This window comes from Cajanus cajan, chromosome 8, assembly GCF_000230855.2.
Source record: "Cajanus cajan strain Asha chromosome 8, NIPB_CcT2T_4, whole genome shotgun sequence".
Lineage (NCBI taxonomy): Eukaryota > Viridiplantae > Streptophyta > Magnoliopsida > Fabales > Fabaceae > Cajanus > Cajanus cajan.
Genome location: NC_138524.1, coordinates 14689749 through 14758866, shown reverse-complemented (window position 1 = coordinate 14758866; position 69118 = coordinate 14689749). Strand labels below are relative to the sequence as shown.

Here is a 69118-nt window from a genome sequence, read left to right as displayed (position 1 = left end):
AAGACATAACACCAGACGATAAGCAGGAGCTTGATGAGGCTTTACAAAGAGAGGTAGCTTATGTTTGATTGTTCTTGATTCTATATACTTATATGATGACACCTTAAAGAAAACCACATGGTTCTTAGAATTTTATGCAGCTTTGCCTATGTTGTTATTCTTGTAATTTGGGTTTGGGGCGCCCAACTTAACCCACAAAACTGGTTTGTAAATATCATATTTGAGGTTGATATTTTCATGGTGTTTTGGGATGTTAACCTAATGATTTATTAAGTGGTAACATTATTTTATTTGGTTAAGCTAAAACAATCCAAGCTATCTGTGTTGTATGTCTGTTTGTGTGGGTAGCAGCGTAGAAAAGCTTTGATATTATGCTCTTCTAGCATGAAAATATAATGGGTGAATTTATGTGATTAATATCCAATATTAAAACCTTTAGGCTTTTCCATGAAAATATTAATTTCCAATATTAAAACCTTTTGACATTATGCTCTCATGTTTGGGTTCAGAATTGTCAGAAAATTTTATATATTCAGTTACATTTGATCTAATCTGCCTTAAAGTTGTGCAACATAGGATCAGATCAGAGTATAAAACACTTGATCTTATTATGCTTGGTCAAAATTACTTATTTTAAATACTTTTTCATTGTATTTAGCCTTAGATTCTTCTGTCTATGTAGTTGGTTAGCTTAAAATCTGTAGTTTTATGGTTTGGCTGTTCCATTTGAATTTCTTCTGCTTTTTAGTTTCCAATTAGATTTGAGTTCTATTAACAGTCTTCTTCAAGGAGAAAAGTGGTTTTTATTGTGGCTTAAAATTGGTGGTTCAAATTGCATTTGATGATATATCAATCTTTATGATATGGCTAGGGCCCTAATGATGTTTCTCTCATACAGATTCAAGCTGCATTTCGTACGGATGAAATTCGAAGAACCCCTCCTACACCACAAGATGAAATGAGGGCAGGAATGAGCTACTTTCATGAGACAATCTGGAAAGGTGTACCAAAGTTTTTGCGTCGGGTTGACACAGCTCTGAAGAACATTGGCATAAATGAACGTGTGCCATATAATGCCCCTGTTATTCAATTTTCTTCTTGGATGGGAGGAGATCGTGATGGTATCTCTCTTTTCTTAACCAGTTAATGAGTGGAAATGTTCCTCTTTAAGCAGTTTTATTTGTTGACTTCCTGATGTTTTTGGCCAAAGTATGTATGCAGTGTAGATTTAAAATATATACACCCCAAATCTGAAAACCTCATGTTTTCCTTATTCAGTTCACTGTCAAACAGTTCCATAGAAATGTGGTTTGTATTAAACAAATAATTTAATAACCTGTTATTTGTCTAATGTATGTCGCAGGTAACCCAAGGGTAACACCAGAAGTTACAAGGGATGTGTGTTTGCTGGCTAGAATGATGGCTGCTAATATGTACTTCTCTCAGATTGAGGATCTCATGTTTGAGGTATTAAATTTGCTGGTCATTACAGATCATTTATTTTATTCTAGCATCAAAGAGTACTGCTTTAACATCTTGCTCCTTGTCTGCTCTTGGCAGTTGTCTATGTGGCGCTGCAATGATGAGCTACGTGGTCGTTCTGATGAACTCCTTAGCTCCTCAAAGAGAGATGCAAAACATTATATTGGTTTGTACTATGTAACAATGATAAATTGATAAAGATTTAGGTGGTATTATGGTATTTTACTCTTTCATGTCCATATTTACGTAAAATTAATGAATAAAATGATGATATTTTTATCTGAATTATATACTCTATAAAGTTCCTCATTGGAATCTACAATATTATCATAAATAATTTCATTTTCAATTCTAAACTAAAGTTATGGCGGTATCTCATACTTATTGATTCATTTAGACTTGAACCTTTTGATAAGTAAATTTTATTGAATGTTATTGTAATAAATTCTTCATTGCTCCAGAGTTTTGGAAACAGATTCCCCCAAATGAGCCATATCGTGTTATTCTCAGTGATGTAAGGGACAAATTATATAATACACGTGAACGTGCTCGACAGTTGTTAGCCAATGGAAGCTCTGAAATCCTTGAGGAGACTACCTTCACAAATGTTGAACAGGTATTATCCTAAAATAGCCCGGTAAACTTTTGTAAGATACAGATAATTTAACCTCTTCACCTATAAGGATAAGGCAAGTGCCTTGAAGTAACTCATTATTGCTTCCCTCTTTACCTTTAGATTGATTATGCTCTATTTTTGAACACTCTGAATTTCTAGCTCATTTTCTCAAGCCATACAAAAATGTATACTTCATTCTTTGATGTTAATATCAGTAGCAGTGCCAGATTTCCTATCCTTAAAAATTGTTTTACTTGTTGATTATGGGAATACCAACATATATTAGGTTTGCTTGCTTTTAGTTTCTCCAGAGCGTTTTGGCCGATCCTTCTAGAAATATGAAGAGGATATTTTTCAAACTACTCAGAATTGTGTATTGCTAAAAGTTGTAGTAAATATCTGTTAAAGTTGGCATCTCAACTTTGTAATTGATCTCTTACCAATTTTTTCTAACATTAAACCCAAAACTCTGAAAATGCAATACCTGATGCATGGCATAAGATTATAAGTTTTGAGGATAAACATGATATAGTAATTTAGTATGTTGTATTAAAACTCTAACATCCAATTTTTTATCATAGTTCCTGGAGCCTCTTGAATTATGTTATAGATCACTGTGTGCATGCGGTGACCAACCAATCGCTGATGGAAGCCTTCTTGATTTCTTGCGTCAAGTTTCCACCTTTGGGCTTTCACTTGTAAGACTTGATATCCGTCAAGAATCAGATCGGCACACTGATGTTATGGATGCTATTACAAACCACTTGGAGATTGGATCTTATCGAGAATGGTCTGAGGAACGCAGGCAGGAATGGCTGCTATCTGAGCTCAGTGGAAAGCGCCCTCTCTTCGGCCCAGATCTTCCTAAAACAGAAGAAATTGCTGATGTATTGGAAACTTTCCATGTCATTTCAGAACTTCCTTCAGACAGCTTTGGTGCCTATATCATCTCGATGGCAACAGCCCCATCTGATGTGCTTGCTGTAGAACTTTTACAACGTGAATGCCATGTGAGGAATCCATTAAGGGTTGTACCATTGTTTGAAAAGCTTGCTGATCTTGAGGCTGCTCCTGCTGCTGTAGCCCGCCTATTCTCTATAGATTGGTACAGAGACCGTATCAATGGGAAACAAGAAGTTATGATAGGGTACTCAGACTCTGGAAAGGATGCTGGTCGTCTCTCTGCAGCATGGGCACTGTACAAGGCACAAGAAGAGCTCATAAGGGTTGCAAAAGAGTTTGGTGTTAAGCTTACAATGTTCCATGGCAGAGGAGGGACTGTGGGAAGAGGAGGAGGCCCCACTCATCTTGCTATATTATCTCAGCCACCAGAAACTATTCATGGCTCACTTCGGGTAACAGTGCAAGGTGAAGTTATTGAACAGTCATTTGGAGAGGAGCACTTGTGCTTCAGAACACTTCAGCGCTTTGCTGCTGCTACACTTGAGCATGGAATGCACCCTCCTGTGGCACCAAAACCAGAATGGCGTGCCCTAATGGATGAGATGGCTGTAATTGCTACAGAGGAGTATCGCTCCATTGTTTTCCAGGAACCCCGTTTTGTTGAGTACTTCCGATGTGTAAGTATTATTAAATACTTTTAAGTGGCATGTTTACAAAAATGATAATTTAGTTAGCATGATTAACCAAAATTGCATGAATAGTGTTTCCGATCAAGATAATTCTTTAACACTTGATGTTCAAAGGGTTTCATAATTTTTTCTTCCCCAATCCTGTTAATATACTATTTTTTGGTTAGAAGAAATCCGATTTAACTGGAATACAATTATATATCTTATGATTTAAGTAAAAATTCTCTTTCCTTTGGAGTTGCCAACAAATGAACTTGCTAATTCTTTTCTGTCCTTTAATTACTGTATTATTGCAAACTGCAGGCAACTCCTGAATTGGAGTATGGAAGAATGAACATTGGCAGTCGTCCATCAAAACGAAAGCCAAGTGGAGGAATTGAATCACTCCGCGCAATCCCTTGGATCTTTGCTTGGACTCAGACAAGGTTTCATCTGCCTGTATGGCTTGGCTTTGGGGCGGCATTTAGGCATGTAATTGAGAAGGATCCAAAGAATCTTCAAGTGCTTCGAGATATGTATAATCAATGGCCTTTCTTCAGGGTCACCCTTGACTTGGTTGAGATGGTGTTCGCCAAGGGAGACCCTGGGATTGCAGCCCTTTATGACAGGCTCCTAGTCTCAGAAGAACTGTGGTCATTTGGTGAGCGATTAAGGTTTATGTATGAAGAAACCAAGAGCCTTCTCCTCCAGGTAATCAATTATTACTGCTATTGACTCCATTTCTATAAAATTCAGCATTTGGTCACTCCAAGCAATCTTGTACTATATATTGAAAGTTCAACTTACAATTGCTCTTTTCTCTATTTGTAACCAAGAGCGTGTTTGAATAGTCTTCTCATCTGAAAATAAAGTGTATTTTCCAGTAGAGAAGTTTTAAAAATTCTTCTAGACTTGTATCCAAACATGCTCTAAGTATTCTTATTTTATTCTCCAGCTTACTCCATGCAAAAGTAGAAAGGATAAAATGACTCGTTATTTTTATCTTGGTATACATTAATGACCAACATTGTTCCTGTAAATCTTGTTTGTAGGTTGCTGGACACAGAGATCTCCTAGAAGGAGATCCATACTTGAAGCAAAGACTTCGGCTTCGGGATTCGTACATCACAACCCTCAATGTCTTGCAAGCCTACACATTGAAGCGAATCCGTGATCCAGACTACCATGTGAAGCTGAGGCCACATCTGTCCAAAGACTACATGGAATCAAGCAATCCAGCAGCTGAGCTCGTGAAACTCAACCCTTCAAGTGACTATGCTCCTGGTCTGGAGGATACCCTTATTTTGACAATGAAGGGTATAGCTGCTGGCATGCAAAACACTGGTTAAGCTGCATGCCTGTGTTGTCTTCGTATACAATGAGGATACCCTTTATAGATTGTAACCTATGCTGTCTGCTTCAGATGTGAACCAGCATAAAATAACAATCACTCTATCTTTTATCATGCAATAAAACGGGATTTTGGCTTGTAAAGATTTTAACTGGATTCTCTTCTGCTGTTTGATGTTGTGCGTTTCTTAGGTTATTCTCATAGGGATTACTGATTAGTGTCTTAAAATTGATGGGGCAATGAAGTCCCCATTCTGGTCAACGTTATCAAATTTATAAGGACACAACATTAGTGTCACCAACATGCAGCAGGATGACAGGTCATACTTGACGGGTGTGTGTGTCTGTGTGGTCCAAAAGTGGCTAACTTTGGGAATGAAAATACGCATTTGAATCTGTTCCAAAGTTATGTACCTGTTTCTGCTAGACTAGTATCAGTTCCTTGTCTTTTGTTCCCTCGACGATCAAATTTTAATTTAGCTCTCGTTTTCTTAATTCTACATAAGGTAGTGTCTGATAGACAAGCCAAAATGGGAAAAAACATAACACGTGAACTTTATTTTGTACCAAGTATAATTATAAAGTGAACAAAACACAACATATTATTAAAGTCAAAAAGTTCCACGAAGGAGGAACAAAGAAAATAATAGAACAGACTGTTCCATTACATTTTGTTCCACTGGTCTATTAAAGTCAAAATCAAGCCATCTTTCTAAGATGGAGATTAGCTATAGCATAAACTTGTGTTTCCTGTCATAGCTTCTAAACTCTTGTTGTACTCGAGATTTTACTTATGGTGTTTTTGCTGCTTATCTTGAACATGGTCATAGCAATTACTAGCAAATGCTGCCTTATTCAGAGCTCATAACTTGAAAATCCTGCACACAAAGGGTCCCAATAGCCATGGAGATGCAAGAGTTGGTGCTGTTGGAAGATCTGCTGCTCCAAGCTATTTGGCTCTCCTTCCAAGTGGGACCCCTTTTCCTTCTTCTGGCCCTTCACTGCCCAACCATGGACATGGACCTGGGTCTGTTGCTTTGGAAAATTTTAAATATGTATTTTTGTCTCTTAAATACGAGACATTTATTTTTTGTTTTTTATATTTAAATTAATTTTTTTAGTCATGTAATTTTAAAAAAATTATTTTAATTTTTCAAAGTTACGTGTAATATAATTGATAGTGATAGATTAAGATACTTATGTAATATTAATTCAGTTAAATGTGATATTTTTACTAACAAAGACACTAATAGGTAAATTTTGTATGATAAATTTAATAATTACTAATCAAAGCTATAGTAACCAAAAATAGAAAAATACCTACGACAAAATTTAAAATGAACCATAAATCAAAATTACATTATCCTATAATTACAATATCTTAATATTTTTTCTCAAAATTCCTAAGTCTTTGATGTATACAATCTCACTCTCTTTTTGCATGCACAATAAGTAACCTTGAAGAAAATATCTTATTATTACTCATTGAACTTACTTCCTTCTTCTTTGAAGAAAAATGACTTATTCTAATGTTAATTACAACCTAAACCTTCTATAGACTCAAGTTGACTTAACAATACCCCTCATCACATAAAAGGAACAACTAAATATTAAGTAGTCACAATCTTGGATTTAAAACCAAATACAAAGTTGCCATAGTTGGACAATGAAACCTAATATTCGTAACTTCAACAAATAAAAAAAATAATGTTAAAAATGTGACTTTAAAGTAGTTTTTATTATGTCATCCTAAACATATAACGTTAATGAAAAATAAACGATGGAGATTGAAAGAAAAAAAAAACTACAAATAGGAACAAAAATGAGATATTTTAAATTATAAGAACTAAAAGAAAAAATAAATTAAATTATAAGGACTAAAAAAATAAATAAAATCATGGGACTAAAAGAGTATTGAAACAAATGAATGTCATGTCAAAAACACCGCATCAAAGTGATTTTCACGACAAAAAAAACATTAATGAAAAATAAATGACAAGATTAAAAGAGAAAAAAAGGTATATATATATATATATATATATATATATATATATATATATATATATATATATAGAGAGAGAGAGAGAGAGATTAAAAATGAATATTTTAAATTATAGAAATTTAAAGGAAAAGTAAATCAAATTATAAGGATTAAAAGAAAAAAGAAAAAAAACTATAGGACCATAAATGCATTTTAACCTTCTAAATTGTACCATATAATAAGGATTGAAAGGACTATTAAATAATAGGTTAAATTATATATTTGGTTTCCTATAATATTTAAGATGCATTTTTGCCCCTAAATTTTAAATATGCAATTTAAGTTTCTCAATTTTATAAAATTTAAAAGTATAATTTAGTCTAAATATTATTAAATATTAATTGTTACACTATATACTTAGGGAATGTATTGGATGCAGATTTTGAAAGAAAATTTTAGCATGAAAAAAGTCTTGTAAATTTTATTGGATTTTAAAAGACTTTGTAAGAATGTCATGAATTTTAGGATCTTTTTAAAAGACTTTTAAAACTTGGATTTTAATTAAGACTGTAATTCAAATTTTAATGGATTTTGATGGATTTCATGTGAAAACATTGATTTGTAATACAAGAATTAGTAAAAAAAAACATAAATAATAAAGAAAAGTAAAACCAGTACAATTTTTCTATCTTTTAACAAATATTTGTTTCTATCTTTTGACAAATAACTGACTTTAATATTTTTCTAACTAACATTTCTTCACATATATAAAGTTATACTAGTATTCCATGCATTGAGATATTTTTTTTATGCACTTGAGTCTGAACAATATATTTAAAATTATCCACTAATTAAATTAAAAATTTATCAAAACAACATTCTTTGCAAAGAAAGTTATGTAGTACAACATGCTAATACAAGTTTAGCTTGTATCTTAAATAGAAATAGAGATCCTGACTTAAAAATTGTAAAACGTGATTCAAAAATACTAAATATCTTTTTAATCACATTTAGTAAGGATACATGACGTAAAATGAAATTTTCACTTTTATTTTGAGAGTCATTACCTTACCTACAAAGTATTTTTAATATATGCCTCAATTTTATATTTTAATGTTAAATTTTATTAAATATAAACAGTTAAATTTTAATAATTTTAAAAAAATTAACAATACATAATATTTAACAATACAAAAATATTTTATAATTAAAAAAATAAATATTGATAAATTATACATCAATTGATAGATAAAAAATATAGGAGTAGGAGAAGAAAAAGAAGAAGAAATAAATGAGAGAGATGAATAAAAAGAGAAAGAAAAAAGAGATAAAGAAAAAAGGGAGAAAGAAAGAGAAAGAGGAACAAGAAAGGCGAGAGAGAAGAAGAAGAACAAGAGATAAATAAGAAAGCTGAATATAGAGAAAGAAAATAAAATGAGATAGAAAAGGAAAGAAGAAAGGAAAGCAAGAAAGGCAAAAAAAAAAGAAGGAAAAAGAAAGAGTAGAAATAGAGCGAGAAAAAAAGTCACGTAAAATCTCAAAGATTTTTGTAAAATTATTTGATAAGTGAATTATATGTAAATTATACTAAAAAGTATCATAAAATTCAGTATTTAAAATAATCATTGAAATCTCTCTATTTTTTAATACCAGAAAAAAAATTTAAGTAAAAAAAAATCTTTATTAAATATCACAAGACTTTGATAAACTCTTTAAAAAATTCAGTTTGTCTTAATTGAATACCACCAAATTTTGACAGGATTCTTAAAATTCTTTTATTGCCTTAATTAAATATTATAAGACTTTTTTATAATAATTTTTTTTAAATCTATTAAAGTTTTAATTCAATACACTCCCTTAAAGTCAAGTTATTGTACAGTTTCAACAGTTAACAATTAAATATTTATATATCGAACTAAAATTATAGATTCAAAAATTAAAAGACTAAAATTACTTATTAAATATCATAAAGATATTAAAAGTATAATTGAATGTAAGTAATAAGTTAATCCAAAATTATAACAAAATTAAGTGTGATAAAATTTTAAATTAACATCAAAATATCGTACTATATATATCTTATGGGATAAAAACTTATAATAAATAGTTAAATAACAACATTTTATACACAAATTTCATATATGAATTTATACTTATTTAAAAATATTTGAATATAAAAAAAATAAAATAAACAAAAAGAATATTATTAATTGAAAATTAATTTTCTAAAACTAGCTCTTCGTCAGCCTTGTTGGTTGGCTAAAAACCTATTTTGGTCTTTTATAATAATTGTTTTTTTCAATTTAGTCCCGCTTTTATTTTTTGTCTCAATTTGGTCCCTAATAAACTAATTGGTTACAATGTCGGACTTCCGTCCAAATTATTTAGATGGAGTTAACTGTTAGCCACGTGGATGCTACGTGGATGGCACGTGGAAGTTACGTAGATGTCACGTGGATGTCAAATTTTTGTCATGCATCTAGAACTAGAATGACCCGTTCTGAAACCGGAACGACCCATTCTGGTTGCAGAATACCACACATACAGTTGATGATTATATCCAGAAATTTTAGATCACGAGGACAATACTTATTCATATATTTGTAATATTAAAAATTTTATATAATTTTTAAAAGTATAAATATATATTATAGTTATTTTTTACAAGTTTTTATGTCTACAATTATGATTAAGGATGAAAATAAACTAGGTCAGATTATGTTATATTATAATTTAACAGATTTAAACCTAATTTTTGTTAAAAATACATGTTATAAATATTATATATTTATCTATCATAAACATTTTTTAAAATGTTTGGTTACATAAAAATCTTAAAAACCTACTTAATAATAATTTAACACTAATAAAAACATATAAATAAATATGTTAAATTATAAAAATTAAGTTTAATTTATTTATCATATAAAGATGTTTTTAATATGTGATATAAATTTTTACAATTTTAATTTTTTTTATCAACATAAACAATAAATAGAAAGTACAAAAGTTTGACAAATATCAAATAAATGAATAACTCCTCGAAATTTATATTTTATACATACGATAATTTAAATATATATATATATATATATATATATATATATATTAGAATATAATTTTTATTTTTTAAAATTATTATTTTTTAGATAAAAAAATTGTGTGTGTAAATGGTTTACTTTTGATTTTTGAATCACACTGGTGCACTATGTTAGTTGACGTTCTGGAACGGCCTGTTCTAAATCCAGAACGGTCCGTTTTGGAAGCCAGAACGGCCCGTTCTGGTTTCAGAATGACCCGTTCTGCTACATGCGTTGGTGTTAAATAATGCATTTGGAACGAGTAATTCCAGATACAAAATTTACACACCATGAGTGCAATCGAAACAAGTCGTTCCGGTTTCAGAACGGGCTGTTCTGATTCCAAATGCATGACAAAATTTGACATCCACGTGACATCTACGTAACTTCCACGTGGCATCTACGTAGCTTTCACGTGACATTCACGTGGCCAACAGTTAACTGCATCTAAATAATTTGGACAGAAGTCCGACATTGCAACCAATTAATTTATTAGGGACCAAATTGAGACAAAAAATAAAAATAGAACTAAATTGAAACAAACAATTATTATAAGGGATTAAAATAGGTTTTTATACACAAATTTCATATATGAATTTATACTTATTTAAAAATATTTGAATATAAAAAAAAACTAAAATAAACAAAAAGAATATTATTAATTGAAAATTAATTTTCTAAAACTAGCTCTTCCTCGGCCTTGTTGGTTTTATTTAGCCAATTTTATCACCATATATATATAACTTTGAAGGTGATATTTGCAAAATAATGTAACTTCAGGGACAAATAAAATGTAACTAAAGCTTTCTTAATTATTCAAATTGGTGCTGACTGGTTTTCAGTCCAACTAGTCTAGTTCGATTTTCAAATTTACAATATTTAGACATTAGACGGAGCCAAGGGGGGACCTACGGGTGCCACGGCCCCCCCAACAATTTTAATTTTTTTTTATATTTTTTTTTATATGCTTTTGATACTTTAATTTTCATTTATTATAAATTATATATTATTTATTCTCGGCCCCCCAGTATTGAAATCCTGGCTCCGTCCCTGGACATTATACTTTCAAAATGTACTACCTGAATATAATTGGGTGTCCCTTGATATGAGAAAAAAATGAAATTAATATATGCTAAATGTGGGAGAAAAAATTTGAGACCGAAAACTGATAGAAATGTTGGCCAAGTATCTGGAAATAAATAATCCAAATATGGAATTGGAAAATCATAATAAATACAACTATGTTCAAAATGTGGGAGAGAAAACCCAAATATAATGAGAAGGTATCCTTCCCCTCCACCCTTGATATTTATGTTTTCTTTGTAGCTACATTAATCGCATCCTCTAGAGCTTGAGCAAAAGTTGCAATCTTGTATGTGAAAAAACCTACTAGCATTGGTATCAATTCTAAGTGCATAAATCCAAATTCTGGAACCAGAATCCTGTAATCAAACAACCTTGTTAGGCACGAAAAACAGGCCTTGGCATTTGGCAAATACAAATGTGGTTTGTATTGAACAATGCACTAAGGTAGGTTCATGATGAATAAATACAAATGCATTAGGTTACATTCACCCATTCTTAAAAGAGAAGTGCAATTAGGCCTTGAAGTCATTGCCATTTGGCAATGATGGCATCCAATCAATAAATCACCCAAACATCAATGAATTTGGATATCTTATCTTAAGATAAATACATATTAACCCAATCAAAATGTTTGGGAAAAGTTATTTTCTAAGACAATCGTTTTTCCTTTTTTTCAAAATTTTGTCAGGAAGTTGGAAAATAAGAAAAGAAAGATTATTTCTCCAAAATAAGCTGAACTAATTATGAGAGACAAAAAAAGAATCAAACAGCTATATACCTGGCTTCCCTAAACAAGACCAAGAAAATTTGTTTGCAAATTAAATTGACTTCATTGACAAAATAATAATTGTAACAATTTCATATCAAAAGAGGACTTACGCATTCCAGCGGTTATAAACCATGACTAAAACAACAGGAACCAGTAATCGTGGCTGCCCTATTGCTCCCCTGCAGATAAAATCCAATAAGCCTCTGTTTTTCTATAACATAAAACAAGGTGAAAAAAATGAAACAAAATAGACCATGGACACATTTTTTTGTAAAATAAAAAAAGGAAGATAACTCGGATACAGTTGGTATTGCTCTTGAATCAGAATTAGAGTTTCTTCTCAGTAATATGCATTTACATTTAATATAGACATTGTCACATTGATAATATGCATTTATAAATATTACTAAGGTGAAACACCAATTTTAATTAGAGAACACCACCTACAGTACTTATGGTAATTCACCTAAGTTTTTCCCAATAAAAAGTGAGGAACAAATTGTTTAAAGTCCAATTCCCACCTAATTAGCATAACAAGTGGAATTGTTGAAGAGATCACTATACTTGAACAACATTATTATGTAGATATGAGCCTTGGTTAAATTTTCTACCTTTCTTCTAGCACCATATTGTAATGGTTGCTATACGTATAAGCTCAAACATGGACAACATAATTTTGAATCTTACTAGTGAAAAATTCGAAACTTAAGTGACTAATTAAATAGTCTTGGAGCCTGTTTCTAGGAGAACTTTTGAAAACTTTTCTATTGAAAATTAAGAGTATTTTTTTAGTAGATTAACTCTTAAAAGTTCTAGGTTTGTATCTAAAATGCTCTTGGTTCTAACAAGACTGATGTTTATCTACTAAAGAAACTAAATTCTGAATAGTAAATCTATCATCTATAGATTACTTGATAAGGGCCTTTCCACCATCAGTTCTTAGTGAGTCCACACTACTTCCCAGCATGCGAATGTACATCAAAGATCCAAGCAAGCCAGCACCGAAGCTGAATACAAGCAAGAAAAGTATACATTAAAAAAATGAATAAACCTTGCATCTTTCTTCTGAAGGATACTCAATGCTCAGGAATATTACCATTTAACCAATACATTCCCATTAAATTCCTCATTTTGTTTTCAAATGCATGGAATGCAAATATCTTAACATCCCTTTCCTTTCCCTCCATACTGTTACTATCAAAAAGGCCTTTATTTCTCTACCCAACCTAAAATTCTCAAATGCATAAATAAAAGCTTCTTGAAAAGTTCAAAAAGAGAATGTTTTAATATAAATGCAAGTGAAATCACTGCTAAACATTAGAATCCTCATTTGATAAACTAACCTAGAACAATGCCATATCCCGTGTGCCAAGAAGTTTTCAGTTTATATGTCTTTTTTGAGTATATTTACTGGATGATAGTTGTATATTAGGCTGATTTTTAGCTTTCAATTGAACCATATTTGCTAGCACATGTGAAAGTGAAAGATTGAAGATCACCAATTTGGAATAACTAAGTCAATAGGTGCATGGAGAATCCAAGTACCTAGCTGCAATCTCAGGAGAATAAGAAACATAAGCTGAAACCAGACCAACTCCACCTATACCCAAGGTAAGAATTTGCATCTTCGTCTTTAACTGAAACCAGAATAAGTTTAGGAACAGAATTAACAAAAAAAAACTGATATTTGATGAATGCCACAATGAAGGAGGGTAATATTCACATGACCTCTAACAAGGAAGAAAAAATAATCAGACAACGTTGCTTAGTACCTTATCATACTGCTCCTTAGCTCGAGCAGCCAGTACTTTTGGATCTTCACGAGGCTGCCTTATTTCCCGGAACATCACATCCTATAGCATTATAACTAGTCTAAATCAGATCTTTGAATAGTAAAAATCAACTTCTAAATGTTACTAAAGGTACATAGGTTGTCAAGTTTCTGTTTTGGATTCAAAAGTTTAGTATTGATCGAGTTCCATGTCTAACAGCAGTAAATATTAATTTCTCCGAGGTTATATAAGCTGGAAATATATCCAGTTAACAAGTACAAGCAAGATCCTTATGGTAGGGATTTAACATGATATAGCAAAACATTACTTACGCTGCCCCCAGTTGCAGCTTTGGTAGCTCTATCCCATTTTTCTTGCTCTCGGCGTGTTGGTGCTGATTTATATCTTACCCTATTGTTTTCAGTCACCTATCATCATTTCAGTAGAAGAAAAGTGAAATGAATCATGTAGAAAAACAATAGAAGGTATTATGTACCCTTTTTTCCCCCTCCAAAATAGAACTCAATAGAGAAAAAAATATTACAATATTGGAGATATATCATAAGTCATTAAATCCACAAGATATAATAACAAGGGGAAAATCAAGAGAAGAAACAAATCTCTTTACCGTTTCTGTTTCAATTTGCTTGTGTACATTATGATTTACAGGAGCTGCAAGTTCTTTGCTTAAATCAACTTCCAAACTACAGTTCATAATTCAAATAACATTATAGATAAAGAAAGAACAAGTGTCAATAAAATGATGCAACCAAATTTGAATACTTGAATTTAAATATTGCAGAAAGAGACCTGTCCAGGCTCATCACTCTATTTAAGCTTAGAAACCCTGAAGGCTTTTCCTGCCAGCATAAACATTATTTATGTCAGAACCAACTCACAGAAACAAATGAACTTATTAATCTCGAATCATTCACCAAAATTTCTTAAGTCACCACCACCAACAACAAAGGCCTTCTTTTGCTAGGTGGAGTCAGCTACATGAATCAATCGACACTGCTTCACTCTTATCCAAAACAAGTCTCTATTCTATTAATTCACCAAGGAATGAAAAGGAGAGCATCTTAGAAATGCTTCCAGATAAGTTTACTCAAACAGATTCAAATTCAAATTCAAACCCCAAAACACAAAGCAATCACCACAACCATCCAGCAAACATCCCCCCACAATTAATTCCCCAACATCAATACAAAACAAGACACCAACACAACAGCAGAATCCAAAAAATTCCCCACTGGGTGAGTAAGCCCTCAGATTAACTCAAAGTTCAGACCTTTGCAGGAGGGGGTTGAACTTGAGGGTCCTGAATCAACTTTTTGAAGCGACCCACAAACTCCTTGTTCCACATGAAGTCATCGGAGGCCAAAGGGTCCTCGTCATCGCCGCCCCAGTACTTGCGGAGCTTGGTGGTGGTCGGAGGGCCGCCGTACTCCCCGGGAGCCACGCCGGTGGACCATTTCATGGGCTTCTTCTTGGGAAGGATGACTTTGGTTTGCTTTGGGTCCGGCAAGGGTGCGGAACTTGGAGACTCTGGTGACGCCGGTGTGGCTGCACAACTCACACTAACGTGGCTCACAAGTGCCATTGTTTTTGGGTTATGGAAATGCAATGCAGTGAAGAAGGGATAGAAAGGTATGGTCGTGGAATTGTGTGTCTGTTATCTTCCCACATCCAAGGTAGTTGCCAGACACTCTTTGCAAAATATCTCGTTTCCGAATGATGTCTTTTTCGCGATCCTGAAACTTTAGTGCGTAGTTGCGTAACACATGATTTTAGTGTGTGTTTGGATTGGAGACGTGATTTTTCACGTTTAATTGAAAGTAGTAAATACTAACTTCCACAAATTCATAATTGAACGTGGAAAAAGAAAAAAAAATTACGTTAAAAAATAGAAACTAAACATGCACTTAATCTCGACACTTATTTGTGTAATTTGGTAAAGATGTATTTTTAAGTCCTGCTGATTTTCATTAAAATTTAAATATGTTTTATTCTATGTATCGATAAATATTAGATACAAGTAATTAATCTATTAAATTTAAGATTCAATCGATTGGATAGTATCTAAATTTAATTATTACAAGCTTTATTTACTTTTCAACTTAATCAAATTAATATGAGATGAAATCTTAAAGCATTTGTCTGGAAAAAAAAATTCTATATATGATAAAATATTATTTTAATACCGACCTTAGAAATGATTTTAATCCTCTGTTAATTTTAATATTTGTATTTAGAAAAACGGGTAGTTAGTTAGTTTTTTTATTATGATTCCATTAGCATGTTTTATAACAGGGTTAATGAGAGATAATGAGAGAGATCTGTCGATGTTAGTCATAGGTCTGCCTAATATAAGTGTGTGAGATGTATCAGGAGATATAAGGAGCTAATTTCACCTTTGAAAAGACGAAGACCACTTAAAAATGTCTTGATAAGTGACTCGATTTTTACTTACTTTTTAAAAAAGATATTCATTTCTAAATCTCAAAAGAATTTAATTATTTTTTTATCCTTATAATTTTATAAATTTTACATTTTAGTCCCTACAATTTAAAATATTTTATTTAAGTTCGTCTACATTTTTTTTATCATCTATTTTTATAGTGACTAAAATAAAAAATTTATATAATTATTAGGAACAAAAGAAATTGTATGTATAAGGACAAATAAAAAATCACATGTTTCTTTAAATTATAGTTATATATTCATTATTATTATACAAATTACAACATACTTAGCAAAACTCTACAACGTTTTATTTTTTTTTATTTTTTATCTCTATGTTGTATTAGATATTTTATCAAATCTAAAGAAACTTATGTATACCTCTCCAACTCCTTAGCATTATATCAATTAACAACTATAATGATTCCTGAAATGAGCAATTTATAAACATTGGATATAATATTTTTCTTTTTATTTTTATGATACATTGGATATAATATCGTGTATATAATATATCACTGCATAACGTTGTGTATATGATCAGTTGTTATAAGCATTAGGTACAGCACACTGGTTTTGCTTGGGTCATTTTACCTTTAGGAAAAGAATTGATGAGCAGCTTTATAAATGTAAATAAATGCACGAAGAAAAGAAAGGTAAACAATAATTAATGTAATTAGTGACTGTAATATTGCAAAAGGATAAAGATAGTAAGAAATTAAGAAAGATAAATAATTAATACAATTAGTGAATGTGATATGGCAACAAATAAAGAGAGAGAAATTAAGAGACATACTAAAATGATGTTACCTTTTTCGTTTTTGCTTATGACAAAGGAAGACAAAAGTAACTACGAACCAGAAAACGCACATCATGGGTAAAGGTGGTGTACTAGTTCCTCGCAGGAGTTTGAAACCTTTTTATATATTTATTACAATAACTAGAAATCAGAAAATATATTTTTTTTGGGTACATTATAACAACACAAGAAGATTTCAATCATTATTTTTTTCAATGTAAAAACCTGATATATTCTGAATATGGTCTAAAATCATCGGAATGACACATTCACAGATTCACTAATCATCGTATGCAAAAACCATAAACAACCTCACAAGTTTCATCCCAATTGTAGGTAGCATATCACGGTAATATCCTATTGGGTGAAGTGAAAAACCAAGCCAGCAAGTTAGCATTATTGAATATAATATAATATATATTCACCAAGAAAATAATAAATAAAAAAAAAGAGAGCTAGTGTTACCAAATTGCAAATGAAATTATCAAATAATCCCACTTTCCAATGCCCTTTTACTTTTCTCTCATTGGTCCCCAAAGCCACACATTTCTACGATTACCCAAAAGGTCAAAAAACTGCACCATACAAAAAACTCCAACAACTAGTTTCTTTCTCTTCAAGAAACCGCCCCCAGCCCCCGGTTTCTCAAACCCTCCCATTAATATAAAAACTCAAAATTATCAAGAAAAAAGAAAACCACCAAACCCATAGTTTTTTTTTTTTGTCAAAATATCTTCATCTGATTTGAGGGCTCTTGTAAACTCTTCAGAGTAGCATGATCAATCAGTGTTGGAATTCATTAGAATCAAATCCATAATTATTTTAATTCATCAAGTAACAATGAGCTACAGGAGAAAGAATTTAGCGAATTTTGTCGAATTAAGCGATTATTATTGTAGTGGCAATGGAATATCCGTCGAGACAAGAAGAAGAACAAGCAGAGTTAGAGAAAAGCAAAAGAATGGAAACGCAGCGTTTAGCATGATTGGCAATGTAAAGTACAAATTAGAGGCTAGTAAGTAGTAAGAAGAGAGAGAGTGTACAATTGGCATTCCCATATGGTAGAAGAGAATGGCGGTGGATCAATCGGACAAAACCCACTCCCCATTGAGCCACTCTTGATGAACCCTAATTCGGGAGGCGGGGTAGGCAATCTCCTCATTGGTGGTGACGAAGTAGACATAGTATTTGGAGTGGTCGCAGCGGCCGGTGATCTGGCCGAGCCACCAGCCGTCGTTGTCGAAGGCGTCGACGCGCTGGTAGAGGGAGAAGTCCTTGGCGGGGAGGGGCGGCGGGGCGGGGCGGAGCTCCTTGGGGAAGAGGGTCTCGGAGAGGGGCTGGGACTCGTCGTCCTGGAGGAGCGTGTCGTAGCGGACGACGTAGAGGCCGTTGTCGAGGCGGGAGAGGACGGTGGCGGCGTAGTAGGAGCCGAGGAAGCCGTCCTCGTTGCTGCAGACCTCGACTTTGTCGCCGCCGAGGAAGTCGACCTTCTTACGCGGAGGACGCATTGCGGGAATCGTTTGTTTCAAGGTACGTGGAGAGGACACAAGGTGCCGATAGCCTGCTGTAGCTTTTTCCCTCTTATACTCTTATATATATATATTCTGCCGTGACCGAACACCGAAGCCTGGATTTTATTTTTATTTTGGGAAGTTATGTAAAAATATTTTTACTAAATTATATATATTATTATCTCTTTATTTATTTTTAAAATTTAATTTGATTTTCTATTTCTTTTAAAATATTCAACTTTATTTTTTTATGCAAGTTAATATTAATGATATTAACGAAATTTAACGAAAAGATAACATTAAATATTGTTTAAAAATTAAATGATTAAATTAAATTTTTTAAAATATTTTATTTGATTCCATTATTTTTAAAATATTTAATTTTATTTTTTAATTTTTAGCAAAAGATATTTAATGTTACTTTTTTAATCTAATTTTATTAACATTGTTTATGTTAATTTAAATAAAATAAAAATACTATTTTTTTTTAAATTTAAAAATCAAATTAAACTTTTAAAAATAGTAGAATTAAATTAAATGTTAAATATAAATAGAGAAATTAAAAATATAATTTAATTATAAATTTTTAAAATTTAATTTGTATTTACTTTTTTTTGGGGTGGTATGATACATAAGAGTTTTATAATAATTAGTGTAGAATTTAATTAATGTATCATGTAATGTGAGACCCGTAGCTGGTATACACCTCCTTCCCTCCCAACTCTCACTCATTTTCCCTTTTCACTCTCTTGCTCACTCCTTCCCTTTTGATCTTTCTTTGGCTGTACAAGGTGATTGTGCGGAGTAATCGATTTTTAGCTAGTGTGTTGCGAATCTCTTATTCCTCCTTTCTCATTTCGTTCAAGCTTCCTTCAATCTTCTTCTACATCCTCTCTATCCCGAAGCTCGGATCTTTGGCCTGAGGTAAGGGAAGTTAGCTTTCTTGCTGTGTTTTGGTTGAAATGGGGTTGAGAACTCATTGAGTTGTTGAGAGTGTTGGATTTGTTGGCTGATTTGGGTGTAACATGGAGTTTTTGGGGTTGTTGGGAGTTATGGGGGAAATCGGGGATTTTCTCATTCTGTTGTTGCATGTAAACAGGTAGCATTTTTGGACTATTAGATGGAAATGTGATAATTTGAACCGATTGCATGTGGAGTTTTGCTGATTTTTTTTTGCAGATTCTTGAAGAGTTTTCAAAAAATTGGGATTTGCTGCTGAACTCGCGCTGGGCGCAGTTCTTCGCGCCGGGCGCGTGGCCATCTGAAGGCAGCATTTAAGCAAGCTCGCCGGGCGCAAAGATGTGTGCGCCGGGCGTGCTTGAAAATGTTAGCCTCTGGATGGCCCACGTCGGGCGAGGGTTGAACCGCGCTGGGCGCGATGTCAGTCGTGACTTGTTTTTGGGCTTCTAGCATGGCGTTGAGCGCGATTTTGGCCGCGCTGGGCACGGGGACTCCTTGGAGTCTCTGCCATGGGAGGCGCCGGGCGCAATTCAAATTGCGCTGGGCGCGAGACCAAGGGAGATCTCTGCCTTCCCTGCGCTGGGCGCGGGTTTGGGCACGCCAGGCGTGTGAGACTCCTTGAAGTCTCTGCCTGGCGTGCGCTAGGCGCAATTGGTTATTGCGCCAGGCGCGTGAGAGCCTTGGGCTCTCTGGTTGAGTCCCGCCGGGCGCGGACATACTCGCGCTGGGCGTGCTGGTCCCCTGGTGCTCTCGGGTTGCAGTGCACTGGGCGCAACCACGAGTGCGCCGGGCACGAAGATGAGATTTTAATATTTGATGGTTAATGTTATTTTATGATAAGTTGAGTTGAAATAAATGAATATGATGTGGTGACTAGTAGATAATGATGTTGATGATGTTGGGCTGTATTAGATGAATATTGTTGTAAGATGTGTTGATGTGTTGTAAAATGATGTGTTGTGTTGTGTTGTATGTTGGCTGAGTTGTTGTAGGCCGAAAGGCTGAGTTGTTGTAGGCCAAAAGGCTGAGTTGTTGTAGGCCGAAAGACTGAGTTGTTGTAGGCCGAAAGACTGAGTTGTTGTAGGAGATCTCCGAGTTGATATGCGTGACGATGCATTGTATGCTTATGGATGATTATGCTGTAAGGATTGACGGGATGCATATTGATGACGTGTTGATAAATTGTAGTTGTTCTTATTACTTAAATCTTCCTATATGTGGTTTCTTTTTATGCTAGCTTACCCTTTTGTTGTTTTCCATGTGGTTGGACTGTAATGATCATACTATGTAAGGGAGCAGAGCAGGGATAGGTGGTGTATCTGTAGCTGGCAGGTGTAGCTGACTCCTTTTAATGTGTTGTTTGTTTCAGCCACTTAGCATAGTGGCTTTGGATGTATTTTTGTGTTGTACACCCTAACTCTAGTCGGATTGGGACCCTTGTATATATTTATATTCTAGATCCTAAATTTATATACTCGTTCTATTCTGTCTAGTGTTTCCGGTGCGCTGTGGTTGTGAGTGTAGTGGCCAGCCGGGTCGTTACACTTTAGTGGTATCAGAGCAGGTCGAGTCTAGTGGACACTCTTTGGGGGTGGTCCCTTTAGGCTTTTGTTGTGTTAACTCTGGGTTGTGTTGTCTTGTTGTGTCATTCGCTGTGTGGATTGATGTGATGAATTGTTGTGTTGTTAATTGTTGATTGGTTGAGTGGTAGTATACTGAAGATGTTGTTATTTTTGTAGACGATGACTAGAATCAACGAACAAATAGCCCGTGCCATAGAGATGATGGCTATGGCTATGCAGCAAAAAAATGCTTATTTTGCTTGGATGGAAGCTGAAAGAGCTGCAGCTGGTGCAGCAAGGCCCACGGGGTCACAGGAAAGCCGGGACCTAGCTGAGTTCCGGAAGTGTCATCCTCCACAGTTTGCGGGAGATGCAGATCCAGAGGCAGCTGACCGCTGGATATGTGAGTTGGAGAAGATTTTTGCCGTTCTGGGATATTCTCCAGAGAAGAGGTTGGCATATGCTGTGTATATGCTTGTGGGAGAGGCTGAACATTGGTGGAGGGACACTTATCAGATGCTTGTGGCGAGAGGAGTTACGGTTGACTGGGAGTGCTTTAGGACGGTGTTCATGGAAAAGTATTTCCCGGAGAGCGTGAGGCACGCCAAGGAGGCAGAGTTCATGCGGTTACACCAGGGAGGGCTATCTGTGTCGGAATATGCGATGAGATTTGAACATTTGGCTAATTTTTATTCACAGGCTATTTCTGAGGCCTGGAAGTGCAGAAAGTTTGCTGAGGGTCTAAAGTATGAGTTGAAGAAGGTGGTGGTGCCTATGGCCATCACCGAGTTTTCTGCCCTAGTAGAGAAGGCAAAGATTGTGGAGAGGTTGGAAGGGGGTAACCGTGTGATCAGAGCTATTAAGGGACCAGCTGGGTCCAAGAGGGGAGGTGGAAGTCAGAGGAAGCCGTATGATAGGCCCCAGCCACAGCAAGGGGGTCCTGTCATTAAGCAACCTGCTGAGACTACCAGAGGAGGAGGATAGGGTGGAGGTGCTGCCCTTAGGTGTTACAGGTGTGGTGGATCCCATTTGATCAGGGATTGTCCACACATAGAGAGCAGATGTTTCAGATGTCAGCAGATGGGCCATGTGTCTTTCAACTGTCCCACCAGGAGTAGACCAGAGAGAAGTACTCAAAGGAGTGATGCGCAGAGAGTTGATACTCAGAGGAGTAGTGTGCAGAGGACCGAGACTCAAAGGGGTGACAGACCCACTACAACTGGTAGGGTGTTCGCTTTGACGGGTGTTGAGGCTTCGACTTCTTTTGACCTAGTGAAAGGGAAGGGCAAGGCTGCTGGTAAGGATGTGATGCTTTTGTTTGACTTTGGGGCTTCCCATTCATTTATTTCCTATGCTTGTGTTGCTATGCTGGGTGTGCCTGTGTGTGACTTGGGGTTGAGACTGTTAGTGTCGACGCCCGCTTCTGCTTCAGTAGTTGCTTCTGAGCTGTGTGCTAACTGCCCTATTGTTGTGAATGGGAAGAAGTACAAGGTAAACTTGATTTGTTTGCCTTTGGTTGATATTGACATAATCTTAGGGATGGATTAGTTATCTGCCAATCGTATCCTTATAGATTGTGCCAATAGGCGGTTGATTTTTCTACAGGAAGAGGATGAGTTATTGATTTTAGCTGGCCAAGCTGAATCAATGCTGAGGGATGGAGCGGGGTGCTGCCTTCTGCTTGTTATGATGAGTATGGAGACTGAGAGGGACATTTCTGAGATAAATGTGGTGAGAGACTTTGCTGAGGTATTTCCTGATGAGGTGCCTGGGTTGCCTCCTGTTAGGGAGATGGAGTTTAGCATTGAACTGGTTCCAAGTGCGGGGCCAGTGTCGGTGGCTCCCTATAGGATGGCTCCTGCCGAGCTGGTTGACTTGAAAGGTCAGCTGGAAGACCTATTGGAGAAGCAGTTGGTGCGGCCGAGTGTTTCGTCGTGGGGTGCTCCTGTGTTGTTGGTGAAGAAGAAGGTTGGGGTAGTCGTCTTTGTGTGGATTACCGGCAGTTGAACAAGTTGACCATTAAGAACAAATATCCTCTTCCCCGGATAGATGACTTGATGGATCAGCTGAGGGGAGCATCGGTGTTTTCTAAGATCGATTTGAGGTCGGGCTATCACCAGATTAGGGTGAAGGAGGCTGACATACCGAAGACTGCTTTCAGGACTAGGTATGGTCACTATGAGTATGTCGTGATGCCGTTTGGTGTGACCAACGCCCCTGTAGTGTTCATGGATTACATGAACATGATCTTCCGGCCGTTCTTGGATAAATTCGTGGTGGTGTTCATTGATGATATTTTGATTTATTCAAGAACCCGGGAAGAGCATGGGGAACATTTGAGGGTGGTGCTGGAGATTTTGAAAGCGAAGCAGCTGTATGTTAAGCTTTCAAAATGTGAGTTCTGGTTGGATGAAGTTATGTTTTTGGGCCACGTGATTTCAATTGAGGGGATTGCTGTTGATCCGGCTAAGGTGGATTCAGTGTTGCAGTGGGAGCGTCCGAGGAATGTCATTGACATTCGGAGCTTTTGGGTTTGGCAGGTTACTATCGACGGTTCATTGAGGGATTCTCCAAGATAGTAGCGCCTCTAACCCAGCTGACGAAGAAGGAGCAGCCGTTCATTTGGACAGATGCCTGTGAGCGGAGTTTTGAGGAGTTGAAAAGGAGGTTGACTACTTCTCCTGTGTTGGTGTTGCCGGATTCTGGTGAACCCTTTGATGTGTATTGTGACGCTTCTCACCAGGGTCTTGGGTGTGTGTTGATGCAACACGGGAAAGTGGTGGCCTATGCTTCAAGGCAACTGAAGAATCATGAGAAGAATTATCCCACTCATGACTTGGAGTTGGCAGTTGTTATTTTTGCCTTGAAGATATGGCGACACTATTTGTATGGTGCTCGGTTCAACGTCTTTAGTGATCATAAGAGTTTGAAGTATCTGTTTGATCAGAAGGAGTTGAACATGAGGTAGAGATGGTGGATGGAGTTTCTGAAGGACTATGACTTCCAGTTGATGTATCACCCTAGTAAGGCCAATGTTGTGGCGGACGCGCTGAGTAGGAAATCCATCCACATGTCGAGTATGATGGTGAGGGAGTTGGAACTGATTGAGAAATTCAGAGTTTTGAACCTCGGTGTGGAGTTAGCTCAGGATCACATTAGTTGTGGGACGGTCACCATAACTAATGAGTTCTTGAGGCAGGTTGGACTTAGGCAGTTGCAAGATGCTGTAATGGTGAAGCTTCTTGGTTTACTGGGTGCCAAGAAGGCTGTTGGCTTCGAACTGGGAGAAGATGGAATCTTGAGGTTCAAGGGCAGATTCTGCCTACCTCAGGATGTTGAGCTGAAGAAAGCTGTGTTGGAGGAAGGCCACAAGAGTAGACTTAGCATACATCCGGGTATGACTAAGATGTACCAGGACCTCAGGAAGACTTTCTGGTGGCCTGACATGAAGAGGGAGATCACTAAGTATGTGGCGGCCTGTCTGACTTGTCAGAAGGCGAAGGTGGAGCATCAGAAGCCGAGTGGGTTGATGCAGCAGATGGAGATTTCGGAGTGGAAGTGGGATAGCATTACTATGGATTTCATTGTTGGGTTACCTAGGTCAGCTAGGAATAGTGATGCTATCTAGGTGATTGTAGATCGGTTGACCAAGTGTGCGCATTTCTTGCCTGTCAACATCAAGTGGTCCTTGGAGAAGCTGACACAGTTGTATGTGAGAGAGATAGTACGGCTGCACGGGGTGCCTTCCAGTATTATTTCCGACCGAGATCCGAGGTTCACTTCCAGATTTTGGCAGAGTCTACACCAAGCCTTAGGCATGAAGTTGAAGCTGAGTTCTGCTTATCATCCACAGACGGATGGTCAGTCAGAAAGGACAATCCAGTCCTTAGAAGATCTGCTTAGGGCTTGTGTGTTAGACCACTTGGGTAGTTAGGAGGAGGTCCTACCGTTGGTTGAGTTCACCTACAACAACAGTTTTCATGCAAGCATTGGGATGGCACCATTTGAAGCGTTGTATGGTAGGAGATGTAGGACTCCTCTGTGCTGGTATCAGGATGGTGAGTCAGTGGTGGTAGGTCCGGAGCTAATCCTACAGACCACTGAGAAAGTGAAGATGATTTAGGAAAGGATGAAGACTGCTCAGAGTAGGCAAAAGTCGTATGTTGACAAGAGGCGGAAGCCTTTGGAGTTTGACGAAGGGGAGCATGTGTTTCTGAAGGTGACTCTGACTTCTGGTGTGGGTAGAGCACTGAAGGCAAGGAAGTTGACACCGAGGTTCGTGGGTCCCTATCAGATCATGCAACGTGTGGGTCCGGTTGCTTATCGGTTGGCCTTGCCACCGACTCTTTCAAACCTACACGATGTGTTTCATGTCTCCCAACTGAGAAAGTACGTCCATGACCCGAGTCATGTGATGGAGTTAGATGATGTGCAAGTGAAGGAGAACCTAACTTTATAATAATTAGTGTAGAATTTAATTAATGTATCATGTAATGTGAGACCCGTAGCTGGTATACACCTCCTTCCCTCCCAACTCTCACTCATTTTCCCTTTTCACTCTCTTGCTCACTCCTTCCCTTTTGATCTTTCTTTGGCTGTACAAGGTGATTGTACGGAGTAATCGATTTTTAGCTGGTGTGTTGCGGATCTCTTATTCCTCCTTTCTTATTTTGTTCAAGCTTCCTTCAATCTTCTTCTTCATCCTCTCTATCCCGAAGCTCGGATCTTTGGCCCGAGGTAAGGGAAGTTAGCTTTCTTGTTGTGTTTTGGTTGAAATGGGGTTGAGAACTCATTGAGTTGTTGAGAGTGTTGGATTTGTTGGCTGATTTGGGTGTAACATGGAGTTTTTGGGGTTGTTGGGAGTTATGGGGGAAATTGGGGATTTTCTCATTCTGTTGTTGCATGTGTAAAAAGGTAGCATTTTTGGACTATTGGATGGAAATGTGATAATTTGAACCGATTGCATGTGGAGTTTTGTTGATTTTTTTTGCAGATTCTTGAAGAGTTTTCAAAAATTTGGGGTTTGCTGCTGAACTTGCGTTGGGCGCAGTTCTTCGTGCCAGGCGCGTGGCCATCTGAAGGCAGCATTTAGGCAAGCTCGCTGGGCGCAAAGATGTGTGCACCGGGCGTGCTTGAAAATGTTAGCCTCTGGATGGCCCACGTCGGGCGAGGGTTGAACTGCCTTGGGTGCGATGTCAGTCGTGACTTGTTTTTTGGGCTTCTGGCATGGCTCTGAGCGCGATTTTGGCCGCGCTAGGCGCGGGGACTCCTTGGAGTCTCTGCCATGGGAGGCACCGAGTGCAATTCAAATTGCGTTGGGCGCGCGACCAAGGGAGGTCTCTGCCTTCCCTGCGCTGGGTGCGGGTTTGGGCACGCCGGGCGTGTGAGACTCCTTGAAGTCTCTGCCTGGCGTGCGCTAGGTGCAATTGGTTATTGCGCTAGGCGCGTGAGAGCCTTGGGCTCTCTGGTTGAGTCCCGCCGGGCGCGGGCATGCTCGCGCCAGGCGCGCTGGTCCCCTGGTGCTCTCGGGTTGCACTGTGTTGGGCGCAACCACGAGTGCGCCGGGCGCGGAGATGAGATTTTAATATTTGATGGTTAATGTTATTTTATGATAAGTTGAGTTAAAATAGATGAATATGATGTGGTGACTAGTAGATAATGATGTTGATGATGTTGGGCTGTATTAGATGAATATTGTTGTAAGATGTGTTGATGTGTTGTAAAATGATGTGGTGTGCTGTGTTGTATGTTGAATGAGTTGTTGTAGGCCGAAAGACTGAGTTGTTGTAGGCCGAAAGACTGAGTTGTTGTAGGCCGAAAGGCTGAGTTGTTGTAGGAGATCTCCGAGTTGATATGCGTGACGACGCATTGTATGCTTATGGATGATTATGCTGTAAGGATTGACGAGATGCATATTGATGAAGTGTTGATAAATTGTAGTTGTTCTTATTACTTAAATCTTCCTATATGTGGTTTCTTTTTATGCTAGCTTACCCTTTTGTTGTTTTCCATGTGGTTGGACTGCAATGATCATACTATGTATGGAGCAGAGCAGGGATACGTGGTGTATCTGTAGCTGGCAGGTGGAGCTGACTCCTTTTGATGCGTTGTTTGTTTCAGCCACTTGGCATAGTGGCTTTGGATGTATTTTTGTGTTGTACATCCTAACTCTAGTCGGATTGGGACCCTTGTATATATTTATATTCTAGATCCTATATTTATAAACTCGTTCTATTCTGTCTAATATTTCCGGTGCGCTGTGGTTGTGAGTGTAGTGGCCAGCCGGGTCGTTACATGTAAAGTATGCAACAGTGTAATTATTTTGTTATCTATATAATTTCATTCTATTATATATTATAAATAATATATAATAATAGTTTTAAATTTTTGTTTAATTATGTAATTATAATTTATTATATATATGAAATAAATTTATTAAATTTTATAATAATAATAATAATAATATAATAATAATTTTTTTGGTGACTTATAGATTATGAAAGAGATATCAGTATATATAAGTATTTTTAATCTTCACTTTTTAGTAACTATTATATTTTTTAGATTTAAACAAAAAATAATTTCTCATATTTTTTCTGAATAATTACTTGTAATTATCTAATATTTTATATGTGTAATCGATACAAATATGAAATATTTTAATTTCTTTAATAATAATAATAATAATAATAATAAAATTAAACATTATCATTTCTTATTGCTGACGATGAAAAGCCTTTTTGAACGGTGGTTTTAATTTTTTGAAGATTTTTCGAATTTTAGTTTCGATACTTACCTTTTAAAACTAATGATTTTTTTATCTTTATATTATTTAGGATATAATAGCGAAATGTTAGTGTCTTGTGCTGACACTTTTTTTTTTTTTTTTTTATCAGCGTAAGGATTAAAATTCAAATATCTGAAAAAGTAGAAAAAGACTACTTAAAATTTGAAAAGTTTTCACTTTTCAAACATCCTTACTTTTTTTTACAATTTTAGATTTAAGTAGGTCTGATTGACAATCTTTTTTCTTTTGGGTTGCGGTATTTCATTGGAGCTTGACTTTTACGGTTCACCCAAAAGAAATCAAAATCGGTAATTCAATGGTTTGAATCTTTTTTTTTTTTTTTTTTTCTTTGGGTTGGAAAATTGTTGGCTGCGGTCTCTGGTTCGTGATCCAGTGTCTTTGTTAGTTGTTGGATTATTTTATTTTTAAATAATAAAAAATAATATTAAATATTAATTATTTTTATAAATATAAGACTCAAATTCAAAATCTTGATATTTAAAAACTAAGTATAATATCAGTTAATTTAATAAATATTAATAATTAATTAACATTTTTAAATAAATATAAAAATAAGAAATATTTCGACCCTACTAATCATATATAAATATAATATGTAAAAAGTTAAAGAAGTGATATAAAATATAAAAAAATTAAAAAAAATGAGCAAATAAAAGAATAATATAAAAATTAAAAAAATTAAAATTATTTATTAAAATAAGTAAAGAATTAAAAAAAGACACGAGACTACACAAGAAAATTGAAAGAGAAAAAAAAATATAAAAAATAAAAAAATAATAAATTAAAAATAAAAATATAAAAATAAAAAATAAAAAATAAAAAAATCACAAATATTTTAAAAATTACTTTGAAAAAAATAAAAGAGATGTAATTATAAAATAAAGAGATGTATATATCATAATTCATAAGCAAACCCAATTACAATAGGTGTACTCCACCCTCCGAACAAAAGAAAATTAACGGTCACAGGCGGTTAATTTTTCTTCCAAACCCAACAACTCCTCACATATTAATATTCCTTCTTGGGACAACATGTGCTGATGACAATCCAAAACCAAATCCAACATGACTCGTAAACACCACCAATCATCATCCGAATCCGCCTCGTACTCCTCCGCCACTGGTCCAACACATCGTCGCAGAACTCCAACAAAAGAAAAATACCACATTGACGACGACGACGCTGACGCTGACGCTTCCGATTCTCAATACAACAACAAATCTCAGGAAGACGAATATGACCAGTCCGAAGAGGAACCAGACCAAGACATTGAAGACGACGATGTAGCCAATTCCGAATCCGTTTCCAACGACCCATCTCTCTCACAACACGTTTCCGAAACACCTTCACTCTCCGCCAAAAACACTGCTTCTTCGTACGTGAAAGTCGCCCCGTTACCTATATTTCGTGGCACTTCGAGCGAGTCTCCGATCACCCACTTGAGCCGTTTCAACAAAGTTTGCAGGGCGAACAACGCTTCCTCCGTGGACATGCAAATGAGGATCTTCCCGGTGACGCTGGAAGATGAAGCCGCGCTCTGGTACGACCTCAATGTGGAGCCCTACTACCCTTCTCTGTCGTGGGAAGAGACAAAGTTGTCGTTTCTGCAAGCGTATCACAACGTTGAACCCGTCGAGGAGTTGAGGTCGGAGCTCGCGGGGATTCGCCAGGGCGAAGGGGAAAGTGTTCGGTCCTATTTTCTGAGGCTGCAATGGATTTTGAAGCGGTGGCCGGAACACGGGTTGAGTGAGGATTTGCTCAGAGGGGTATTTGTTGATGGGTTGAGGGAGGAGTTTCATGATTGGGTTCTCATGCAGAAACCTACTTCGTTGAACGATGCGTTGAGACTGGCTTTTGGGTTTGACAAGGTTAGGAGCATTAGGGGGAAGAAGGGAACGGCTTCGATGTATGAAGAGCGTGGATGTGAGGGTGTTGTGGGGTCGTGTTGTGAGGGAGACAGTGGTGGCCAGGGGAGGGTTGAAATGGATGAAGGTGGAAAGGAGGGTGAAGTTGTGAAGAAAAAGCAGTGCCAATGCAGCAAACATAAGTGCTGGAAGAAAAAACTTTTGAGGAACGGCAGCCTTGAATTCAGGGTTTCCCATTGAGATTGATTGATACATTAGGAAGTTTTGTGATCTTATTGCAATCTTTAATAGAGCAGTTCTAATGTTCTATGTATTTAGTGGGAAAAATTTGTATTGACTGATTTTAGCATGGATGGAATTCAATTACCATAATTTGAAGTATAGTTTTGTTATGTTAATATGATGGATTTTTATAGGCATACCGCAAACATAAGTAATATAATAATGTTAATTTACCAAATTTACTAACAAAACTACGCGGTAGTAGCAATCAAAATTACAATTTGCAATATTTGCAGAGTGATTTTCGGCTAGCAACAGGGGAATTCTGCCCAATTGTATGACTTGGACCCAATTTTTTATCTTCACAAACTAGCAGTTGCTACACTCTCAAGTCCCAACTAAAGAACATCCAGTAATGTATAAAGAAGAAACAAATTTAGTGGAAATGAATAATTGCAGTTTTTAAGCACCCAACACTTCTTAAATTTAATCTCCCCGTTATTTATAGTCTGTTTCAAGGGAGACATCTATAAGTCTTTAATCCAAAGTATTTCCAATGCAGTTGAACTTTGCAACATTAAATATGTATTAACTGTTTTGTACTTATTTTGGATTTTTAGACTTATTGCTTGATCCTCTAGCTGTAGTAGGAATACAGATTAAGTAAAAACTTCTATTCCTATAATTGATATGCTGCAATCCCATAAGATGCTTAGTATGTATAATATGTACCTCTATTCACTCGTGCAGTTTGTGAAAAAGAGATTAGGTTATTGTTTTTAGTGCGAGACCCTTGCAGTATTTCAAATGTGGCATTGTATCCCTCTTGGAGTCCTTGAGCAAGATATTTTGCTTTGCATATAAGGAAATTCATTTATGTTTGCACTTTGTGACCTACGCCATTAGATAGTAATACATCTCACATTTTTTTAATAGGAGAATTATTTCTACAACTTTAATGTGGCTGCATTTTATTCTGCTTACCCTCACAGAAGATTCCCAGAAAGTGAATAGTCAAGGGTGTGAGATATGAGGCTGCAGATGTAAGTAATTATTTTATTTAGGGTTGCTTTCAAAATCTTTCTCATTTCTGTTTGTGACTGCTTTAATTTATTCACCTCAATACATTGTAAGTAAGGCTGATAGCTGGTGACACCGTGGGATTTGACACACGTTTTTAGGAACGAAACATTGAGGGCTGATAACACATCTTTGTATTATTCTACTAGTTTGTATTGTTATTGTTTCCTGTTGATTGGCCACAGTTCCCTCCAGGAGGGAAAGAAACTACACTCTGCAATACCATGGTCTGTTTTTTTTATTTGTGTGGCATCTAGAAATGGACTATTTCATCCCTAAGCTTTACCTCCTGCCCGTGGAGGATTCTCTAAGCAGTCCTGTTTCAGTCTATTTCTTGTTCCATTCCAATGAACATTGCTGTAACAACAAAAGAAGATACTGCTATAATTCTCGGCTCATACTTGCATACTATTTTCACTTCCAATCGTTACTACTTGTGTTACCATAAAATGTGGAAGATAGAAAGCAAATAAAGTAAAGAGGCCAGTGAGGAAAACTATGGGAGTCTAATTCAAAGGGAAAACACATGCCATTTTCTTGAAACACATTTGGGGTCAGAATGATGATTGTAACTAAAACACGAAAAACCCTTGAGAATCTCCTGATTTAGGGGCTCACTGAACCAATAACATTGATATGAAGTATCATACCATATCATCTCCACTCTCCTATGTACCATTTTACTTAGTCATATATAGTCCAATTTCAATTTAAATGGTATAAAGCGTTGAAAACACTAACATTTTTTCATATTATAACGGAAAAGAGATAGAGAGTGATAGAAGGAACCAAAGGTCAATCATTCGTTCAGCATGAAGCGAGAGAAGCGGAATCCACGTTTGAGGCAACGGAGTCGAGAGCGGGAACGCTGCTCCTCTTACGCTTTGGCACCATTTTCGCGGCTTTCAGGCTCCTCCTGAAAGCCTCCGGGATTAGGTCACGGATTTCGTCGATCCTCTTTGATCTCTGAGCCTGCGATTGCGTGTGGCTCATCACGCGGAGGCTCTGATCGGAGGAAGCAGGGAACGCGCTCTGGCCGTCGCCGAAACTCACCTTCTCGACGGAGGTGACGCAGCACTCCTGCCAGTTGAGCTCGCCGAGATCCGCCACCACGTCCCCCAGCGCCACCGCCGCGAACGCCGTCACACTCTCGCGCAGCGTCGACCGCGGCAGATCCACCAGATCCAGCGACTCCACGGCGTCCACCAACACCTTCTGCGCACGGAATCGAGATAGGTTTTTTTCTTTTTTTTTTTTACCCGCAATTTCTCGAAACGAAAATCTATTCGAGAACAATCTAAACGAGTTTTTATTAACGAATAAAAAACTTAAGGCAAAAACAGTGACAATGAGCAATGTTTTTCTATGCAACCAAATGGAACCTAAAATTAGCGAGACGGAGATTAGAACCTTAGGCGCGTGGTGGATTTTCTTGAATCCGTGAATACGGATGACCTGTGGTAGTCGGAGGCAGAAAATTGAATTGCAGAGTTTGCAGATTCGAAAATGCGAATTGAAAAATGCATAGAATGAATGGAAAACCTGATTGAGCTGATTCATGGTGAGGTGAAGCGTTTGACGAGATTGAAGGAGGTGAAGATAATCCTCAAGGCACAATTTGTCGCTCTTCGAAGGTCGTTTCTTCGTGGAGTTCGCTTGCGAGTGCGTTGAAAATTCTTCCGCCATTCTTTCAAAACAGAAAGAGCGAGCGGGAAACGGCTCCTTTTATACCGCTATTTCGCGCGCGTTAATTCAGAGTTTTATAACAGGTAGTTTGTTATCTCTATGGCGCCAGAGGCAAAAAGTCGTTAAATTAAATAAATTCATAAACAATGCACCTTCATAAAATCATTAGAAATTAAATCACTTCATAAAGCTTAAATCAAACTCGTGTATCATAATTCATATCCATGACTAATGTTTTCGTTTCATAATTATAGGGTGCAAGTACAATAAGTGTGTGTTTGTATAATCGGTAATCTTGATACTTTAAAATGAACTCACGTTTACATGTATGAAACGGAAAAATAAACACACTCTAATTTATGTGAGTTAACACACTCTAATTCATGTGAGTTTACGTTACACTGATCTACACAACAGATAGTAGAATAATTCATGTGGTGTCCAAATTTTATAATTACACAGTGGGATAAGATGCTAGCATAGCTATGCCACAGAGTCCTTCGTCAGAATTCACATCCCTCTGCATCCTAATGTAACCTTCTTCACCCCACTCAGTTCCCCAAGAGTTCTTAACCAACCAATACTTTGTCCCATCTTCACTGGCACCATAACCTACAGCAGTGACACCATGATCCAACTCAGTTCCACATGAACCTATGAAAACACCACTCTTGTAAAACTGAAAGCCAGAGCCACTGGCATCAATGACTACAGAAACTGGTTGATTGGCCACAACTTTTTGTAGTGCCTTCTCATTGTTAGTAGGAACATCTTCATACCCAGTAATAGTGGCAGCATGGATAGCTTCTTCCTTTGCATTGCATTTTCCATCAACACCCTTATAGGGGTAACTGGCTTCAGTGTTAAGTCCATGATTTTGGATGATGAATTCGAAAGCATCATCCATATAACCACCCTCGCAGCCATGGTCCATACCCTTTGTGTCACAATCAACAAGTTCTTGTTCTGACAAAGAGATCAATTTTCCAGTGCTTATCCCATGAATTCCTTCTGTTGCTGCAACAGCAGAAAAAGCCCAGCAACATCCTACGTGGTAAAGTAATAGTTAGATAATAATCATATATTCAATTTAATTGGACTTGGGAATGCCAATGAATAATCAACCACTAATTACCACATGAGCCTTGGTCTTTGATGGGTGTTACTGCTCCTTTCTGCCTCCAATCCACAGTGGTTGGTACTGCACTCACATTTTCATACTTAAAAGGGGTTGTCCTTGTGATTGATGAACTCATATGGCTCTTGAATCCATTTCTTGGTGCTCTAAACTCCTCATTGGTGAGGTCTGCAAATTGATTAACGCCTAGCTTGTAAGGTTTATTAGCAGCATTGTTGAAAGTTTCAATGTAATTCACATTGTCTTTGAATATCCTGAAACGCTTTTCCTTTTCCTGAGAGTTCTTATACACTTTGCCATAACGAGCCATCCATTGCTCATGCCTCTCGTGCATGGACGCATCTTGGAGTTGGAGAGTGCGAGATGTGACTTGAAAAGCCAAGAATGCCAAACAGAAAAGCAATGGCATTGAGATATGATGGAACTGATTATTTTTGGTAACCATGGTAGGTGTATGTGATAGTGAGAACAATTAATTCGGGTTGATTACTGAGATGTGAGGAAGATGTTGTGGTGGTACTCGAGATCGTTTGAGGAATATATACGAAAGTTCACGTTGAATCATAAACTAAACGTTTTAGTTTTCAACTTTTGAAGCAGAGAGAATTTGCTGAATGAGAACCATGTGTAGTGTAGTGACAAGGTACTCAAGACAAAACATAATTCTATACTAAGTTAAAGTCAATTACCGATCTCTTTAAAAATTTATAGTAGAAGTATAGATCGTATATCATATCTATGATAAGTCTATATAACGAGTAATTAAATATTATTAACTTTTATCTTAAATTAAAAATTTTAATATATGTCATGTAGAAATCGATTGAAACTATCTAATAATTTCTAGTCAAGGAAACTCCATACACAAAAACATGAATATTATTTTACATTAGACACCCAAATCGAATCATAGCAAAATGGCAAGACTAACTTCAAATTAGCCTTAAGGGAAAGAGGACAAAACAACACTCATTAAACGTCTAAGTGGAAGTCTAAAAGAAACGTTTGATTCAGTTTATTGTCGTTAAACTGATACTCTATTGGTCGCATATAAGGAGATCTTAAATTCAGAGGAATCAAATTTCGAGTCTATAATCTAGAAGTGTTTTTAGAACATCTCTATCCAAAATAATTCTTTATTATTTAGGTAAAAAGACTTTAAAAATATTTTCAAACTTATATCCAAACAAATTCATAATAGAATGTTTTACCTCATTGCCTCATTGGCGTGTGATGTGTTAGGAATTGGACTTCTCGTGTTGTGCATGCACTTCAAATTCTTGTCATGAAACAGAATTACACAAATGATAATTTATAGGCTTAATTGTAGTTTTCATTTTTGTTTAACTAACCTTTTAACTTCTTCAATATACAAATATTTATTATATATAATTAAAATTTATTAAATTATATATATATATATATATATATATATATATATATATATAAATCATATTTAAAATTTATATAAATAAATAATTTTAAACATATAAATTATATATTTTTATGAAAATAATATATAAATTATATTTTAGATTTATGATAAATAATTTATATTATAGCATAATATTATTTTTATTTATTGATAATTTATTTCAAAATACTAAAACTTAATTCATAAATAATTATGATAAATAAAATCGAATTAGATAAAAAATTAAAAAAGAGTTTAAAAGTTCATTTGTCAAAGAAACTTCCTACAAATATTCTTGTACAAGATAGAAGTTCGTATTTAATATATATAAGTTAATATTTTTTTAGCAAATTAAATTCTTCTATCTTTAAAGTTAAATATAACGGTTTCTTTTCATTGATATTCAAATACATAAAACTCTCAAATTTAGTTTCTATAAAAAAAATTTACATATCGAATCAATTAAATCATTTTAAACTTTCTTTTACATAAAAATCACCAAAAAAAAAAAATCAAACGTTATTTTAAATAATACTAAAAAAACTCATGTATCTTTATTTCTTCAAAAGAATCTTACATGTAAAAGAATATCCGTTTAATTCTATCAAAACTTTATTAAATTACCAACTTCTAAACTTCTATTTGATTTCCCAAATGCATCATAAACTCAAATACTTAAATTATAAGAATTTGAGACGTTTTAGCAGAAAAAAAAGGGACACAAACCAAGTTTACAAATAGGACCGAGCCAAATTCATTATATCATTTTTCTTGTGATCAGAGTTACTTTCTTATTATTGGTCAAAATATCGTGACAGACAGATTCTAGGAGTGCTATTTAGATATTAAAGTTGGTGAAGCTAATGTGATGTAATATTAAAATTTTTCGTAAACCTTTTGTCTTTAACCATGAACAATATAGAAGCAGTAAATCAAATCGATGAACTATTGATTCCACATTTTTTTAACTCAAAATAATTTCTACTACAGATAAAGATAATGAGAATATTTTATTTTATTTCTATGATTATATAACGTATTCTCTCATCTCTTTAAGATGTTTATTCAATAACTATTAACCTACTATATTTATTAAAGAGTGAAAAGGAAATAAGTCCCCTGAATTTATTCCTCCCTTGCAGTTTTAGCCTAATTTTATTTATGTACTGCAGTTCGTCCTTTAATTATCATTCTCTCACAGTTGAATTTCTAAATTTACTTGTGTAAAAGTTACAAAACATGGATCAAGTTACTCCTTTTTAGGAACAAAGGTAAAATGTAAAAACAACTAACACGAGTTTTATAAATAAAAGTGATTATACAGGCTATTATAAAACACAAATATAAAATAAAAAAAACCTAAACAAATTTTTATCTCTTTACTTTTCTTGTTCTTCCCTATATTATTTTCATGGCTGGTTCAAGCAAAGTATCCAACCAATGTCTACATAATCTTTACAATCATGCTTTTAATACCATTAGCTTGTAAGTCATATAACTCATGGCCATTACTCATTTTTCATAGTATAGTAATTGATAGGTAAATACAATGATTCACGCAGGGGATACAGTGATATACACAGAAATAGCAGGAATCAATGCTTAAAAGTTAAAAACAATATGTAGAACTGTAAATAGTATAATAGTGTCCAAATTTTATAATTATGCTATTGGGTAAGAAGCTTCCATTGCAATGCCACAAAGTCCTTCAGCAGCACTCACTCCCCTTTGCATCCTAATGTATCCTTCTTCACCCCATTCAGTTCCCCATGAGTTCTTAACCAACCAATACTCAGTCCCATCACTAACACCATATCCCACAGCAGTAACACCATGATCCAACTCAGTTCCACATGAACCTGTGAAGACACCACTTTTGTAAAACTGAAAGTCAGAGCCACTGGCATCAATGGCTACAGAAACTGGTTGATTTGCCACAGCTTTTTGCAGTGCCTTCTCATTGTTGGCAGGAACATCCTCATACCCAGTAATGGTAGCAGCATGGTTGCCTGCTTCATTTGCATTGCACTTTCCATCAACACCCTCATAGGGGTACTTGGCTTCTGTGTTGAGTCCATGGTTTTGGATGATGAATTTGAATGCATCATCCATAAGACCACCTTCACAGCCTTGGTCCACACCCTTTGTGTCACAATCAACAATTTCTTGTTCTGATAAAGAGATCAATTTTCCACTACTCAGCTTATGAATTCCTTCTGTTGCTGCAACAGCAGAAAACGCCCAACAACATCCTACAAAGCAAATTAAAAGTTAGATAATAACCACTCAATTTAATTTGACTTGGAAAATGAGTTATCAAGCACTTACCACATTGGCCTTGGTCCTTGATGGGTGTAACTGCTCCTTTTTGTCTCCAATCTATAGAGGATGGTACTGCAGTTACATTTTCATACTTAAAAGTGGTTGATTTTGTGATTGAGGAACACATGTGGCCCTTGAATCTATTTCTTGGTGCAATGAACTCCTCATTGGTGAGGTCTGCAAACTGATTAATGCCTAGCTTGTAAGGTTTATTGGCAGCATTGTTAAAGGCTTCAATGTAATTCACGTTATCCTTGAATATCCTGAAACGTTTTTCCCTTTCCTGAGGGTCCTTATACACTTTGCCATAACGAAGCATCCATTGCTCATGCCTCTCATACATGGAGGCATCTTGGAGAGTGCGAGATGTGGCTTGAACAGCCCAGAATGCCATGCAGAAAAGCATTGCCAATGAAATATGATACAAATGATTTCTGGTAACCATGGTTGCTAGTAGTGTAGTGTGACAATTATGGAACAATTGCTGGTTGGTTAATGAAATGTGAGAAAGATGTGTTGTGGTGGTAACGAGATTGTTTGTGGCATTTATAGAAACTTTGTCGTTGAATTGTAAATTAATCCTTTTTTTGTTTTCAACTCAAATCACAAGGGACCTTTCTCTTATATTCAACTCATTTCTGAATTAGACCCTTTGTACTGTGGACAATTACTTGTCTTGTCAAGCTTAACGTAGAGGTTCGATCGACATACGGTGCCAATTAATTGTCAAAGTACTTCTCAAAGTGAATTTCCGTTTTGGAAAAGTTTGGAATTATAAAACTTAAAAATGGAGGTTTGAAAACTTTATTAACTTCGTGCAGGCAAATTGCTAAAGCATAACCAAATGAAAAGTCTCACACTTCCGAACAAAATACATAACTGAGAATTAATGATTTTTCACACGTCTGTAGTATTTAATTAAGAAAAGTCCAAGTCGCGCCAAAGTGCCCGGCACATGAAAATTAGAAACAAACCAGTGATTTAAAAACCGGACCGAACCGGCCGGTCGGACCGGTTGGACCGGGAACCGGTGGTCCAGCCGGTCCGAATCTTAAGTTGGATCGGTTATGCAGTCGACCCGTTTCAAACCGGATTGAACCGGTCAATTTTCCGGTTCAACCGGTGAACCGGTGGGTCAAACCGGTTCAACCATTTTTTTTTTCTTTTTCTTTTTTCTAAATTTTTTTAAGGGACCATAAATCACAAAAAATAATAATGAAAATTGAATCTCTTAATGAAAAAGCAAGGAGTCTTATTAAATATAACAATGACTACTTGTTCTAATATATTTGTTTGTAATATATACAACTTAAATAACTTTTATAATATATTATTAATTTTAAATTATATATTTAATAATATAATATTTATGTAAATATTACATATATTATTTTGTGATATTAATTGTAAGCATATTATATATGTACATATTATTTATATTTTTAATTTGTATTAATATACCGTTTAACATGTAATTTTTTATGTATTTTTTTACAAAATAAAAATAAAAATAATTTTAAATAAGATAGAAAAATTGAAATTTAAAATAAGATGTGAATTTATTAAAATTTATAACTATAAAATATATTTAATATAAATATTTTTTAATAAAAATAAATAAAAACCGAGTCATGCGGTTCAACTAATGACCCACCGGTTCAACCTTTGACCCACTAACCTAGTACCTTAACCGGTTCGATGACCGGTCCGGTTTTTAAAACTATGAAACAAACCAAGAAGGTTTTTTTATCAAGAGATAACGGCTTTGTTGTAAATAAAAAAAATAAAAAATCAAGAGAGCTTTGTTCTTGTAACTAGTTTTTTTTATTAATTTATTTATAACAAGTGAGATGCTACACAAATTACGCCTTCTAAATTAATTTATTACCTTCAGTTCTTGATCAAACCCAATTAAATTTCACAATATTTTGTAAAGATATAAGTATTATTTCACAAGCTAGTTCTGACTCAACTTAATTATTTTTTAACTTGTCTCTTCAAAAAATTATACAAGTATTTTTTTAACATAAAGCCTCTTCAGACTTTAAACAACCAAATATTCATTTGCAGATAAGCTCTTTAGGCTTAAACAAATATTTTTTTACAATTAAGTCTCTCTAGACTCAACACAATAACATAAAGTTAAAGTTAGGTAAGATAATTGTTGTTCGTCTTACTTTCAAGATGTGATACAACAATATTAGGTACAAGGTTTATAAATATAAAGAATGAATACATTTTTCAATGAATTGTCATTTTTTAGGATTTTCAAGCTTCTTTATATAGGTGCTTCATGAAGATGACTATCACAAATCTTTGAGTGTTTCTCACAAACTTGTTTCGTTTATCTTCAATTTTCGTTCCTTGTAGAGAAAAGTTTTCTTCGGTGCATTACTTGCTTGCATTAAATGTATTTCACTAAATTATTATTTCTTATCTGATTAAGGAAGTTATTTATCACCTTTTAAGTACTAAATACGTGGAGTCATGTGTGTATTAGTTCAAAAAAACTTTTTTTTGAGAATTTTTGTGATTCAAGAGATTTACTTGTCTTTTTATAATGAAAAACATGTCTTCCTTCTCTTTTGTTATTGTGGGTACCAAGGAAGTTATTTATTTTGATTTGTTAAGAAATCATATTCACAAAGATTGATTTAATTATCAAACATCTTAAAAAATATGAATTCAAAATAAATGTCTTATAGATGAAGTATTTCATATGTTAGACTTTTTATGCTAAGATAACCGATTGTCTTAGTGCATTCATCCTAGTGAATAATTTGAAGAACTTTTCTCTAGAAAAACTTTTATGTTTGTTATCAACAAAACTTATAACTTGAGGGATCTAAAATCCTCTTTTAACTTAACAATATTGCATTTGCATCATAAGAGTTTTGATACATTTTGAGCATAACCATCAGCACAACAACCTTCTAAGTGTTGAAGAACCTTCTGAGGGTTAAATATACTTATGAACAAAAATAGTATGTTGAACTATATCTTTTTGAATATAATAAATAATACAAAGGCCTTTTGAATACTAAACCTTAATAGTGCAAATCGTGTTCTGTTCCTCCTAAGTCCAATGAGGTACGTCGGTCCTTCCGGGACAAGGGCTGCACTCGCACTTTCTCGTCTTGTCAATTACCACTCTTAACAATAGGCACCATTTTTTTTTCCTTCATGTAACGAGATTTATGAAGTAATGACTTTATAACATCAATTTTATGATAAATACTTTGATTTATAAATGATGTTCTAAGCATAAACATAGGGTTTTGAGTTATACATATAAGAAACATTTATAATCTCATGAACATGAATTCATGAATAATGATATATTATCCTTCTAAATAACTAAACTATTTATGTGTAGTTCTTCTGAACCCCAAGATAACTTGAGTGGAAGTTCATAAGGGTAAAAGTTTCATGAAAATGGCTTAGTCACAATTCAACCCCTCTTTCTTGTGGAGCTTTAACCAATTCAAGTTATGTTAATATAATTAATTAATGAATTTTGATATAATATTTTATTTCTCTATAAATACCATCTTATATATTTGATTTAAATTTGTTTTAATCTTTGTAAAATGAGCAAGTTTTGATCTTGGTAATTCTTGTGAAAAATTTTCTTTGTTTTTCATTCTTTTAAAATTTGTAAACGTTTTTAATTCTTGTAAAATAAGAAATTTTTTATTTTGATTTCTGTAAAATATTCTTTTTAATTTTCATCCCTCAAAATATTAAATTCATTATATTTGGTTTTTAATAACCATTTTAAAGTATATATAACACTTATTTTAAGGATTTATGCATTTTTTTTATAGAAATTTCACATATAGATAAAGTATCATAAATAATTATGAATATTTCTTGTGATGGTCACATATTCTTCAGATGAACACATAAGAACGTAGCTTAAAATGATTACATAATGATAAAAATTAAAACAACAGTTTCAAATTTTAGATGGATAATAAATAATAAAGAATTTATAGGGAACAAAATCAAAACATTCTCATTTTGCAAGGATTAAAAACATATTTAACTCTATATATTTTAACTTTGTAAATAGTATTTTTTATAGTTATTTTATTATAGATATGTAAAAAAAAGTAGGCATTAAAAGTACATTAATTCTCGACAAATCTCAACAATATATTTTATAATATATGTGGATCATAAATAGAGAAAAATATATGTTAATTTAATATTGATACTTAAAGTTCAAAGTAACCAAATTTTCTCATTGCACCGTTGAAATATAAATTTATTCTTTTGCAAATTGTCCATTAAAATGTCCCTTTACCCTTTCTTTTTGGGTGAATAAATGCCCCTTTACTTTGGTACACTCGGAAAATATATTGGGAACGCTGGAAGAATACAAATTTATTATTCAGTTGTTAGCAATATGCATGGACATGAAATTAACAAAAAATTTGAAACCTTTATATTTATAATTATTATAAACACACACAAGGCATCCTTTTGAAAACTACTCTGGCACCATATGCCAGTCAGTGCCTCTCATACACCGAAAATAAATAATAATAAAAATATATATGCCAGTGCCTCTACGACTACGTTAAGCTTGACAAACAATTTGTCGGGAGTAACATACACATGTATACAACACTACTATTCAAAACATATTCTCTCATTGGTACATCATTTACACAAAGGTGCTTCCAGATTTTAGTTGAAAACAAAAACATTAAATTACGATTCAACGTTAACTTTCCTATAAATGTCACAAATAATCTTGGTACCACCACAACACATCTTTCTCACATTTCATTAACCAACCTGAAGCAACTCTTCCCATAATTGTCACACTACACTACTAGCCACCATGGTTGCCAAAAATCATTTGTATCATATTTTATTGGCAATGCTTTTGTGCATGGCATTCTGGGCTCTTCAAGTCTCATCTCGCACTCTTCAAGATGCCTCCATGTATGAGAGGCATGAGCAATGGATGCTTCGTTATGGCAAAGTGTATAAGGACCCTCAGGAAAGGGAAAAGCGTTTCAGGATATTCAAGGACAATGTGAATTACATTGAAGCCTTCAACAATGCTGCCAATAAACCTTACAAGTTAGGCATCAATAAATTTGCAGACCTCACGAACGAGGAGTTCATAGCACCAAGAAATAGATTCAAGGGGCACATGTGTTCCTCAATAATAAGGACAACTACTTTCAAGTATGAAAATGTGACTGCAGTACCATCTTCTATAGATTGGAGACAAAAAGGAGCAGTTACACCTATCAAGGACCAAGGCCAATGTGGTAAGAGCTTGATAATTCATTTCTCAAGTCAAATTAAATTGAATGATTGTTATCTAACAATTAATTTGTCTTGCAGGATGTTGCTGGGCGTTTTCTGCTGTTGCAGCAACTGAAGGAATTCATAAACTGAGTAGTGGAAAATTGATCTCTTTATCAGAACAAGAAATTGTTGATTGTGACACAAAGGGTGTAGACCAAGGTTGTGAAGGTGGTCTTATGGATGATGCATTCAAATTCATCATCCAAAACCATGGACTCAACACAGAAGCCAAGTACCCGTATGAGGGTGTTGATGGAAAGTGCAATGCAAATGAAGCAGGCAACGATGCTGCTACCATTACTGGGTATGAGGATGTTCCTGCCAACAATGAGAAGGCACTGCAAAAGGCTGTGGCAAATCAACCAGTTTCTGTAGCCATTGATGCCAGTGGCTCTGACTTTCAGTTTTACACAAGTGGTGTTTTCACAGGTTCATGTGGAACTGAGTTGGATCATGGTGTTACTGCTGTGGGTTACGGTGTTAGTGATGGGACTGAGTATTGGTTGGTTAAGAACTCATGGGGAACCGAATGGGGGGAAGAAGGGTACATTAGGATGCAAAGGGGCGTGAGTGCTGCTGAAGGACTCTGTGGCATAGCCATGCAAGCATCTTACCCGACTGCATAATTATCAAAGTTGGACTCCATTATACTATTTTCAATTCTACATATCTGTTTTAAGTTTTAACCACTGATTCCTGCTATTGGTCGTGTATATCACTGTATCACCTGCATGAACCATTGTACTTATGAATCAATTACTAAGCAATGAAAAATGAGTATGGTTATTATGAGTTAAGATATTGATTACTGTTGGGTTATTTTATGGTACTTGTCTGAGGAGATATTTTATGAGGGTTATTTTTTATAATCAAAAGACCTCTTAATCATTGAAGTATGTTTATGCTATATAAGTTGTTAATTGTTGTCTTATTTTATCGATGTGGGACTTGTTTGTATCCCAATAATATCATAACCATAACATATATATAGGAGATAAGTGAAGTACTAAGTTAAAGATCATGAGAGTGAACATTGAATATTTTATTAAAGAATTGTTTAATGATACAGAAACATAATGACAAAGGAGTATATGTATATAAAGTACTGACAGAATTTTGTTTAACCATCTAACTGAAATTCTAACACTGGATAGAAGTTACATAATGGCAATTAATTACAACTGAAGTAACTGATCATCCCTTTACACAAGATCACGTGTTTAATTTTCGTTTTATATAGTTAATGAACTTGTGTTGATTTTAACAACCTGAAAAAAGTTTCTGAATTCCGGAAACATAATTCTAATCTCTTCAAAATACATTATATATTTTTCTTTACCTCATGTTCCCAAAATGTGGAATTCACTTTGAGTAGTTTCCAGCTTGTAGAAAGAGGAGTGAATAACCAATACCCAAAATATTTATTTGAATCTTCACCAACATAATTCCTTGCCCCTTTCTCCCGCTTTCTTCTTTCTCTGTTATTTGTGGTACACTTGGAAAGGGAAAACATTCATGTTTCAATGTATAACTTGTGAAATGATTGTTAATATAATGCATATAAACGTTAAGTGCCACCAAGTATTGATAAATGAATTAAATGCACTATTTGAAAATTGATCAAATTTTACAGAAGCATGCACTTAAAATGAATTTTGTAAACTTAGGAACCATAGAAGGCTTATTAGAAACTTTAGATACAAAAGATTTAATTTGATGAATATGATAATAGATGGGAGTTAATCGTAATTATGATGAATTAATAAGCACAGTTAATCTTCCTTATTGATGATTTGATCAATTATATTAGTTAAAAACATCAAGACTTATTAACAAGTGTCTTTAGCTCAAGATCCAAATCCACAATGGCTAATGGAGCACCTTAGACGAGTGCAACTGTACAACTCCTCATTCTTGATCCATTCTCTTTAAAAATGGGCCGGGATTGAGCTTGAATCCAATAGGTGGATTGAGTTCTGCCAAAAATGGAAAACTAGTTAATTAGGTAAAGACCATATGCAAAAATTCAATTCAGTTCCAAAAACATAATCACTTACTGAACCAGCCTTGAATCCAACAATTCATTCGGAGTATGTTTGAATAAATAATTTAAATGGAATAATTCTTTTTTTTAAAGAATTTCAAATAACTTAGGACAAAATACTTTATTTGGACGAAAAATTTATAAAAAAAAAATTGAAATTCAAATATTTGTGAAATTTCTTAAATTTATATTCTTTCACAAAAAATAATTTAAAATTCTTCATATTTTTTTTCTTTCTTATCTCACCTATATATCTTTTCTCTCTCTCTTATCTCTTAATTATTAAATATTCAAAAATATTTTTAAATTATTAAATATTATCTATTATTAATTTTTAAAACTATTAAATATTTTAAAAAAAATAAGTAATATTTATTCTTAGAAAACTTAATCTTAAAATGTCAATATATATATATATTTAAAATCAATTTTATGTACAATGAAAATTAAATTATTATATCTAAAATAATAATTCAAAATTTAAGAAATTTGAATTGATGTATCCAAATAAAATACTTAAAAAATGATAAACATTGAAATTAAAATAATTCAAATTTCAAAAGTTTTAAATTCTTTAAATTTCTAAAATCCCTCGTCCAAATATACATGAGTTCATTTTTCTCCAAAATTGAAGGTTGGTGGCTCTGGTAATACTTGCAATTGGAAACAAGAAGGGCTTCCCATATATATCAAATAATTCGCTTTGGTAAATTGAAAAAAGGAGTTAGATTATCACATTTAACTCAAGCAAAAAGAAAAGGATCATTATTAGAAACTTATACTTTAAGTTAGTTATATTAAAATTTATACCGTACGTTATTTTTCTTGAAATCTTGACAATTGGCTATGGATCATAGTTTACAACTCATGACAATCCAAGACCAAATATGCTTATACTATCAATTTTAACAATGTTCCCGAGTAAGATTAACTTTACCCTGGAAAGATAATGGAAAAAAGAAAACCATATCAACAATATAAGATATAAAAACAGAGTATTTATAAATGACTATAAAATTTATAATAATATTTGTACTTTACTGTATTAAATCTTACCTCAAATGGATTAGTATTTCTTTGATGGAATTGTGGTTGAAAAGAGATTTCTACGCTTTCCATGAATAAGCTCAATGAATGATGTGTGGCTAATCACTTGTTAAAAGCTTGCATAGATGAAAAATTTCCGCCGAACATCGTGTTTAGGTTTAATTGTTCAAGATCCTTCTTAAATACGCAACGATACCCGCAATTTTTCACCTCAAAATGCAAATCTTTAGGCAGATTAAATATGCCAATTGTGAATCCTATTTTATCAAGATCAATCATTTCGTCTTCATATGGATCTAGATGATGAATGAGACTTTCCCGAGAAAGAAACAATATGAACAAGTGATCTATTTCACCCATGATCAGATCATCGTTTACAGCTATTGAAATTGCCCAATATGTATTACCCAAAACTTGATTATTTTGAAAACTGTATCCAGTAGTTACATAATCAAGTTGCCATCTATCATTCAAATCAGCAGAATCATCATGACATGCCACTAACATAGCACAACAGGAAATAGCTATCCAATTTGGGTCTTCCATAACAACAGATAGGTCCATGCTTATTGAATTACCCACATTTTGTTTATTGAACCACCATGGAATTTGAGTTCCAGGAATGATAATCTCAATGTTAACCAAGGAAAGAGAGGATTCCAATAAAGCCTGACACCAAATTTTTTTGTTAATATGTATAATTAGTGTAGACATAGAAAAAAGTAAGATAAAGAAAGGAAGGATGGAGTCTATACCTTAAAGATTTGTGTCATCCAACTAAAAGCAATATGATAACAATGTTCCATTTCACTCAAATTTGGGCAATTAAAAATAAATAATTCCCTAACATATTTGCCACGTTCTTGTTCTTTTATTGTTGGAAGTTCAGGCAAATATTTCAACTGTTTGCAGTGTTCCAAATTTAAATGATCAAGATTTGAAAGTTCCTTGATGGTAGTAGGTAGTCTCACGAATTTGTTTCCCCCCATATTTAATGTTTTTAAAGAATGTAAGTTACCAATAGCGTCAGGGATTTGAAGTAGATTGCAGAAGCTCAGATCATGACCAAGCAAACATGGGAAACGAGACAAATAAGGCACCAGCAAACCAAGTGAATCTTTATTTTTGCGATTGGAAAGGAAATTGAAAGGTGACATTAGAATTTCATATATAGAGGATGTTGATAATTGGATAACACTTCTATTTGTTTCAACCTTTTCCAAATGTTCTGTCTCCTTTGGTTTCTTTGGTAGTCTATTATTAAGTAATTTTGAACAACCTGCGAGATCTAGCCCCTTAAGAGAATTGAGTCCAAAAATGATATTCAGATTGATGAAAAGCTTTTTACAATTTCTCAAACTCAAAGAAACAAGTTCTCTTAGAATACCAATGGATGGATCGATCCGCACAATTTCTATACATCCGCTAAGATCGAGATACTTAAGACGTGGGGCTCCTCTTAAGTCTGGCATCTCAGTAAGATTTTTGGAGTTGTTGAGATCTAGCCTTATCAAATTAGGCAGATACTGCAAAATAGATAAAAGTAATAAAAATTACTATATATATCTGTTAGTTTTCCTTTGCTAACAAGAAAATACGATAATCTCTTTCTTGTTTTGGTCAGGAGACAAAATTAATGGCATTTAACCTTTCTTGTGTTTCTTTAATTATATTTAAGAAAGTTACAAACAAATTGATTATAATATATCTTTATATTTGTTCGTTTAAAGACAAAGAAAGTTGAAAACAAATAATATGGTACCTTTGTTCCTTCCCATAATTGTTTGATATTGCTATAAGGCAAGAACAATTCTACTAGTTTGTCCGGATAAAAACTTGATGGCAAACATCTGGAAGGATATTTTTTCCAATATACATATCTTAATTCATTTGAAAGATAATCGAGACTTCCTGAAAAATTTATATTTTCAAGTATGACCAACTTAAGATGATTCATTTTTGATAGAGCGTTCGTCGGCAATGTTGTTTCTTGTAACTCTAGTGGATGTTGTTCAATAACTATGGCTTCAAGATTTTTGGCTTCCTAAATCATTGGAAAAAGAAACAAAAAATGTTAGATTCTTTTATAATAATTCAAACAACATAATATGTTGTATTCTAAAACCATTTTACCATATTTTTTATCATGATGTTATGAAGATCCTTGCCATCCCAAAGCCTGGTCCACTTTCTTGGCTCTTTTGGTGATTTTTCTTGGACAATAGTCCTACCCAACTCTTTCAATAAGTCATGCATTTGAACTCTGTTATTTTTACAACTTATGAGTGATTTCTCAATGAGAACTTTTATACCAATCTCAGGATAAAATCCACGATAGTTTAGAAGTCTCTCCACATTTCTTATCCAATACCAATAAGAATATTTTTCTTCTCTAGTTCCACTAGAAAAGAAACATGCAATATCTAGAAATATTTCCTTTTCCATTTCCTTCAACCCATTAATACTTATTCGTAACACATCCATAATATCATTGTTTGGATTTTCTTTTAGTCTAGCCAATGCACTTCTCCACTCATAAATGTCTCGATCAAACAAATCTGAGCCTAACACTTTAATTGCTAAAGGAAGGCCACCAACATATTTTAGTGCATCATATGTTAACTCTTCATAATTATTCAAAATATCATCAGATTTGAAAGCTTTTCTGCAAAATAATTGAAGAGCTTTATTTGCATTTAATAATTGAACATTGTGAACTTCATTCACTCCATAATTTCTTAAAATATGGCTATCTCTAGAGATTATGAGGATCCTACTCCCTACACCTAGATATTTAGGATGTAAAGCCAATTTCTCTAACTGTTCAATTTGATCAACATTATCAAGAAAAATAAGTGCCTTTAAGTGGCATAACCTAGTCCTTACCAACATGGTTCCATGGAAAGTATTATTTATCTCTATATTTCCTTGGTTTAGAGCTTGACAAAGAAGTTGTTTTTGCAATCCTGTCGATCCAAAATCCTCATAAATCTTGTTTATATCATCTATGAAACAACAAACATCAAATTGAGGAGAAATTTTATTAAACAAAGCAGTTGCAAGTGTCGTCTTTCCTATTCCACCCATCCCACAAATCCCTATGACTCGAACAACTTTATCATCTTCAAGATCTAGAAGTTCCTCCAATTGTTTCACACGATAGTCCATATCAACTAAATCATCTTCAAAACTAAAAATATGATTATGACCTAATAGATTTATTACCTCCCCAACAATTTTTTCAATTTCTTCATGTTGTGGCCTGAAAACAGTAGTAGAACAAAAACACCAAAGCTTTATTAAGGGCTACAACTTTCAAAAAATAAAATTGTATGTATAGTACCAAAAAGTATGGCCAAATACTTACTTATTTTGTACATCCCACCCACAACGATTTGTGATTGCATTCAGAGCTTCCCTCCATTTTTGTACCATTTCCAAATCATCTTTAAACCTTTCTTCATGTTTAGCAAAAGCTTCTCCGAACTTTCCACTTTGTTTTCGAACTTCGGAAGGAGTGACATCATAGAAAACAGGGAGAACACTTCGACCAGTTTTTTCAACCCAATCAACGATCTTTTGGAGCTCTTTCATGCACCATGTGGATGATGCATAGTCCTTTGAGAAGACAACAATGAAAACACGTGATCCTTCGATTGCCTGCAAGAGCTCAGGTTCCAAGAATTCCCCTTTCTTGATTTTTTGGTCATCTTTGAAGGCATCAATACTTTTCCTCTCAAGAGCTGCAAAAAGGTGACCAGTGAAATTATTCCGTGTATCCGCACCTCTAAAGCTCACAAACACATCAAAATTCTTTGTGTGTGATGAAGAACTGCTTTGGTTTCTGATGCAAGCCATTGCAGAAGGTGAAAACTGAAAACTCACTTGCTGAAAATAATGTGTAACGTAATGAATGGTATTCGCAAGATAGTCGAGGGAGGACAAGTTTTTTTTTTATTAAAACAAATGACAAAGCGCGTGTGCTGGTCAAAAAAATGTAAATTATTGGACGAAGTGTTTTAAGGAATAATAACCATATATTATCTATAATATACATCTTGTTTAATAATTTGTTATCTAAACTTTTAAATGAGGTCGAGTTGAAATTCTTGCTAAGCAGAGAAGCTGTATTGTTTGAGATACTACAAATTTTCACTCGAGATTTTTTAGTACTGTCAACTGTAATTCTAGTTTTGAGAAAACTAATCAAAAAAAAAAAAAAAAAAGACTTTGACACGTAGTGCACAAGCCAGAAGGAGTATGATCTATTCTTCACCTTCGTGGTTCATTCTAAACATTCCTGTGTCAGACGACCTATGTTGTGCAAGTCCTTGATTCTTGAAATCGATTTAAATAAACCATGAAGTTGGATTGAAATTTCTTAAAGCAAAATGGGAAGCTTCCAAGAAACAACGCCTAAATGTTAGGTAAGACTTTGCACAAAAGGACGAATATGTACACGTATGTACAAATATAAAATATGTAAATGTATAAAATGATTAATGTTACTGTCATATAAAATGTTTAGTTATAAACCAATGGAGTATAATCATACAGTTGTTCAGGGTGCGAGTATTGTAACCTTTTATTTAGTATAACTTCAATTCATTTTCACAATTTGTTTAGTACAAGTTCACCATGGAATGGTTTGGGTGGTGTGAATCTATAGAAATAAGTACATATTTTTTGACATAATTTTTTGAGCAATAAGTTACTATGCAAAATTTAAGGTATATATGCAATTTTGATTTGATTGAAAAATTATTTAAAAGGATTTACATATTCATTTTCATAATGAATAATTAAATTCAACATTATCTCTAAGCCTCAAGATGGAAATGAAAATTAGGTGATATGATATTATTTAATATTCATTTAATATGGTATAGATTTTTCAAAAATAAGAGTTCAACCACCTTCAAAAAGATTGACTTTGTGTGAAAAGAATATTACTCAGATTGCTATTCAAATTGTCTAACTAGCATATGCATATCAACACTTCTGTCAAATGCCTTACGGTAGTCTAATTTAAAAGGAAAGAGACAATTAAGAATGAGAGAATTTTGTTTTATATTTACATGTGAAGATGAATTTAGGTTAGCCTATAATTTATACTTATTAATGGATAAATTACATCTAATATGAGAAGGGGTGGTATGTAAATGAGTTTTGGTACTTTCTTATACCTTTATTATTGTATGTTTCTCATGATAAAAAGTACAAGTTTAATTATTATAGATAAAAATGTTTAATTATAAAATAATATTTTTTTATTAAAAATAATTTTTATTAATACAAGTTTATTTAATTAAATCATTTTTGGTGTGTAAACAAGATGGAAACTCATTAAAAAAAACCAAAATCATAACTACGATAAACTTAAATCATTTTTGGTGTGTAAACAAGATGGAAACTCATTAAAAAGAACCAAAATCAAAATAACTACGATATATCGTTTATTACATTCATAGGCAATAGATCACAACATTCGTGGATGATTAATTATAATCATCGAAATTTCATCATTTTTTTAAGAAATTCAGCCCCATGTTTTATTTTATAGTTTTTTCTCAAAACTCCTTCCACGAAAACACGTTTTAGTTTTGTACTACCTCAGTTTTATTTACATAATAGTTCAATGGTGTAAAAATAAGATATTTAAAAATTGTTATTAGACAACCAATTTTAAATGGGATATGATGATATTTTTGCAAATAATATCATTATTTTAAAAATTTTAAAAGTTACAAGATTAACATACATATTAAATTGGGTACTTAGAACAGATTTGGTATGTGATAGAATAGTTGTTAGGAAGGACATAAATATTCAAGACAAATCCTTTAAATATTGGGATTTTAAATAAGACAATATTGTCATAATTAGAATAAAATACTACAACATAGTTAGAAAGACTTTGAACAAACCTACGCGTCAACTGCAATAAATTTTCCTTGCCTTCCTTTCCCACTAAATATAATATTTCTTGCATGGCAGTGCACGAGAGTTGCTCACATCTTGTGACGTTTTAGGTTATATTATTATTAGAGACGGTACCCACTATAATTATAGTGTACCTAATTATAGTGTACCGGAACACTTATTTTATTTTTATTTTTTATTTTTTTTAATTACTTATTTTTTTTATTATTTTAATTTAATATTTTTAATAATTTATCTATATCTTTATATTATTTTTATATTTTTTAATTTATATCTTAATATAATATCTATTATAATATTATTTTGTTTTTCAATTTTAATGGGTAATAAAAATAAAATGACTATTCAGTACCTCATAATTATAGTGAACACCGTAAAATTTCTCTTTCTCCTATTGTATTAGAGCATCTCCGACTCGGTTATCTTACCGGTTCCTTAAAATTAAGTGATTGTGCCTTAAAGACAATGCCCGTGGGATTGCATCTACATAACAGTCACTAACCAACAAATATTAAATCATGAATCAAAATTATGGAAAAAGATAAAATCATAAAAAAAAAACAAAATAAATCGGATACGGGAAATATGTAACCCAACATGCACAACAAGAACATTTCATACTCAGACATATATTGTGAAAATACAAACAAGTTTCAAATGGCGATGTATGCATCAAACTGTGCCACAATCACAACGGCACATGCACCAAGCACGCCGCAAACCACCTTGTCGAAGTGGCAGTGGAAGCGCATGTAGGCGAGAATAGCCAAACAATTTTTGAAGGCACAATTGAGTCACGAGCGAAGCTGTCAAAGAGGAGGCTCTAACTTTCTCTGTTAGGGTTGATGAAACTATTGGAACAAACCTTTCTTTCATGTTTTAACCATTTGAAAATTAGAAAAAAATATTAATTATCATAAAAGTATTTGAAAACTGAACACAATTTGTAACCATGTAAAAATAATTACTAGTAATGAATAAAAATATATATTAAAAAGGCAATTAGACTGTTATAATATTAAAAGAAAATTTGCAACCATTTGAATTCAAGTTACTATTGGTGCAGATTTTTACGATTTAAAATTATATATATTAAATTAATATTTAATTATAATTTAAATTAATTTTTTAAGTTGTCATAATGTTAAGTATATTTAAAAAATTGAATTGTAAAATTATAATATGAGTTACTTAATAGTGATATGGTATAATAGAACTCATTTAAAGATAATAATGTTACTTTTTAAAACAGAAAATATAGTTTGGATGAGGCAAACTTGTACAGAAGGAATTTTCTTCTTGTGAGGATTTTTGAAGTTTGTTTCCTTGTATAGTTCTATTGACAATAGAAACTTGTTACCTGAATGAGATTGAAGTACAAGACATTGCTTAAACACTTTTTGTTCATTAATTAGGTGGTAAAACAACACTGATATACATATATTGGTATGGCCCTCTGTATCATTTTGGCGAGTAACAATTCTTTCATAGACCATTCAGATTCAGTTCTCTCTCCCACGATCTTTCCTCTCCTCTATGCTTTGCTTTTTGATACATTTATCTTGTATAACTCGTATGTCATGACTCATAACCATGATTCATCTTTCATTATATAGTAATTCATTGATAATAAGTACAATGTATAACATTATGTTGACGCTGGGGGTACAGTGACACTACCAATATCATGAACAATGCTTAAAAGTTAAAAAGATGTAAATAGTATTATGATGTCGAAAGTTTATAATTACGCTGTTGGGTAAGAAGCTTGCATTGCAATGCCACAGAGTCCTTCCGCAGCACTCACGCCCCTTTGCATCCTAATGTAGCCTTCTTCACCCCATTCGGTTCCCCATGAGTTCTTAACCAACCAATACTCAGTCCCATCACTAACACCGTAACCCACAGCAGTAACACCATGATCCAACTCAGTTCCACATGAACCTGTGAAAACACCACTTGTGTAAAACTGAAAGTCAGAGCCACTCGCATCAATGGCTACAGAAACTGGTTGATTTGCCACAGCCTTTTGCAGTGCCTTCTCATTGTTGGCAGGAACATCCTCATACCCAGTAATGGTAGCAGCATCGTTGCCTGCTTCATTTGCATTGCACTTTCCATCAACACCCTCATACGGGTACTTGGCTTCTGTGTTGAGTCCATGGTTTTGGATGATGAATTTGAATGCATCATCCATAAGACCACCTTCACAGCCTTGGTCTACACCCTTTGTGTCACAATCAACAAGTTCTTGTTCTGACAAAGAGATCAATTTTCCAGTACTCAGTTTATGAATTCCTCCGTTGCTGCAACAGCAGAAAATGCCCAGCAACATCCTGCAAGACAAATTATTAGTTAGATAATAGTCACTCAATTTAATTTGGCTCATTAAATGAGTCATCAATCACTAACCACATTGGCCTTGGTCCTTGATGGGTGTCACAGCTCCTTTTTGTCTCCAATCTATAGAGGATGGTACTGCAGTCACATTTTCATACTTAAAAGTAGTTGTTCTTATGATTGAGGAACACATGTGCCCCTTGAATCTATTTCTTGGAGCTATAAACTCCTCATTGGTGAGGTCTGCAAATTGATTAATGCCTAGCTTGTAAGGTTTATTGGCAGCATTGTTGAAGGATTCAATGTAATTCACATTGTCCTTGAATATCTTAAAACGCTTTTCCCTTTCCTGAGGGTCCTTATACACTTTGCCATAACGAGCCATCCATTGCTCATGCCTTTCATACATGGAGGCATCTTGGAGAGTGCGAGACGTGGCTTTAACAGCCCAGAATGCCATGCACAAAAGCACTGCCAATGAAATATGATATAAATTTTTTTTGGCAACCATGGTGGCTAGTAATGTAGTGTGACAATTATGTGAACAATTGCTTCAAGGTTGGTTATATGAAATGTGAGAAAGATGTGTTGTGGTGCTACCGAGAATATTTGTGGTATTTATAGGAAAGTTAACGTTGAATTGTAAATCGATCTTTTTGTTTTCAACTCAAATCTGAAAGCACCATTGTCTTATCGATGAATGTAACAATTAGAATTTTGTGAATATCAGAATTGTGTTCAGGTCAGTCGGAACAAATTATCTGTCAAGCGTAACGTAGAGGCACGGGCATACGTGCGCGCCAGAGTAGTTTTCAAAGGATATTAGAAAAGTTTGGAATTTAAAAATCGAGGTTTAAAAATTTTATTATTTCATGTACGTGTGCATATATATTGCAAACGCATAACCGAATAAAAACTTGCATTCTTCTAGAAAATCCAAATTTAATACAATATATTTATTGGGAAGGATTTTCCACTCGATAATATTTCTATTTTCTTAATGTACCAAAATGGATTCTTTTTAATGAAATTTAAGTATAATTTTTTTTATAGTTAATGGTATTGTTTGATTTGAATAAGAGTTTTATCTCAATAATAATAATTGTATTTAATGTAAATTTTATTAATATACATTATTATCGAGATAATATTCCAATTTTAATGGGAGAACAACATTGAATGTATTTAAGAAATAACACTTAAATTTTGTCATTTTTTGTGGATAATTATATAAAAAAAAATATATTTATATTTCAATTGTGAAACAAATTATAATATTTAATTTAGTATTTTTAATTATAAGAAAAATGATGTATTTTTAATTATAACTATCAATATCAATTTAATAAATATTTACATTAATTATTTTGATCCATTAAATATTTACATTATATTAACCTATATTTTTTTCTCTATGTATGATCAATAGTTGGTAAGAATTAATGCACTTTAATTTCTATTTATTTTACAAATTTAGAAAAATAACTATAAAAATTAAATTTTATAATATATAAGATAAAATATGAACTTATTGAATTATTTTACTAAATAAATGGGTAAAACAACATTTTGTTTCTTGACACTTTGATACATGAAAGTAATAAAATTTAAAAAATATCCCTAAAAATGTAATACGTTACTCACATTCACATAGTATAACCACTAGTTTACTACGGATAAAGTAACACCATAAAAGAAATAAGAAAAGATTACACAATTTTATTTAACGTGGTTCACCTCCTCATGTTTACGTCTACAATGACGTTCATTATTTATCTCAAAATGTATTACATATATTTGAAAATCCTCCCTTCAAGTTTTATGGGTTAAACTTAAAAATTCCATCCTTACAAGTTTTATGGGTGAAACTTAGAAATCCCTTCCTCACAAGTTTTCTGATGAAACTTGAAAACCTTCCTTCATATGACCTCCTCTCTCATTTAAGACGGTGACCCTCTCTACAGGTCGGGTGATTCTTCTCATCTCAAAAGTATCTATTTATTGAACTTACATCACAATTTTTAAAGAAGAAACAAATCTCTAAGATAAATACAATATATTTTAATTCTAAACAATATCATAAAAGAATCAATATCTTTTAAAATCTAAATAATATCTCAGAGATTTGTATTTGAAAATTTAAATTGTTTTTCCAACATATACATCAGTAGTAGAAGATATTGCCAATTTTGGTAGAAAGAAAAAGTTTCTTATCCACTCAAATTCAATGATTACTAACAGTTGTTCTATTGCTCACGACCTATTTTCCTCTTCAACTTATTTCTGTTTATTAAATTTAAGTTGAAAACGTGGATCTATGATATTTAAATACGCGAGTTCCAAGTTCAACTACAAAAAAAAAATTTGCCATGATAATTTATAACATAAATATTAGTTAAGCACGTAAATTTTACAAATCTAGTTATAGTGTCAGCTTTAACGCCACACTTTTGGTGTGTGTTTAAAACCTTTAAACTTATATATGCTTCTTGTATTGTAAGTTAATATTTCATTTCATCTAAAAGACATAAATTAAAGAAAAACATTGGTTCTTTGACTGTAAGAGTAGTCCACTGTTATTCAAAGGGAAAACTGCAAACCTCAAAATTTTAATTATATATATATGTATGTTAATCAAATTTATATTGCTCTTTGGTCCTAGGAAAATTACTTTAGTTCTACCGGTTGATAGGAATCAATGTGTTCTTTTTCTGCTTCGAAATTTCAAATTTGACAGAACAACTAAGCCAGATTGTCTTACAGCAAGCAACCTAGCTCATACAGGGGGAACTGAATATCATAAAAAATGAACAGAAAGCACACATGATATGCTTGACCAATTGAATTCATTGTTATAGCACAAAATAAGGACAAGCTCTATGATTTTGTCAATCTAATCATCTTCCCCCGCTATTTATCGGGAAAGGAAGACTTAAAAGAAGTTAAAATGCTTGTGGTTCAAATGTCTATACAAATCTATGTCAGTCTCCTATAGAGTTTGAGTTTTAATTACATCCTATTCAATCTACAAGTTATATGTTGGAAGAAATCTTCGCTGCAAGGAATTGTAAGACCACCCGTGGGATAATCATATCCAAACTCTTCCTCAGCTTGACTCAACAAGTCTTGGAATGAAGGTTGGTTCAAGTATGATATGGGAATCACAAACCGCTTCATTCTCTCTCCAACATACACTGCAACATACCCCTTTAGTGTGTCAACCACTTTTGAAGATGTCTGGTTTGCAACAAATGATGCCCTTCGGATACCTAGCAAATGAAAACCCATTGTTGTATAGTATAACTTGAGACTTGAAAGTGGATGATTTTAAATTCTGAATGCTTCAGGATGTGAATGATTTCTGTTGATCCTAAAGTTTTGTAACCATGAACATATATAGATAAAAGGATTTGTATGAAACCAATGGCTACATGAATTATTGGTAGAGTAATGGGACCACCTGAGAGACAAGGGCACATGGTGTTGTCTTAGAGGACTTTCTCAAAAATCAACGTAACATGTTATTGTAGTTAACTTTCTGAAGTGATGGCCAACAGATTTCCCCATTTGAAAAGAAAAAAATCAATAAAAGATATAACTGGATCATGTTGACAATTATTAAGGGAGTGGAGCAGGGGCCATGTACTTAATGTATGCCAATTTCACGCTCTGTTTGTTAGAATTTGGCTACATAAAAAATGTGGTTCATATAATGACTTCTGCTCATATGTCTAATATTAGTTCTCTTCTCACCACCAACACTAATTAAAAGCTATCAATCTGGTCTGCTTAATGTTTACTGGTTGGTAACTGTCAGTCTGTCACTCACTCTAACATTAGTTGTTATATGGTATTGGTAGATATATCTATCAATAGCACTGTCATCTCAATTATTTAAAGAAGCATGTGAGATGTCTAAAACATATCCACTATTGGATTCACTCTATCAGAATGCATGAACAAACATTAGGTTCTCAGGTGGGTAATTTGCTGGTTATCATCTCAGAACCTGAGGTATGCACTCATTGATTTTTCTAATCCTTGAAAGAGACTCTACAGAGACAAAACCATGTGATCCTTTGTCCCTTAGTGGAACCCATCATGACCCATTGTGGAATTGGATAGCAGATGCTCTTGCCCCTCAGCAACTATATATACACTAGTTCTTGGGTTCTCAAGCAACACAAGTCATCGTATACTCCTCAAGAATCAGAATTCAAATATTTGTTCCATATACAAGTCCTGTGTCATCAGTATATTATTTGCTGTGTGGCGTAACAGAGAAAAATGGGCTTCCGCATGCCAGCTATTATTAGGCGAGCGTCGTTTACTACAACCCATGGAGCCTCCAAGAGGGTTGAAGTACCAAAAGGATATCTTGCAGTCTATGTTGGAGATAAGATGAGGCGGTTCACGATTCCAGTATCATTCTTGAACCAACCTTCATTTCAAGAATTACTAAGTCAAGCGGAAGAAGAATTTGGATTTGATCATCCAACTGGTGGTCTCACAATACCATGCAAGGAGGAAGAATTCCTTAGTGTCACCTCTCTCTTGAATGAGCTGTAAATCACTAGTAGAGATTGAGATAGATTAGATGAGACAAATTTGTACAGAAGGCATTATGTTTTTGTACAGATAAATTATATTTTGATTGTGGGGATTTTCTATTTTGTACAGAAGTTGAAACCTGTTTTGCCAAAATGAGAATTCAACATAAGACATTGTTTACGCACATTTTGCTTTTTCCAAATCACAATTAGTTTTAATATATATATATCAGATGAAGATAAGGGATTAAGTGCAGTCATTCTGCTAGAGATATTGACCAACCTTGATTAAGGTTTTTACTGCTGCCTTATTGTATTTCAATATAATCATGATCCGAACAAGGAATCCGCAACACATTTGTCATGATACAGTTTGGCAATTTATTGCTAGATTTTTCTACAATATGTGGCTAATTCAGTTCCTGCTTTAGGCAACACACAGTAATTATACATCTTCAGTAATTCCTGCTGGTTCTCAGTGTGTTTGGATTACAGTTGAAATTTAACAAACGTACGTTCAATTTAAAGTAACTCCCCCTTTACTTCTACGTTTTTGGCTTTGGAAAGTGTGAAATGTCGTTTACGCTGTGTAAAACGTATTCCCAAACATACACTCTATCATCACTGCCAAAGCATTTTCATTTTCTATGGGTCATTGATTCTTCCATTTTCCTAATCAAGCAGCACCATCACATAGGATATTAGTTGTTTTTTTGGGAAGAACAGCATGGATTGTTACTAATCAGGTATTGCCCCAAAAGTTCAAAACAGCAACAGAAGTAGATATTGCGATTTTTGGTGAACAGAAAATAAGAACTCTGATCCTCATCCACTCAATTTTAGTGAATAATAAACAGTTGCTCTATTATCCATGGACAATCATTTCCCTTCTTTCCAATTTATTTATGATATAAAAGCCTGTCAGTCATAATTGTTACAGATCATGACCTATTCTTTTTCTTTAAGGCAATTTTTTCTTTACTTGGTTTGAAAACTTTAAACCTATGCTTCTTGCATTTAAGGTCATAGTTTCATTTTATCCCAATAAAAAAAAAACAAAACAGAAGCTACAGAAAAGCATTGGTTCTTTGACTTCTACAAATAAATGGTTATATAAAGACAATAAGCCATGTAAATGGTATAAGAGAAAGCTTTTAGTACATGATTAGGCTAGTCACCGGTGTTGATCAAGGAAAACAGTAAACCTTGTTAAGTCCATTGTTATTCTGCATCTGCCTTGACAGGGAAACTACATCGTTTGTTTGAGGCGTGGCACCTTCAGATTTTAATTTCATGTGTATAATATTAATAAAATATATTTAGACTATTTATTAAATAAATTTATCTTTTTCTTAGTAGAGGAAAAATACTTTTTTTCTACCCATGCTAGGAATCATGTATCTATTCATGCTGTGAAATTTATCAGAACAATGTCTTTTTCTTTTCTTTTCTTTTTTGACAGAAATTTACCTTGCTTATACTGTGAGAAGCGAACATTGTATCAAATAACAAAAAAACACAGAGGAGCTGCATGAGTAGTTAAATTCATTGTCATTACACAAAAAAATGTAATACTGTGATTTTGTCATTCAATGTTCTTTCTTTTCCCTCTTTCTCAAGAAAGGGAGATCTTTACAAGTTGAGAAGACGCCTATTGTATATAAAATGTCTTCACTAATCTATGTCAGTCTCCTAAAGTGTGAGATTTATTGTCGATTCAAGCCAGAAGTTATACTGTTGAAGACATCTTCACTGCAAGGAATTGTGAGGCCACCCATGGGATGGTCATATCCAAATTCTTCCTCAGCTTGACTCAACAAGTTCTTGAATGAAGGTTGGTTCAAGTATGATACAGGGATCACAAACCGCTTCATTTTCTCTCCAACATAGACTGCAAGGTAACCCTTTGGCACATCCACCGATTTTGAAGATACTTGGTTTGCCGCAAATGATGCGGTTTTGATACCAGGCAAACGAAAACCCATAGTTGTATTGTATGTGTGAGACTTTGAAAAAATACTCGTAAGTAAGATACAACTTTTTGAACTTCAAAAGCTTTAGGATGTGAATGGTTTTTGTTGCTGTTGTTGTAAATCCTTGCTGGGATGAATATATATAGATGAAAGAGTTTGTAAGAAATTGTTTGCTACATGAATGGTTTGACGGGGGAGGGCTACAAGATAAGAGTCATGGGGCCAACAGGGAGACAGGAGCATATGGTTTTGCCTTGTAGGACATTCCCATGAACCAACGTAACATGTTATAGTAGTTAAGATAATACTATCTTATCTTTTATAGTGAATCCACTTGAAATGAATTGGATATGTATAATCTCAAACCTCAGAAATATAATTGTCGATGGTCTTTCGCTATCCATTGCCTTATGATTCATCAGCCAGAAAATACCTTCCAGCTGTACTTCAACATAATGTGAAGAAAACATGTCCAAAGCATGTCTCCAAAATTAAGGAATACCAAGTAATGTATGAACACGTTAAGTTTCAGTTAGGCACGTCTCATTTGGTTACAAGTGGAGGCTTTATGATGGCCATTGTTTGATAAGGTGGTGTTACACAAGTCTACACAACTTTATCCTTGATAGAAGCACTGAGAAGACAACACAATGTGATATCTCATGTGTTTGCCTTCCATCCTTTAACATTCATTTTCTCTGGGAATTGGGTTTATACAAAATCTTAAAATCTATATAAACATCATCCTTTGTCTTCAAAAACAACACAATTCATCAACATTTTGATTAATTGTTTGAAAATTTGTGATTTTCTTTCTTCAAACAAGCACAAAAAATGGGGTTCCGTTTAGCTGCTATTCAATGGGCATCATTCACCGCTAGCCAAGCAGCTTCAAAATCTTTACAAGTTTCAAAGGACTATCTTGCAGTGTATGTTGGAGAGAAACAGAAGCGGTTCGTGATTCCCATGTCCTACTTGCACCATCCTTCATTCCAAGACTTTGAATCAAGCTGAGGAAGAGTTTGGATATGATCATCCCATGGGAAGCCTCACAATTCCTTGTTGTGAAGATGTTTCCCAACATATAACTTCTCCTTTGGAAGGACTATAAATGTTGCAAAGTGGAAGATTGACATAGATTAGTAATTTAGTACATAGTAGAGAAATTTTACACTAGGTCTCTTATCAACATGTAACGATTTACCAATTTTTGAGTAAATGACAACAAATTCAATTGCTTTAACTTGTCCTTATATAGTTTAAGTCACTTGTTGCTATAATTTTCTGTAATTTGTGGCTCGTTCAGTTTCTTTAACAGTAATTATATATCCTTAGGTAATTTAGTACTCCCTCGGGTTGTATCTTTGCTGCAAAATCATTCTAACTTTCAAAGGCTCATTGATTCCTTCATTTTCCAGAACAAGTAGCACCATCACATGGATTATTAGTTATGGGCAGAATGGCATGGTTTTTACTGATATGGTATTACCCCCAAAATTCACAACATCAATAGAAGAAGATATTGCAAATTTTGGTGGACAAAATTTGGATACCTGACTTTCAAGTCCAGCTGTATAAATATGTTTTTGGTGATAATTTATGATATACATATTAGTCAATCATAATTGTTATACAGCTAGACCTATGCTTTAAGGACACTTTTTCTTTATTTGATTTGAAAGAATTAAAACTAAGCTTCTTGCAATGTAAGGTCATAGTTTCATTTTATTTAAAAGATAGAAGTTATAGAAAAGGATTGGTTCTTTGACAGCAGCAGATATATGGTTATCCATAAGAGAAAGCTTTTGTTACAGAAGTAGCACCTAACTTCAGTTGTTCAGAGCCTTGATGCTTGGTTTGCTATAAACCTCGATGTTTAGTTCGATTTATTTTGAACCTGCGTCTGTTTGTCAGTGCCTTGGCACCTAAAATTTTTATTTTGATATATATTTATTAATAAAATATTTTGTTTGTCCCAAATAAATTTATCTTTCTCTTTGGTCCTAGGGAAAATACTTCTGCTCTACCCTTTATCACATGTTCTCTCCCTTCTTCAAATGTTGGGATACAAACAAGTCCCACATCGATAAAATAAGACAACAAATAACAACTTATATAGCATAAACATACTTCAATGATTGAGAGACTTTTTGGGTGATAATATCTCATCATTGTGGAGTACGCTTGTGTAATAACCTTATAAAAATAACCCTCTCAGACAAATACCATAAAATAATCCCATCATCAAATTTATCAGAACAAAGTCATTTTTTTAACAGGATTCAACCTTTCTCATACATAGAGAAGTGAACGTTGAAACTAATAAACAGAAAATACAGCGGAGCTGCGTGCGTAGTTGAATTCATTGTAATAACTGATTACACAAAAGAATGTGGAACACTATGATTATGTCATTCTGTTTCTTTTCCTTTGTTCTCCAAAAAGGGAGATTTATACAAGTTTAGAAGAAGCCTAAAGCAAAAAATATTTCCACTAATCTATGTTAGTCTCCTAAAGTGTGAGATTTATTGTCAATTCAAGCATGAAGTTATATGTTGGAAGACATCTTCACTGCAAGGAATTGTGAGGCCACCCATGGGATGATCATATCCAAACTCTTCCTCAGCTTGACTCAATAAGTCCTGAAATGAAGGTTGGTTCAAGTATGATACAGGAATCACAAACCGCTTCATTTTATCCCCGACATAAACTGCAAGATAGCCCTTTGGCGCATCCACTGCTTTTGAAGATGCTGGATTTGCTGCAAATAAAGACTTTCTGATACCAGGTAAACGAAAACCCATTGTTGTATGTGTTGAGACTCGGGAAAACAATGTAAAAAAAGATCAACTTGTAAATAAGATGCAAGTTTTTGAACTTCTAATGCTTTAGAATATGATTTTTTTTTTATGTCCTCAATGCTTGCAGCCTTGAATATTTATAGATGAATGTATTTGAAAGAAATTATTGACTAGATGAGTGATTAAAGTGGAAGGGCTATGAGACAAGAGTCATGGGACCAACAGGGAGACAAGGGCATATAGTGTTGCCTTGGAGGACTTTCTCGAGTGAATCCTCTTGAAATAAAATAGGTGTGTAATCTTAAAAATCAGAAATATAATGATCAATGATCTTTCACTATCCGTTGCCGCATAATTCATCTGCTAGAAGATACCTTCCAGCTGTACTTCAACATAACGTGATAAAACATGTCCAAACCATGTATACAAAATTATGGAATACCAATTAGTGCATGAAGAAAACTTAGGTTTCACTTAGGCACGTCTCATTTGTTTATAAGTGGAGGCTTTTTTTTGACCATTGTTTGATAAGGTGGGGTTACACACGTCTGTACAACTTTATCCTTAACAAAGGTACAATAGACAACACCATGTGATATCTCATGTGTATGCCCTCAATCCTTTAACTGTCCTTTTCTCGGGAAGTTGAGTTTATACAGAATCTTAGAAACTATATATACACTATCCTTTGTCTTCATAAACAACACAAGCAATCCTCAAACAAAAACACTTAGATTCATTTTTTCAAAATTTGATATTGTTTTTTTTCCTTCAATCATACACAAAAAAATGGGTTTTCGTTTACATACTATTCGACGTGCATCCTTCACAGCTAGCCAAACAGCTTCAAAATCTGCAGATGTCCCCAAGGGCTATCTTGCAGTGTATGTTGGAGAGAAACAGAAGCGGTTTGTGATTCCCATATCATACTTGAACCAACCTTCATTCCAAGACTTGTTGAGTCAAGCTGAGGAAGAGTTTGGATATGATCATCCCATGGGTGGACTCACAATTCCTTGTAGTTAAGATGTTTTCGAACATATAACTTCTCTCGCTTGATTGGATAATAGATCTCACACTATGGGGGACTTACATAGACTTGTAGATACATTTTATACAATAGGCATCTTCTCTATTTGAAAATATTATATATCAATTTTGAGTAACGACAATGAATTCGATTGCTAATTATTTCTTTTATCATTTATACAATGTTCAATACTCTCTACAATTAGAGCCGTAGTGAGTAGTGTCCATTAGGAGGTTGGTTGCTGAAAAAAAAAAAAAAGACTTGATTGTTAACTAGAATTCAAAAGAAATAGTTGAATAGATCGAGAATAATCAATTATAATCGATAACTAGATTATTTCAATAATCAATTATGTACATAATATTTTATTTCTGTTTATTCAATCTAAATAAATGATATGAATATCTGACTTCGAAGTTCATCTGTATGAATATCTTTTGGTCAAAATTTATGATATATCTATTAGTCAGTCATAAATGTTAAAAAGCTTGACCTATTTCTTTGCTTTAACGACACTTTCTTTATTTGATTTGAAAACTTTAAATCTCTGCTTCTTGCATTATAAGGTCATAGTTTCGATTTATTTAAAAGACAGCAGTTAAGGAAAAAGATGGGTTCTTTGACTTCAGCCAATATAGGATATACATAAGTGGAAGCTTTTGTTACAGAAGTTATCAAAATTTATTCAAGGAAAAAAAAATCTTGATGTTAAGTTCAATATTATTTTGCACCTGCTTTGGCAGGGTAGGTAACTTGTGAGTTGTTTCCAACTTTGGCTCATCAAAAATTTAATTTTATTTGTATATTTATTAATAAAATACATTTGTTTGTCCAAAATAGATTTATCTTTCTCTTTGATTCCAGGGTAAATACTTTTTCTACACATTTGTTTGGAATCATGTGTTCTATTTGTGCTTTGAAATTTATCAGAACAAAGTTTGTTTTTTTAACAGAGTTCAACCTTGTTCATACATAGTGAAGTAAGCATTGAAAATAAAAAACAGAAAATATAGAAGAGCTGCTTGAGTAGTTGAATTCATTGTAATTACACAAAAAATATGACATAGTCATTATGTCATTCTCTTTCTATCCCTTTGTTATTAAGGAAAGGAGATTTATACAAGTTGAGAAGACGCCTATTGTGAAAATGTCTTCACTAATCTGTTAGTCTTCTAAAGTGTTATATTTATTGTCATTTCAAGCTTGAAGTTATACGTTGGAAGACATCTTCACTGCAAGGAATTGTGAGGCCTCCCATGGGATGATCATATCCAAACTCTTCCTCAACTTGACTCAACAAGTCCTGGATCGAAGATTGATTCAAATATGATATAGGGATCACAAACCGCTTCATTTTCTCTCCAACATAAACTGCAAGATAGCCCTTTGGCGCATCCACTGCTTTTGAAGATGCTGGATTTGCTGAAAATAATGCCTTTCTGATACCAGGTAAACGAAAACCCATTGTTGTATTGATTTGAGAAAATAATGGTTTAAGAAAAGTATTGAGAATAAGGTTTAGAGATTTGAATGCTTTAGGATGTGAATGATTTGTGTTGGTCCTAAATGCTAGAAGCAATGAATATATATAGATAAAAGGATATGTGATAAACCATTATTTGCGTGATTCAATTATTGGTACAGGAGGGATATCTGATAGGAGTCATGGGACCAAATGAGAGACAAGGCATGTGGTGTTGTCTTAGAGGACTTTCTTAAGAATCAACTTAATGTGTTATAGTAGATAAAAGTCTAATTGGATCTTGTTGACACTTGCTCAGAGTGGTGGGGTTCGGAAACATCATTTATGCAAATTTCATGCTGTGTTGGTTAGCATTTGACGTACATGAAAACGTGGTTCATAATGCCACATGAAACATGATATGAACAAGCATTCAATGTTGGTTCTCTTCTTATCTCCACTGTTTCAGAACAGGGCTACATGGGCCTGTCTCCCAGTTGCTCCCATGACTCCTCCCGTAGTCCTGAACCAATTGTTCAAGTAGCCAAACAGTTTCTTATATATCCCTTTATTTATATGTTCAGGGATGCCAGCACTTGGGACCAACATAAATCGTGAACATCCTGAAGCATTCAAAGTTGAAAAAACTTGCATGGTATTTACATGTCCTTTTTAAAACGAACATTCTATTCTCTACTCTCAACTCATAAAACAAAAAATGCATCATCTGTAGCAAACTGAGCATCTTTAAATGCAGTGGAAGTGCCATAGGACTACTTTGCTGTCTATGTTGGAGCGAAAACGAAGTAGTTTGTCGTCCCCTGATCATACTTTGAGCAAACTTCATTCCCCGACTTACTAAGCCAAGTTGAGGAAGAATTTGGGTATAAACTTGCAATAGGTGGTCATACAATTTCTTGACTAGGCTCTAACACTGCTAAAATAATACTGATGTAGATACATATTACTTGATTATTCATTTTCTTGCCTTGAAAATACTCTCTTTTTCTGTTGTCGTTCGTACCCAGGCAAGTGTAGAAATGTGTTGGGAATATGCCTAAATATCTTTAGAAGATTAAGTTAGTTTTTTATAAGAATATTTTATTTATATTTCAAATATTTAAATTTAATCTGTTCTGATTATTTTAAGATTTATTTCCTTATTTTAGAATAGAATAATATCAATATTTGATTTTGTATAACAAATTTTCTCTATAAATAGAGACTCATGAATAAAATTATATTATGCTCCTCTGAAAAAAAAAAAAAGTCTTATAAAATATCCTCTCAAACAAATATCATAAAATAACCCCATCATTAGTATCTAGAGCTAAGGTTACGATCTTGGAGATGGAAGCAGAAACAAACTTTTCACAAATTTCCCCACCTATTTTTGATGGAGAAAGTTACGATCTTTGGGTGGTGAGAATGGAGGCATACCTAGAAGGTTTAGATCTCTGGGAAGCCGTAGAAGAAGATTATGATGTTTCCGCGTTGCCAGACAATCCTACCGTAGCCCAAATGAAAATTCACAAGGAAAAGAAAATCAAGAAGGCAAAGGCAAAAAGTTGTCTCTTTGCCTGTGTTTCACAAAATGTTTTCACAAGAATCATGACTCTCAAATCGGCAAAAGCAATTTGGGATTATCTAAAGGAAGAATATGCTGGAGATGAAAGGATTCGAAGCATGCAAGTATTAAATTTAATGAGAGAATTTGAAATACAAAGAATGAAGGAGATAGAGACAATCAAACAATATTCTGACAAACTGCTTGGCATTGCTAATAAGGTACGATTACTAGGAACGCAATTTCTTGATTCTAGAATTGTTGAAAAAATTCTAGTAACTATACCTGAAAGATATGAAGCTTCAATAGCAGCCTTGGAGAACACAAAGGATCTGAGTAAGATCACTTTGGCAGAGGTGTTACATGCATTACAAGCATTAGAACAAATGAGGCTTATGAGAGAAGAAGGATTCGTGGAGGGTGTATATTTAGCCAAATGGAAGAACACAGTGGCAAAAACAAGAAGAAGGAATTGTTTCAAGAGAATAGTCAACATAATAACACTCAAATTTTTTCACCATGTCCTTATTGCAAAAAGACTAATCATCCACAACAAAGATGTTGGTGGAGACCTGATGTAAAATGTGACAATTGTGGAAAATTAGGACACCTAAAACATGTATGCAAATCTCATGAGCAACAAGAAGAAGCCAACATTGTTGAAGATCAACAAGAAGAGGGAGAAGAAGAACTACTTTCAATGTCATGCTTTATGACCAAAAAACCCTCAAAAGCTTGGATTATTGATAGTGGTTGTACAAATCATATGACCTATGATCGAGAACTCTTCAAAGAACTCAACAAAACTAACATCTCTAAAGTTCAAATGGGGAATGGAGCACACCTTGCAGTAAAAGGCAAAGGAACACTTGCTATTAAGAGTCATTCAGGTTTTAAATTAATATCTGATGTTTTATACGTTCTTGATATTAACCAAAATTTGTTGAGTGTTTCTCAATTATTAGGAAAAGGCTATAAAGTGTTATTTGAAGATAAAAATTGTGTGATTAAAGATATACACAACAAAGAATTGTTCAATGTTCATATGAAAGGCAAAAGTTTTGCTTTAAATTTGGAGAAGGAGGAGTCAATTATAAATGAAGATACAAGTGAAGAACAAAAAGATGCATGTCTTCAAAAGAAGTTTGATGATCAATAGGAGAATGAAGATGATGAAAAATCACCTTCAAAAGAGAAGTTCGAGACAAATGTTAAAGTGGTCCCACTCAAGAAGAATTACAACAAAAATCACAAAAAGAAGAAACCAATCAAAAAGAGAAAAGGCAGATTTTGAAACTCAAATTAGGTGATAAAGATATTCAGTCAAGGAGGAGTGTTGGGAATATGCCTAAATATCTTTAGAAGATTAAGTTAGTTTTTTTATAAGAATATTTTATTTATATTTCAAATATTTAGATTTAATCTGTTCTGATTATTTTAAGATTTATTTCCTTATTTTAGAATAGGATAATATCAATATTTGATTTTGTAT

At 33.9% G+C, this 69118-nt stretch overlaps 13 protein-coding genes across 19 annotated transcripts in view; 4 read left to right on the top strand and 9 right to left on the bottom strand.

The window, feature by feature from the left end:
* Positions 1–5428, top strand: part of LOC109815935 (phosphoenolpyruvate carboxylase 2) — a 7169-nt gene extending 1741 nt beyond the window's left edge. The window contains exons 3-10 of the mRNA XM_020380756.3: positions 1–53; positions 899–1121; positions 1364–1467; positions 1561–1648; positions 1944–2098; positions 2680–3678; positions 3994–4380; positions 4722–5428. The exon at positions 1–53 is cut by the window's left edge and continues 32 nt beyond it. Coding sequence (XP_020236345.1) covers positions 1–53; positions 899–1121; positions 1364–1467; positions 1561–1648; positions 1944–2098; positions 2680–3678; positions 3994–4380; positions 4722–5018 — 2306 coding nt within the window. The 3' untranslated portion in view covers positions 5019–5428. The remainder of the gene's footprint in view (positions 54–898; positions 1122–1363; positions 1468–1560; positions 1649–1943; positions 2099–2679; positions 3679–3993; positions 4381–4721) is intronic.
* A 5842-nt stretch (positions 5429–11270) lies between these two features.
* Positions 11271–15465, bottom strand: LOC109815933 (ATP synthase protein I-like protein). The gene is made up of 9 exons (XM_020380754.3): positions 14999–15465; positions 14518–14567; positions 14336–14411; positions 14040–14135; positions 13708–13788; positions 13481–13572; positions 12847–12942; positions 12046–12114; positions 11271–11522 (listed from the first exon to the last, which is right to left on the bottom strand). The coding sequence occupies exons 1-9, from the start codon at positions 15308–15310 to the stop codon at positions 11390–11392; spliced, it is 1005 nt and encodes a 334-aa protein (XP_020236343.1). The 5' UTR covers positions 15311–15465; the 3' UTR covers positions 11271–11389.
* A 2373-nt stretch (positions 15466–17838) lies between these two features.
* LOC109815952 (Plant Tudor-like protein) lies at positions 17839–18553 on the bottom strand. Its single transcript, XM_020380781.3, has one exon. The coding sequence runs from the start codon at positions 18475–18477 to the stop codon at positions 18052–18054; it is 426 nt and encodes a 141-aa protein (XP_020236370.1). The 5' UTR covers positions 18478–18553; the 3' UTR covers positions 17839–18051.
* Positions 18554–21182: 2629 nt separating this feature from the next.
* On the top strand, positions 21183–21986 carry LOC145950257 (uncharacterized). Its single transcript, XM_083061325.1, has one exon. It carries the CDS (start codon positions 21183–21185, stop codon positions 21984–21986), a length of 804 nt encoding a protein of 267 aa, XP_082917451.1.
* A 96-nt stretch (positions 21987–22082) lies between these two features.
* On the top strand, positions 22083–23588 carry LOC145950256 (uncharacterized). The gene is made up of 4 exons (XM_083061324.1): positions 22083–22299; positions 22411–22493; positions 22608–22774; positions 22885–23588. The coding sequence occupies exons 1-4, from the start codon at positions 22083–22085 to the stop codon at positions 23579–23581; spliced, it is 1164 nt and encodes a 387-aa protein (XP_082917450.1). The 3' UTR covers positions 23582–23588.
* Positions 23589–31541: 7953 nt separating this feature from the next.
* Positions 31542–32691, bottom strand: LOC109815941 (uncharacterized). Of its 2 annotated transcripts, XM_020380764.3 has the most exons (3): positions 32521–32691; positions 32389–32433; positions 31542–32193 (listed from the first exon to the last, which is right to left on the bottom strand). In XM_020380764.3, exons 1-3 carry the CDS (start codon positions 32662–32664, stop codon positions 31786–31788), a joined length of 597 nt encoding a protein of 198 aa, XP_020236353.2. In that variant the 5' UTR covers positions 32665–32691; the 3' UTR covers positions 31542–31785. The 2 variants fall into 2 exon arrangements, with proteins under 2 accessions (XP_020236353.2, XP_029130733.2); XM_029274900.2 differs by lacking the exon at positions 32389–32433.
* Positions 32692–33020: 329 nt separating this feature from the next.
* LOC109815950 (senescence-specific cysteine protease SAG39) lies at positions 33021–34413 on the bottom strand. The gene is made up of 2 exons (XM_020380777.3): positions 33800–34413; positions 33021–33711 (listed from the first exon to the last, which is right to left on the bottom strand). The coding sequence occupies exons 1-2, from the start codon at positions 34245–34247 to the stop codon at positions 33119–33121; spliced, it is 1041 nt and encodes a 346-aa protein (XP_020236366.2). The 5' UTR covers positions 34248–34413; the 3' UTR covers positions 33021–33118.
* Positions 34414–36524: 2111 nt separating this feature from the next.
* On the bottom strand, positions 36525–38095 carry LOC109815953 (senescence-specific cysteine protease SAG39). The gene is made up of 2 exons (XM_020380782.3): positions 37545–38095; positions 36525–37468 (listed from the first exon to the last, which is right to left on the bottom strand). Exons 1-2 carry the CDS (start codon positions 37981–37983, stop codon positions 36879–36881), a joined length of 1029 nt encoding a protein of 342 aa, XP_020236371.2. The 5' UTR covers positions 37984–38095; the 3' UTR covers positions 36525–36878.
* A 3985-nt stretch (positions 38096–42080) lies between these two features.
* Positions 42081–50323, bottom strand: LOC109815934 (disease resistance protein Roq1). Of its 6 annotated transcripts, XM_083061797.1 has the most exons (9): positions 49328–50224; positions 48094–49222; positions 47723–48004; positions 46716–47486; positions 45970–46629; positions 45729–45851; positions 44751–44845; positions 44209–44364; positions 42081–43596 (listed from the first exon to the last, which is right to left on the bottom strand). In XM_083061797.1, exons 1-5 carry the CDS (start codon positions 49816–49818, stop codon positions 46063–46065), a joined length of 3240 nt encoding a protein of 1079 aa, XP_082917923.1. In that variant the 5' UTR covers positions 49819–50224; the 3' UTR covers positions 42081–43596; positions 44209–44364; positions 44751–44845; positions 45729–45851; positions 45970–46062. The 6 variants fall into 6 exon arrangements, with proteins under 6 accessions (XP_082917923.1, XP_029130729.2, XP_082917924.1 ...); XM_029274896.2 differs by lacking the exon at positions 45729–45851 and adding an exon at positions 50237–50323 and having other exon boundaries at positions 44209–44845; positions 49328–49703; XM_083061798.1 differs by lacking the exon at positions 45729–45851 and having other exon boundaries at positions 44209–44845; positions 48094–48625; positions 49186–49254; positions 49328–50226.
* On the top strand, positions 42391–43666 carry LOC109815949 (senescence-specific cysteine protease SAG39). Its single transcript, XM_020380776.2, has 2 exons — positions 42391–42829; positions 42906–43666. Exons 1-2 carry the CDS (start codon positions 42391–42393, stop codon positions 43493–43495), a joined length of 1029 nt encoding a protein of 342 aa, XP_020236365.2. The 3' UTR covers positions 43496–43666.
* Positions 50324–53026: 2703 nt separating the features above from the next.
* LOC109815954 (senescence-specific cysteine protease SAG39) lies at positions 53027–54844 on the bottom strand. The gene is given in 3 exon segments (XM_020380783.3): positions 53027–54204; positions 54207–54239; positions 54316–54844. Coding segments are annotated over 3 exon segments (1026 nt in total). The 5' UTR covers positions 54755–54844; the 3' UTR covers positions 53027–53650.
* A 5483-nt stretch (positions 54845–60327) lies between these two features.
* LOC114917034 (auxin-induced protein 6B) lies at positions 60328–61060 on the bottom strand. Its single transcript, XM_029274901.2, has one exon. It carries the CDS (start codon positions 60776–60778, stop codon positions 60500–60502), a length of 279 nt encoding a protein of 92 aa, XP_029130734.1. The 5' UTR covers positions 60779–61060; the 3' UTR covers positions 60328–60499.
* A 2031-nt stretch (positions 61061–63091) lies between these two features.
* On the bottom strand, positions 63092–63888 carry LOC109815932 (auxin-induced protein 15A). The gene has a single exon (XM_020380753.3). It carries the CDS (start codon positions 63568–63570, stop codon positions 63298–63300), a length of 273 nt encoding a protein of 90 aa, XP_020236342.1. The 5' UTR covers positions 63571–63888; the 3' UTR covers positions 63092–63297.
* Between the last annotated feature and the right edge of the window lie 5230 nt (positions 63889–69118).

Bases quoted from the DNA above. Each gene is read 5' to 3' on its own strand.
- LOC145950256 (XM_083061324.1), top strand. From the start codon at position 22,083: ATGGGCCATGTGTCTTTCAACTGTCCCACCAGGAGTAGACCAGAGAGA. The intron at 22,300-22,410 runs GTAAGGATGTGA...TGAGACTGTTAG, and splicing joins AGGGAAGGGCAAGGCTGCTG to TGTCGACGCCCGCTTCTGCT. The intron at 22,494-22,607 runs GTAAACTTGATT...ATTTTTCTACAG, and splicing joins TGAATGGGAAGAAGTACAAG to GAAGAGGATGAGTTATTGAT.
- LOC109815953 (XM_020380782.3), bottom strand. From the start codon at position 37,983: ATGGTTACCAGAAATCATTTGTATCATATTTCATTGGCAATGCTTTTC. The intron at 37,469-37,544 runs GTAAGTGCTTGA...TTTGCTTTGTAG, and splicing joins CAAGGACCAAGGCCAATGTG to GATGTTGTTGGGCGTTTTCT.
- LOC109815950 (XM_020380777.3), bottom strand. From the start codon at position 34,247: ATGGTTACCAAAAATAATCAGTTCCATCATATCTCAATGCCATTGCTT. The intron at 33,712-33,799 runs GTAATTAGTGGT...TTTACCACGTAG, and splicing joins CAAAGACCAAGGCTCATGTG to GATGTTGCTGGGCTTTTTCT.
- LOC145950257 (XM_083061325.1), top strand. From the start codon at position 21,183: ATGACTAGAATCAACGAACAAATAGCCCGTGCCATAGAGATGATGGCT.
- LOC114917034 (XM_029274901.2), bottom strand. From the start codon at position 60,778: ATGGGTTTTCGTTTGCCTGGTATCAAAACCGCATCATTTGCGGCAAAC.
- LOC109815952 (XM_020380781.3), bottom strand. From the start codon at position 18,477: ATGCGTCCTCCGCGTAAGAAGGTCGACTTCCTCGGCGGCGACAAAGTC.
- LOC109815949 (XM_020380776.2), top strand. From the start codon at position 42,391: ATGGTTGCCAAAAATCATTTGTATCATATTTTATTGGCAATGCTTTTG. The intron at 42,830-42,905 runs GTAAGAGCTTGA...TTTGTCTTGCAG, and splicing joins CAAGGACCAAGGCCAATGTG to GATGTTGCTGGGCGTTTTCT.
- LOC109815932 (XM_020380753.3), bottom strand. From the start codon at position 63,570: ATGGGTTTTCGTTTACCTGGTATCAGAAAGTCTTTATTTGCAGCAAAT.
- LOC109815933 (XM_020380754.3), bottom strand. From the start codon at position 15,310: ATGGCACTTGTGAGCCACGTTAGTGTGAGTTGTGCAGCCACACCGGCG. The intron at 14,568-14,998 runs GTCTGAACTTTG...TTATGCTGGCAG, and splicing joins TTCAACCCCCTCCTGCAAAG to GAAAAGCCTTCAGGGTTTCT. The intron at 14,136-14,335 runs GTAAAGAGATTT...AAATGATGATAG, and splicing joins AGCAAATTGAAACAGAAACG to GTGACTGAAAACAATAGGGT.
- LOC109815941 (XM_020380764.3), bottom strand. From the start codon at position 32,664: ATGGCGGAAGAATTTTCAACGCACTCGCAAGCGAACTCCACGAAGAAA. The intron at 32,434-32,520 runs GTTTTCCATTCA...CGACTACCACAG, and splicing joins CCATGAATCAGCTCAATCAG to GTCATCCGTATTCACGGATT. The intron at 32,194-32,388 runs GTTCTAATCTCC...TTCCGTGCGCAG, and splicing joins AAATCCACCACGCGCCTAAG to AAGGTGTTGGTGGACGCCGT.
- LOC109815934 (XM_029274895.2), bottom strand. From the start codon at position 49,818: ATGGCTTGCATCAGAAACCAAAGCAGTTCTTCATCACACACAAAGAAT. The intron at 49,223-49,327 runs GTAAGTATTTGG...TACTGTTTTCAG, and splicing joins GGGTGGGATGTACAAAATAA to GCCACAACATGAAGAAATTG. The intron at 48,005-48,093 runs GTAAAATGGTTT...CCAATGATTTAG, and splicing joins ACATCATGATAAAAAATATG to GAAGCCAAAAATCTTGAAGC.